Genomic DNA, 71,668 nt, shown 5'->3' on the forward strand with positions numbered 1-71,668 from the left:
AATATTCTCAAATAATCCAGGCAGTGCACATGATGCCAGGTCTGATCCTAGAGCTCTAACCTGCAGCTGTGTGCAAAACCTCCACTGTATGGTGTGCAAAGCTCTCTCACACTCAAAATCTTATTTATTCTTTGCCACCACCGTCCCGTGAGGCAGGAGTTCCCACCAAATCGAAAGGCGAGCACACCAGCACCGGGAAAGTTAAACAACGTTCCTGAGGCCACACAATCACAGAGCCCATTGGTGGCAGAGGGGAAATACGCTCAAGCCATCTGGTTTCTGGTCAAATGGGTTTCCGACATCGCCAGTACCTCCTCCCAGGATCATTTCCACCCCCTGGGAGGGCCCACCTTTGCCAGCACAACTCACAGAATTCAGACCTCTCCTCCCAGCTCCCAAGCCTCAGAGCCCGGCCCCGCCTGACCTGCAGCCGCCATCACCTCCTGCAAGCCTGGGTGTGGGACACACACACCCACACTCACAGGACAAGGATATGGAGCAAAGAGCAGGCCTGAGCAAGCAGTCTCACAGGACCACTTCCAGGCAATGCCTGCAAACCCAGCTGCTTGTTACAGACTCCTAGAGTCCACAGGAAGACTGCCTGCAGTCCACTCCTTCCAGAAGTTCCTCCACTCATGCAGAGAGGGTGGCAGTTTGAGGAGAGGAGTGTCCACACCCCGAGAACACCACGGTCCTCTCCACATTAAAGCCCAGGCCAAGGGCTCTCCAACAATCTCTCCTTTCTCCCTTCTCAAGAAAGCCAAAGACAAGGAAAAGAATGTTCTTGGTGAGTTAACCATCTGAGCTGCACCCAAGGAACCCCCAACCACACGCAATGGGAGTGAGGCTTAGCACAGAGGCCAGTCTTGCCAAGGGGCCCGAACCGGGCCCACTTCCCCTAGTGTGTGTGGGCCCAAGGGTGAAAGGTCAGAGGGAGCAACCTAGGGGCCCACGCCCAGCCGGGCCACTAGGCCTGAGCTGCTGTGTGCTGGGTTGTCTCCGCAGGGTTGCCTCCCACTGTTCCTATTGGTGAACAAATTGGTCTGAGAGCTATGTGAGTGCAATGTCAAGCTTGCTGAGGCTTCCTCTTGGGGGGATACTTGATGTGAGGCCAATGGGAAGTCAGAACAAAGACAACCATCATTTCGATCCTTTCATTCAGCCAAAACGAAAATGAATCTGGGAGCTGGATCTTTTGTATGAAAGTTTTCCAAGAGATGTTTTCCAAGCAGAATGGAAGCTTGGGTCTCAGGCTTCAGAGCCTTGTGGCCTCTGCTTTGCCCTGGTTCAGAAACCATTTAGCTTTTCCCCTAGTAGAGAGGGCACAGCAGAGGCCCGGCTCTGTGCCGAGCAGCTGAAGCGTGTGATCCCATGCAATCCACAGGGCATCTTCTGGACTGTAGATATGAACACTTGGTGACTCGTGAAGGTAACTTAGGCCAGGAAATAGTAGAGTTGGACTCAAACAGGCATCTTTCTTTAAGACCAGCCTGTGCCCTTGCAAATCTGTTATGTCCAGCCAGAGGCAGATTTAGAAGTTCTCCAATCCGATCTCCTCCAACGGCACACATAACTTCCTAAAATAGCTGAATTGAGAAGTTAGGGAACTCATCTATAGCCCCATGGACAGCTGGTCAGGGAAATAAAATACAGCCAGACTCCCTGACAAGGTGAGGCCTGTGCCTTCCACCACCCCACCCTGCCTGCATTGGGTTATACCACTTCTGGCCTCTTTTGCTTTTGCAAGCGGGAGAGGCTGAGCAAGCTGAGGATGGAGATGAGTACTTACCCACCTGGCCTCCCCTCAGTCTGGGTCTGGCCTAGGACCAGCTACCTCCTACTGCTCACACAGCTTCCACAGAAAGTAAAAGGCTCTGGAACTTGACCCAGATGGTTAATGCTTCTAGGAGGATGAATTCTGAATATGTAAGAGAAAATGATGTCCAAGTCCCTGGAATGTCAAAATAAGAAGAATGTCTTCTGGGAGAGTCTGATGAGCTTTTGAACAGTGGTGTGAACTGCCCCTGGTATCAGCGCATGGCGCAGGGCAGCAGAGTAAGCTAGCTTGGGCCACATCAAAAGGACCCTTTTAGAGGAAAATCGATATGTTTCTTTAAGCAACCCTATATGCTAACATCTTCGGTAAGCATCTTGAATGTGCACTGACTTTTTCCTGACAGGATTCACCTCAATTACTTCAAAAATTGTTCATTCATTCAGTAAACCCCAAACATGAACTCGGCATTAAGCTAGGTGCTAAGCTAGGTGCTGGGGCTCATGGGTGACTGGCCTGGGCATGGTTGTATCTCTCAAGGAGATGCATTTACAATAAGGGCTTAAAAACACAGTTTTGCTTTTTTCAGAAACAAAAAAGCTATACATTACTTACAGGACAGTGTTTATAAAACAAAGCACAGGGCATCCATTAAACACTGAGCAGAAACAAAGAAGTAAGAAAGGAAAGTGAGCCTGCATGGGGCTGACGCTGGCCTTTTGAGCTGAGTCAGGCGGGCAGGGCGCTAAAGCGCCCAGTTGCCCAGGCTAAGGGCTGAAGCTGTCCACCCCGCCAAGTCCGTTGTTGGGAGCCCTTGTGTGGGGACAGAGTGCCATCTAGTGCTGGAACAGCCTCAGCACATGCCACAAATGGGGGAATAAAGGCGCCCACCGCAGGCAAGGGGAAATCGGGTGGAGCTCACACCTCACATAGGCAAGGCCGAAAGCCAGAAAGGCCAAAAACGCTGCTTTGTTATCTTACGAGACTCACCTTGTGAGGTGAGTGTTGTTCTCGCCATTTTATCAGCGATGCTGTGGAGATTCAGAAGGGTGAACTAGGGCAGGGATTTGAACTCGGTTCTTCCGTCTGACTCCCAGGTCGTTGTCTACACACTGCTGACTTCCTGGCTTTGCTGGTGGGGAGGAAGGGTCTGAACGTCTCAGGCCCAGGCTTGAGGTCCTTGGGGGATGCCTTGGCCCCGCAGGAGAGGACCCGGATGCTGTGATGTGACAGAGCTCAGAGGGCCCCGGCCACCTCCTGCCTGTGCCACCGGGGCCCACGCCGCACCCTCGAACAGAGCTAAGCTCTGCTCCCCTGACCCACTGGATGCTTTCCAAACATACTGTTCCATCCCTCACTTCAGTCTTTTAAACACACACACACGCATGCCCATGCACACGCACACACACATACCCGTGCAATACCCTCCGTGGGGAACTTTGCTGTTCTCCCCTTAGTTTCTAGTATCTAGCCTTTTTACTAAGCATCATCTCCCAAGAAGCCCTGCCCCCCCCCACCGAGTCACAGTGCTAGGCCACCTGCCAGTCGTCTGCCGCCCCGGAAGACTGTCACTCTGGTCCCCAGGGCCTAGCACAGTGCCTGACCCACTGCAGAAGGTGGCCAGGTGTCTTCCCACAGAACACTGAATGTTTGGCTGCGTGGCCGGATGGACAGAGGGATGAGAGGAAAGCTCACTGCCCGGCGGGCCTCCCCACCTGCTGACCAGCCGGGTTAGCCCGCGAGCCCATCGGGACAGAGGACAGAAGTCCACGAGCCAGGGGCCGCACTCGGGACCGCAGGGGTGCCACGCCTTCTCACGGTAAGGTCAGCTCCAGATCACAACTGAATTGCCCAGCGGAGCTTCTGGAGTCAGTGCTGGCCAGCCTGCCATCTCACAGAAGACTCTCCCAGAAGTTGCCTGGTCTGTGGTTCAGGAAACCGCCAGCTAGCAACCTGGACTCTGATGCGCCAACCCTCTCCTCTCCTGAGGCGCCAGGTGAGCAGAGCGCAGAGCCGCCGTCTGCCTGACAGAAGAGGACCTTTCATAGCCAGACGGCCACTTTCTCAGAGGTCCCTGGAGCTGAGTCCCTGACACGGGAGACTGGGGCAGTCCTCCTGGGGCCACACCTCAAAGACATGGTGTGAAGTGTTCAGAGAGGGTACGTGGAGGAAGAGGAAAGTAGAAATGGACTATGAAATCCTGGATACTTACGAAGAGCCGTCACTATGAGGGACGATGTTCTTAGAAACAAAAATAAAAATAAATTATGATGGTTGTAAAAAATACTTTCACTGCCTAAGGGAAAAAAGACATGCTTTATTTATTGAGTGCCTACAGTATGCTGGCATTATTTATTGTCATAATGACCCAGTGATGTAGACGTTTTGGGCTCCATTTTACAAGTTAGTAAACTGAAGCCCAATGTCATCCAGCTAGAATGTTCCTTCCCAACGTCTCCTCACTTTCATTGCTGTTGGATTTTGTACCCCTGGGTCCTCAGGGCACTGGAAAAGAGATGGGACTCAGGACCTGGGGCCAGTGACCCCAGATGGCCATCTTTCCAAAGCTCCCTGAGAACTGAGCACAGAGCCTGTTCCAAAACTGAGCCCAGCACAGCTGGCCCACTTTGACCTACCCATGACCCATGAAACTCATTTCCTCCTTTTTTCCCATTATAAATATAAATGCAGATATTTCACTGGGGAGACATCAGATTGAAAATCCCAGAGGCTAAAATCATTTCTCTAACCCAGCGTGATGGTGGCAGGGAAGAAGTGCTATTTACAGTCAGCTGCTGACTGCCCTGCCCTAGACTCCAGCTGGAATCTAGAAGGTTCTCTTTGGTGGCTGAGTTTTTGTACAAAACATGAGAGAAGGAAAAGAGAAAAAAGGGGGGTAAAGAAAGGGCAGGTATTTTAGTCCTCTCTTGCAACCCTCCTTTTCTTTTCACCAGTTAGGGTCTTTTTTCTTTTTTTTTTCCTGAGATTTTAAAAGCCTGCGCCAGTGCTCAGCCTGTGGGCTCAGCCTGGTGTGCTCAGCGTGCTTACGCTGGGTGGGTGGACAACCCAACCTTCCGGACGCCCTGACCTCACCTATTTTGGCACCTGAGGACCGATTCCTTGCTAATCCTTCACTGGGTTTGCACACTTCCTGCTTGTCTCGGTCAGGATCCAACTTTTGGCTTTTAACTTCCGGGAAATGCAGATGTCCACCTCTCAGACCTTCAGCCTGACCTCACTCTGACCCTTGTACGGTCCATCCTGTCCCAGATCTTTACTTGCCTCACATTCCCTGGAGTGACAGAGGATGGGGAAGGGATATTTGGGTGGGAAAACAGCTCTGCCCCTGGTCTCCAGTACTTAGCTTTGGGGGGCACTGGAAGGAATGGAGGAGGTCAGCATGGCGTGGGGCATCTGAGTTACCACAGTGATAGACTCAGGCGAGTGAGGGTAACACGTGAGTGACATAGGAGGGCCATTCAGACCATTGAGAAGCTAGAAGGGAGGTTCTATCAGACTTAATTAACTTTGATATAAATGTCATCGGCACCAACCAAAACTGTTACACTGTAGTCCAAGGGTCATAAACGGGATGATGGTATCACCTGCCCACCACCAAAAATCTTCCAAATTGCCTTCGTGGGACCAAAGCAATAGCTATTTAATTAAAACAAATATTTACAATGGCAGAATCTAAAGACAGAGATACTGACGAATAAATAGACATAAAAATCTTGCCTATAACACATGATCACCATTTATAAAAACAGTAATACCTCATGTGCCTGGAACTTTATGGAAAACCATTTTACATTTCATCATTTGGATTCAATAAAGTTTTTTCTAAGTAAAATACTTTTCTACTTCCTTAAGCCATGCTTAGAAAGTGTTTGCTCCTTCTTCAGTGTCCATTTATCGGACTGTCAGGTTTCCTTTTGTTCTGCGAATGGACACCCTTTTATTCAGCTTCCTCCTTTAGTCTTTTATGGGTTTGGAAACCAGACAGTCATGTCTATTAGAACAGTTTGGAAATCAAGAATAAATAGAATTTTAACAAATGGCTCTGGGTTGCTAACCTGTGAGTAAAATGTATGGACTTTGGGAGATGGTCTTTATTCTGGTTTTCCTCCAGGTTCTGGGTTGAGAGGGATGCTGTGAAACTGACGCAGCATGGTAGTTCAAAGAATCAGAGATACCAACCATCTACTGCTTAGCTCTATGATATAGCATGGATTGGTTGTTCTTCTTTAAAGTTGGCACACAGAGGCTTTGGGGACTGATTTGAAATGGATCTGATAGTCCATAGGTCAAGTAAACAGATTGGCACCTATTATATGCAGGAAGCTCTTGGAGAATTCAGGTGTTTTAAATCCACTGGTTCCGGCCCCAAATTCAACCATCTGGAGATACCGTAGCAGAAGATCATCCAGTGACCTCAAATGCCAGAGCCAGCCCAACCCACCTGGACTCTGCCAATCCTCTCATTTTCTGTGTTCTTGAAAGCTCGATATAGCCCCACCCCACCTCCACACAGTTGAAATTTAGCCTGAATCCACCGATTTCTAGAAGCTGGTGCAGTTGTTTAAGGACATACTAGTCCCTCTTCAGATCTTAAAACCTAGACTATTACCCCGAATGGGCAACATTCGACTAAGGTCATTTAAGTTGGACAGCCATGGAGGCAGTATTGTTAAAGGTTGAGACACCAATTCTGGAGTCAGATTGCTTAGGTCACATCAGGTACATCTCTGCTTGTGAAAAGGTTGTGGCCTGAGAATGACAGTTGGTCTTTACAAGTCCAAGGCAATCTCTGCTAATTCCTTTCCCTTTTTGCACACTGCCTATCTGAAGGGGAGATCTGCAGAAAAGAAAACTTCCCAGCTGAGGAGATGATGACTGGAGACATGGTCCTGAAGAACAGTAAATGGGTTGAGTGTGGATTGGTCTCAGCTGAAGGCTACCTTTGAGCCATACGCAGCATCCTCGGTGAAGGTATATAGGGCCCCAGCCTTCTCAGGAGTACAGAGTCATCATCAGCCACTGGACATAATGCAAAAGCAAATTACGGTCAGTTCAGGCAGACCTCTGACATTCAGCTAAGGGGTGATTCATTTTTTGGTCACTAGACCCTGGAGCCTGACACAGCACTTGGGACCTCCTCCCCCTCGTTCCTGGGAAGCCATGGAGACAGGACAGTAATGGATGGTTTAGCCAGAGGGACCACACCATCTGGTAGTATGTATAAATCAACCTGAAATATAATCAACCTTGACTTCTCATGGTGCCGGTGAATGATGATACCCAAGATACTGGCTGATTCTGTATTCAACAATCAATGCAATTTTCTGCCATGAATTTAATTTGGCATTCTCATGACAGCAGTGTGCAGGTGTGTGGACCAACTGGGTAGCAGAAATCCATTAGAGCATATTCTACATGTTTACATTTATGGGCCCATTTGTCTGACAGCTTTATGTGGGTGTGATGAACAGACCCTCTGACTCGAATAGAGGGGATCTCTGGAGAAACCACTCCCCAGGCCAATTACATCAGAATGTTGCTGCTGCTGATGTTGGTGATGAAGAGGACAATGATGGCGTTACCAATGGCATCAGAGAAAACCAGCGTGAAATTCCAACAAGTTGGCTGCCACTCCCTATAGACTTCCTTGGATGGCCCTGAGGATCTCCTTCTCGTGGAGCCAGAGATGGTCAGAGCTGAAGAGGATCTTAGAGACACCAGCTCACTCATTTCACATGTGGGGAAGCTGAGGCCCATATATATTGAAGTTGAGTCGCCTAGGGTCCCACAGCTAGTTACAAGCAGCGCTGTGGGTTCAGCTCAGGTCCCAGTCCAGTTCTCTTCCCGTGATGGCACATTGCACTGCTGCAGCCTGCGTGGGCTGTGGGCTGCCCTCTTTCAACTGCACGTTCATGTTGTCCTACCTCCCAGCTCTGAGCCTGCACTATGGAGGGACTGCTTGGGATCAGCACGTGAGCTTGGGGATTGGAGATGGAAATGGGCTCAGAAGATTCTAACCATTGCCCCTCCAGGTGAATCCTGTCTTCACATTCAAATACGACTGTGACTGAGGCAAGACACATACTGAGGATCCCAATATCTTGGAAAGATATTACATAAAATGGACATTGGAGGTCAAGGAAGAAACCTCAGCTTTTACTAGACCCTTTTTAAGCAGCCCAAACAGAGGACGTATTTTTACAAAGCAAGAACAGATAATTTAATTCCAGACTCCAATGTCTTTGCAGCCAACTCTACCTAGTGCCACATCTGACATACAGTAGGTGCTCAGTAAATCCATGCGGTTTGAATCATCAGGGAAGACCATCAGTGTCAGGCACAGATTTGTCTTATCGGCATATCATCTCATTCACTAATTCACTAATAAACATTTGTCAAGCTCCTATTATGTGTGAACCACTATATGAGGTGCAAGAAGAGGCTACCCACACAAGATCAGAATCCCAGCCCATAGGGGAAAGGCTAGGCCAGCTCCTGAGAAAGATCTGACCCTGATCTTTTCAGACTCATCTTGAGCCAGTTTTGTCATTCTCTCTACTCTAGCCAGGACCGCACACGCTGTTCCCTCTAGCCTGAGCCTTTCCTACTCTCCACTCTGCCTCCCTGGCTCCTTCTGATCATCAAGATTTCAACTTTGATGTCACCTCCTCCAAAAAGGCCTCTGTGAAATGCCCTATTCAGACCAGCTCCCCTATTACTGTCTGTGCTGGAGTTCATTGCTGGCCTGGGTCTTCACCCAGTCTGTGTCCATGCCCTCTGCAAGTGACTTCAAGGTGCCTATTTCCCTATGTGTTGGAAGTGGGCTTGGCCATGTGACTTGCTTTGGACAACAGAATGAGTTGCAGAGCACGAAGTACCTGATCTGGAAGGCCCTGCATGTGTAAGCTCGCTCCCCTGTACTTCTGCCATTGTCCAGAGACAATGAGGAGGCCTGGCCAGAGCTTCCTCGATGAAGGTACCCCAGCAAAGCTCCCAGTTCACCCACCAATCACGAGCCAGCCAGTTGGAGATGCACTCACTCCCAAACATGTACCTGGGGAACTCAGTGAGTACTGTTGTCAGAGCTGAAGTTGGGTGGATTTGTTCCATGGCATTATTGTGGTCACAGTCATTGGGTCCACTGAGTCAGGGTCTAGGTCCCTGGCTATGCACCCAGCACAGACTGAGTGCTCAGTAAAGAGCGGACGAATGAATGGATGAGTGCAGTGAATGCAGGGCCACATCCCCAACTCAGTAGAACGAAGGCCCCAGAACCCTGCTCCTTCACAAGAGCCTACACCTGCCGTGGCCCTCTCTGCCTAAGATGATGTGAGTCCACCCCATGGACAAAGGCTTACCTCTGGCTTCTGGAGGTATATCCCTTTGCCATCTTGGGTTAAGTTCTGGAAGGCATCTGTGAAAATGCAGCAGAAAGGAACACAGCTAAAACACAGCTAAAAGGAAACATTACGAACTGGTTACTCTCTTCCATCCCCTCGCCTGGGAACCTGGTTTCAGCCCCATGTGGCCACACTTTACAAGGGTAAGTGAGCTGCCTCAAGCCTTTGCCCCTGGGACAGATGGGGTGTACATGAGCTTGCGATGCAGCTGGGTTTCTCGGGCACAGAGCCAGCGTCCCCCATAGCTCCTGGCCTGTTGTTTCTGTGCCAGCTGCTGTCCTCCCTCCTGCTTGAACTGGGCACAGGTGGGCAATCCACAAAGAGTGCAGAGGGAACTCTGGCCCTGCCTCCTTCCCACCAGCTCACCCTCCATGTTCTCTGCACGCAGCATCAAGTGGACAAAGCCGACGAAGTCTATCTGGAGGTTGGGGCCGCTGTACCGGATAAGCATCAGCAGGCAGACATCATCACTGAGCACGATTCCTGCATGGAATACAGACTCCGGTCATGGGTGCTGGGGAACTCATGCCCCCTCCCCACCACCTGAGGCCTCTTCAGCTCTCTCCCCTTCCAGGACCTGAATCCTGATGACACGGGGGTCTTCTTTTATGGGGTTCAGTATGAGTTAATTATGTAGTCCATTAAATTTATCTCCATCTCGACTCCCCATTCTTGCCCCTTGGGCCACCAGCATGAGGATCTTTTTATTGACTGGGATGTTGGCCTTCAAGGCAGGAGGCAGTCTGCTCAAGAGTGGTCAAAAACATCCACTTTGGGGCCTGGTAGTCCTGGATTCAGGCTCCAGACAAGTTACCTAACTTCTCTGAGCTGCAACTTCTCTGTAAAGTGGGGATTATCACTCGGTGTGGGTGATTAAACGAGAGCGTGGAATCCCCAGCCCTCAATAATGTCGGCTGTGACCACAGTGAGAGTGATAATAAATGTTTCCGTGATTTGCAGATCCACATCTTCAGGCCTCTGGGAGCAACTCCGCACATTAAAATTACTTCAGAAGTGACGCACCCCCTGCTCTCCCAGCCCGGCGAGGGTGCGGCCTGCAGCCCCTGTTCAGCCTGTGCCTACCTGCGTCCCTCCTGGCGGCCTGCAGCTGAGTCCTGTTCAGGTATCCCGACTGGTTACTGTCGTGCTTGTGGAAAACCTCCTGTGAAGAACCCACACCAAAGGCTCAGGAGCCAGGCGTGTCCAAGCACCACCCGAGAGCCCCTCCATGCCCCCGTGTCCATGTAGCAGTGGACCCTCGGCCAACGTGAGACCCTGCCAGCAGGGCCTGCTGCCAGGACAAGAATAGGCAGAGGGTCCGGGCTTCTGAGATATGGAGTGGTTTTTTGTCATGCGGATAGACAGCCTGGGTATAGCCAAATGTACTTGACTTCGGCACATTCTCCAAACCTTGAAGGGCTGCCAGCTTTCAGACTCAGGAGACAAGGCGGATAGTGGTGAGTAAGAACTGGAAAAATAGGAAGAAGCCAACTGATGCAGGACTTTAATTGCCATGCTAGAGTTCAGACCTTAACTGACGACCGTGGGGAGTCTTAAAAAGCTTTCAGTAAGAAGCGACATCATCAGACATACACTTTAGAAATCCAGGAGACTGTTGGAACAGGCTGAGTTTGGGAGAGGGGGAAGGCGGGCGCACTGAAGGGAGGGTAGAGCAGCTGGGTGAACAGTGGGGTACACGGGGCTGAAAGAGGCGTGGTGCCTTACACAGTTTCGCAGAACTGCCATCTCTGCCCCCCACCCCCGTAAGGAGGTGTGGTTAAGACTTGTTCTTACCTGATAGAGCATCAGCTGCTTCCACAGGTCTCTGAACTCTTGGATGCTCACAGTACCAGATGCATTAAGCTGATAGAGGGTTAAGGTCAAAGCCTCTAGGGGAGTTGCCTTCACACCCCTGGCAGCAGCAATTGGCCCTCCGCACAACAGGGTGTAATTTGTGGACAGCCCAGCTCCCTGTCTGATAGCCCTGCTTGGCTTCTGCTGGCTGGTCAGTCCAGCCCTGGGCTCCCTCGCCCTTGCTAGAAAGGGACAGCAGGAGCCAGAAACACAGCCGCACTGGGAGAAGACTGATGATGGAGGGGATGTTGGTGATGACAACAGCTAACATTCAGTGAGAAAGGATATTTTGACACAGCCAATCTGATGTGATTTAAATAAAAAAACAGTAACTTTTTCTCCCCATTATTGTTAAAACCAACTTCTGGAAGGAGTCTGTCACAGGGTGGCTCTTATATTTAGTCATTTTATAAAAAGTTAAAAGCTTAGAGGGGGAGACGAACCATTAGAGACGATGGACTCTGAAAAACAAACTGAGGGCTCTAGAGGGGAGGGGGGTGGGGGGATGTGTTAGCCTGGTGATGGGTATTAAAGAGGGCACATTCTGCGTGGAACACTGGGTGTTATGCACAAACAATGAATCATGGAACACTACATTAAAAACTAATGATGTAATGTATGGTGATCAACATAACAATAAAAAAATTTAAAAAAAGTTAAAAGCTTAATGATTGGCCTTGTAGACTGTATCATGTCCCAATACCTCTGCATCAAGGAGACCAGGTCAACATACCACCACACACACCTCTCTTTGAGCCCGAGTTATATGCTTGACCTACATCACTTCATTTTCACCTCCTAGGTGAGGTAGGTATTCACTCTCCCCCTGTAATGGATGATAAAACGGGGGCTCAGAGAGGATGCTCCTATTGAAGTTCATGCAGCCAGTGGTAAGGTTGGGACCTCCTCCGATGCCGGCACACCTGCCCACCGCCGCACGCTGTCTTCTGCAACGTTTCTTCAAAGACCGCTTTTATATTTGCAAACCCCACCCCACACTCTCCATTCTACGTGCCCCTCTGTACCATGGATAATTAAACTGTGATTAAATTGTCCACTTAGAAAGGCAGAGGGTTTGCTAGAAACATCACAGGGCTGAGAGCCAGGAAAGCAGAGTCTGTGGCATGCCACTGAGCTTACTGACCTCTGATTTCCTGCTCTGTAAATGGGAGCAGCCACTGCCTGGTCACCAACTGCAAAACTTGGGAGCCTGAGTCTCCTGGAACAGAGTCTTTTTACCCAGAGGATTGCTCCTAACCACCACCCCCCTGCAGCTGCCTCATCCTCACTGTCGGCAAATAAGATTCTTATTATTCATAGCTAATATTCACCACTCCTTGGATGACAGCACTAAGCACTTTGCCTGGGTTACCCTACGTGCATTCTCCCGCTGATACTACAGAGTAGCTTTTAATAGCATCTCCACGCTGCACACGAGGGCCTGAAGGCACAACGAGGCTACGTGACTTGTCTGAGATCGCACGACTAGGAAGTGCTTGGATTGGAATTCAAACCCAGGCAGCCTGGCCCAGCTCGAGGCTCTCCACCAGCAGCAGCATGCCTCCTGCCACAAACCTGAAAAGATACGTCCAGCAGGGCCAGGATCCCCTGACAGGCGTCCAGGCTGAAGAGAGGCTGGGCGTTCCCCAGACCTGCAGAGGGACAGGAAGAGTGTGCATGGGGGTGGCCCTAGGACGGCACAGCCCTTTTCTGAATGGGAAGAGGCTGAGCTGTCTAGGCCCCCTGTAGGTTCCAATGACCATCATTTATGGGGGCGTAGCAGGGAGTAAGAACAAGAGGGCAGCAGAGAGAGAAGGCTCAGTGGTGGTTCCTATACCCAAAGAGCACCATAAAGCCCTGTGGAGATGAGCCGGTTACAGCCTGGCTTTGCTTCCACCATAGGCAGGTGAACATAGCCCCAGGTACCTAGGATATGGGTACCTCACCGAGTCACGGACTCCCAAATCTGAAAGAGAGCTGAGAGATCAATCTGTTCAAGTTCCACCTAAACTGGGGGATCCTTTCCTCAGATGTTTGGTGGACGGTCTCTCGGTTATGGGTGTTTGCTTTTTCACATGGAGGCATAGCTCCAGTCAGGAGAAATTTATGTTATTTCCAAAGGAATCTCCTGCAAAATTCAGTCCCTGGTCCGAGTTCTGCCTCCAGAAAGGCATAGACAGGCATATGTCTGCTCTTCAACGTCTCCTCTCCGTACTAAACGTGGCTTCTAAACTCTCTTTGCCTTCTTCTAGACCCTATGCTTTGCCATCTTCTCTCTAAATGTGGTACCAAGACCAGAATGCACTCCTTGAGCTGCAGTTTAATGAAGCAGAGTACAAGGGGACTATGACTTCCCAAATTTTCAAGTTGTATTTCCCAAATTATGTTCCAATGATGGTGTTCTGCGGAGAAAGGGTTTTGAGTTCAACTATATTTGAAATATTTTGTATTTAGAGACCCTTTTATCCATTCACCATGCATCTTAGCACATAATAGGTACTGAGAAGCCAGCACCGAAATTTTGTTTTTGTTTAATGCAGAATTCCCTGAGCACAATTGACCACAGAGTCTAACCCCTTTTATTTCATGGAACATTTCCTAAAACTTCATAGTGTCTAATACTCCTTGGAAGGCAATTTCAAAAATACAAATCTAAACATTTTCATTAAATATAGCCTGAATTTAGATTAGCTTATCTAGCAGCAACTTGAAACTATGAGCTCGTGTTAAGCTCCAGGTTAACTATATTAACCAGATATCTTTCTTTACGTAAACTGCCACAAAAATGAGATCTTGTCTGCCAGGAACTTAGGCAATCAATTTTTAAAAAATAATGAAATGGCAGTTTTTAATTATCATCCTGACTCTGTTTCATCTTTTTGGTTTGGGGACACAGCTTATGAGCATTGTGAATTTCAGTTCAGCTATCTATTATATTAATGTGCCATCTGCAAATCTGGTAAGCCTACCTCCCGTGTCCTCTTCTGAGTCATTGATAAAACCTGAGGAAGTGAAGGGGAGAAACCAGGGACTCTCATCTATACTTACAGACTCTCATCTATAACATAGAATTACCCCTCTGGTTTCGCATTTATATAACTCTTGGGAACGGTAATCAGACTTGTGAATACATCTCATATTGCTACTTCCCAACCCACATGTCATCATTTACCATCAGATACTTTGCCAAGTATTTTGCCCAAAACCACAGTAGTTCTCTGATCTGTCAATCCAAAAATTCTCTCATAGGACTAAATGAAAGCAATTTGTCCACACATTCTTTGGAAAACCACTTTGCATACTTGTGATCAAAACATTTAAAAAATTATAAATGTGCTCAGACTATCTCTTCTAGATAATTTCCCTAGAATTTATTTTCCAGGGTATGTGTGTCGCGGGTGGTGGTGGGGGATTCTTATATTCTATAATTTCTAGAATCTCTCCTTCTGGTTCTTTTATAATACCTGAATTTGGCTTTGAGGAGCCATCTGGAAATTATTTCAAGCCCTGAGTTATACAACACCCTAGACTCTAATTTGTTTGGGTTTGAAGTCTTGGCTTCATATAAAGGAGAATCAATCACATATGTTAGGTGGCAAATACCTGTTAATTGTTTGGTTTACTTTCTTTGTTTTGAAATTCATTCTCCTCCCTGGAGAAATCATGTTCTTCCCACTTGAAATATACATATAAAAAATTTTCCATGGACTTTAAACTTTCTTAACAATATATCTCAAATTTCCTGTGAGGGCATCCATACTGGCCATTTGCAGCCCTCTGAGGGGATGTGCTCCCCTCCTTCAAATTTTTGAAGGTTGGTCAACTTAAATACGAGTCCATTAGAAAGCTCCCTGGGAGGGCTAGTCAACACTTACATTGTATATAAATACAATGTTTATATGCCAGGCTGGGTACAGTTCTTCCACATGGAATTTATATGCCAAGAAAGAAGTACTCAGATATTCTTCCCAGACTAGCAAAACATCAGAAATCTTTAGTTTCATAGCTATGTATCTCTACACACCCAAACTAAGCAAAGCAAAGCAAAAACAAAACCAAAAACCCCAAAAACAAAAAACAAAAAATCTATTTTCCAAGCTGTATAAATTTCTCTACTGCTACATGACCCACCCTGGTGTAAGACACAGCTGCTTAGGGGACCCTGGTGCAGGAATTCATGTGTCCCACAGGGGAAAGAGAGCAGACCCGGAGTTCAGAAGAGCCGTGCCCCTTGAGTCCTACAGGATGACTCTGAAATACTCACTTGACCAGGTCATGTGGTTCAGGATCTTCTGCAGCTGCACTGCATTTATTTCTGGATACTGAAGTGGGAGCAGAGTAGCAGGAGAAAATTATCATTACCGAAGGTTCATTAGATGCAGAGGAGCTGCAGGAGAAGAGAGCTGGGAAGTCACCCCAGCCCTGCTCTGCACGGAACATACGCCACTTCTGGGCAGAGTAAGTGAGCCCGGGTGTCAAGCCCAGGGAACCCCAGCAGGACAGGACTCATAAGAAACAGTCTAATAATGGTGTTTGTCAAACTGAGTTTCATCAAGATGCTTCAGGAGTTCAGCAAACAATTTGGTTTGAATTTTATTCTTAATAAGAGATCTTCAGCCAAGGCTCCAAGTTTTAATTTTAGAGTTTATCAGAAGCAACGCTTTACATTAACATTTAACTTTAAAGAGGCGCCTAGGGGGCTCAGTTGGTTAAGCGTCTGCCTTCGGCTCAGGTCGTGATCCCGGGGTCCTGGGATCGAGCCCCGCATCGGGCTCCCTGCTCAGCGGGGAGCCGGCTTCTCCCGCTCCCTCTGCTGCTCCCCCTGCTTGTGCTTACTCTCTCTCACATAAAGAAAATCTTTAAAAAAAAATTTAACCTTAAAAAATATAAATGAAATGTAAGTATCATCAATGTGAGCTTATAAAACAGATACATATTCATAATATATCAGTTTTATCTGTTTTATATATATTGGGGTTCTCAATGAGATTCCATTTGATAAAAGGACTGCAACAGAAACTGTTTGGAAACCCCTGGTATGGAGGAAAACATCTATGAACAACACAGGTAAGATTCTAACTATCCTCTCTGGCTACATTAGGCAAAATGCCAGGGGTGAATATGAGAGAAGACTGGTGGGCAGGCACATTGTGAATTAAATCCGGAGAGTTACTAACACGAGGGGCTCATGCCCTTGTAGTTTTAATGACATCACTAAGCTGTCAGATGCCAGATTTCTAGTGTATTTGTGTCTTATTCCTCAACGGACCTAGTGTCCTGCAGCTTAGGGACAGAGTGGCTTCCAGAGCCCGACCTCACACCACTGGCCTCCTGATCTGGGTCAGCTTAAGGAAAGGCCTCAAGGGGACCAGGTATGCAGCCCCAGGCCCTCTCTTCCCTAATGCCCTCTTCCCAGCCCTATCCCTTCTCTAGGTGACCACCCAAGGGGTCTTCTTCCTTGGGCTCCCCCAGGCCCCTTGGGCTTGTCATTACCATGCTCTGCACCCACTGCCAACACGGATTCTAAACTCTACATTCCTTTTTCTCAGGGATTAAAGATTAAAGCCGTTTCTCCTACAACTAATCAAAGTCACTTCCAAGAACAGATATGCATTTTACAGGAGCCTTCTGGAGACAATCCACTTCCACTTACTTGTCTAAAAACTTGAGGATTTGAATATAAAATGGCCGTTTGGGGAACAGTAACCTTACATCAGACTTTGTACCAGGATCAGGCAGCTGCAAACATATCCTCCATGGAATTCTATGCTCCACTTTGTCCCCTGCTTTGCCCTCTGCTCGCCACCACCCCTGGCCAACTTACCTTCTCAAAGAGTTTAGTGAAGAATTCATCCTGCCCTTCATTTTGGTCCACTATTTCCTAGAGGAACAGACACATGGAAAGACCTCATCATTCACCTAGATGAATGGATGCTCATGCACACACTGTCTCATGACCCCCAGGCTCCAGAAATCTATAAGTTGGACCTTGAGCACCGTCTTAAGTTTTCTACCACAGCATTCACACATCTTTTGTTTCTCCAATTCTCACTGGCTTTGGAGAAGTAGCAGACAGTGAAATGGGTAAAAGAAACACCAGGTAGAAAGAAGCAGAAGCAAGTCGATGTATAACTCATGTACTGGGCACTCTGGGCCCTCCATGACAAGGACCTGACCAGAAGGGCAGTTCTCCTGGTGTAAAAACAGCAGAACTAGGGACTCTTAGGGCACAAAAGAGAACATAGTATGGGTGCCGTAGAGTAGGGTCCTCAGGATCTGCAGACTTCTTCCCCCAACATATGAACATGAGGGGAGAAGCCCACCGTCCTTTGGAAACGGTCCCAGCGTGTGGAATGCCCCCTGCCTACGCACCTTAGAGAAGACAGCACTGACGTTGCAGCCGATTTCACTGAGGGAAAACAAAAGGCAGAATTACTTCCTGAGAGCATTTGGCCAATATTCTCCCTCCCCTGGGAACACATCTTCCAAGTCCTTTAACTGATCTGCCATGTGGGCTCGCCCCGCTCTCACGCCTTTCCCCCCACTTCTCCTTGGAGTAGACAGTCCAGCCACATGGCCCCACACACTGCTCCCCACATGCCCCCGGGCTGTTGCTCATTTCCACGCCTGGCATGCCTTTCACTGTCCCCACCTACACCAAACGACTCCTACTCATATATACTATCAGCATGGACAGGCAGTGAGGCTCGAGGTCAAGTCAGACTACATAGAGCCAAACCACCAATAAAAAAGAAAGAGAACTGGATTCTAAGCACTGAAGGGCTGTCGTGTCAAAACAATCATAAGCAGCAGCAGAAGTTGGGCTGGGATGCGTGTCTATTGATTCACTTGCGCACACTTATGGATCTAAGCCTGCTCATTGATGACAGCCTCCCCTCATGTGCACAACCCCTATGCAGCTCCTAGAAATTAACACCTCCCCAAAGCCACCCCTGCTTCCCCCAGGACCACGGGAGTTTGGCTCAGATGCTCCTCCTTGATGTTCTGCTAACACCCTGTGTAGGTAAATGCTTGCACTGGACATAGTATAGCATAAATCACTGCTCATACGTCCCTGTCCCTTCCAGGCCTTGAGCTTCCGGAGTGCAGGGGCCAGGCCTAGTCTAGCTTTTTCTCTTGAATGTCTAGCAGACTGTTCATTTCTTAAGAGAGTGGGGAGGAGGAAAGGAAGGGCGCTCCCCGTGCAGGGAGCTCCATGCTCTCCCTACCCCTCTCCTGTGTTGGCCACACAGACCCCGTCCTCTGCAATTTCCGCCTCCTCCTCCATACTTCCCCTGGCCCGAGGGGGCCCCAAACTCCAGGGGAGTCCTATGTCCTTACTGAAAGATGTGCTTCCTGGAGAAGACTCTCAGGAGAAACTCCGACTCCTGGCCAGCCTCAGAGGTGCAGGGCACGATGAGGTATGTCCCTGGCTCCAGCTGCAGCTCTTGACTCCCTTCTTTGTGAGAAATGCTTCGGGCCACCTTAGGGGAGTATTTTTCCAGAAGAACTCAGGAGGCAGTCTCCTCTGGTCACCATAGTACTGTGGGTGGAGGATGGAAGAGCCCCAGTTAAGACGATACCCAGGGCTTCTAGCCAGCCCTGGGGTCCTTGGCCAGGAGACAGGATGAAGGTGATCTCTGATTAGCCAAACCCAACCTGCTCCAGGGGAAGGATAAAGGGGTGAGCAGTGGAGGGGAAAAAACACAACATGTCAGGAATGAGCACCATTGCTGGAATCCTATGTGGGGCTGATGAAACACATGTCAATCCATTTAACTTTACATTAAAAACAATGTTGTATACAAATGACGTGAGAAATGTCACTGTGTCTGCACTTTCCATTTTACGGTTAAGGGTCTGAGTCTCAGACAAGTTAGGTCATGTGCCCAAGGTCACCTAGCTGGTAAGAGTCCCAGCCAGCGTTGGAATTCAGGGCAGCTGAGCTCCAAAGTCCTTGTCTTTTACACTCCCTGATGCTGCCTCCATGTATGTGATGTAATTTCAAGGTTGATTATGACATGACTATGGTCACAGATACTGGTGGACCACCAAACATCTCCCCACCTACAGTAAAACAGCTACGTACAGATAAACTGGACATTCTACATCATCTCAGTGAAGGGGAAAGAGAACTGGACAAAAGTTCAGAAGACCTGAATCAGGCTCTGCCTTTCACATTGCCTGGGCGTGTGTCTTTTGTTTTATCTCATATTCTCTCTCTCTCTCTCTCTCTCTTTCTCTCTCTCCCTCTCTCTTATTTTCTCTCTCTCTGTCCTTTCTCCCTCCTTTATTTCCCCATCTTTCCCTATCTTTCTTTCTTGCTGCCTTTCCCCTTTGCTCTCACTCAAGGGTTGTAGAGGGAGAGGAGGACCATATGCTGGTTCTTCACTCCAGTTTATATAAAGATAACAAAGACGTTACCCATCTAACATAAAAACATTTCACAGGTTCAAGGCTAAGGAAACAAAATGTACCTCCTGATGATGCATGCTTTCCTTTATCAGACAATAAGAACTAGAGAATCATCCTGTTGCCATTTTTGCCTTGGCTACTGGGAATCTCAGAACTAAATTTTATAATCAGCCATATTAGCTGTCCTAGGTTTAGCGTTCCCTGTAGACTCAACTGCTTACCTTATCCATATATGACTTTTTTCTTGCCTTATAAATTTTAACTGGCTTATAGTTTTGTTCTGTTTACAGTTTTATTGTAGGCTGACCCGAAGTCTATTTAGAAATATGCATGATATAAATAACTTAAAAAAATTTATGGGGAACTTTGGGAGCCTTCAGTGTTCCTACAGGAGGAAAAAAATCCAAAACTGACCCAAGACACCTAATACAGAAATAGTTTCTTTTACAAAAACCCTTTTACTTGATTCAATCTAATTTGAGAAAATGCAGTTTTCCACTCCTGTTTACTTTGGGAAACAAAATAATAGCCGCCACGCACGCAGAGGCTGGGGTCCCTCCAACCTTCTCAGCTGCTCCTCTAGGCTCCCGCTGCACATGAGAGCCACACTTGTTCCTGTCCCCTGTCTGTGTTTCTGTCCCATTTTCCCAAGCCTTTGTCCCTTGTCCCTAAGGAGGTGGGCTGCTTGGTCTCCTGATGTCCATATGTTACAGATCTGTTTTACTATGGGCTTCATAACTCAGGCTCTAAGACTATGATTTACCGTTCTTCTGACACCGGGATGGTCCTCAATATCAGTGCTAGCTATTTACGCAGGGATTTAATAAATTCTAACATGTATTGGTTCTACACCAGGCTCAGAGACCACCCCAAAGAGGCAGAAGGATTTCTCAGGGTCCTTGGGTAAAAAGAATGGCAAGCACTCATCCCTTTGGCACTGTTGCCGGACACGCTCACGGCTCCTCACGTAAGGCTGCTACAGTCGAGCTGAACCTCACACGTGACATCACTCCAAACCAGGGCCAGCTGGTCAAGTGTGGCACTCACCTTGCTCAACTGAAAAGCAGAAAAAAGAGAGGCCTCATTGGGCAGGGAATGCAACTCTTCCACAAGCACAAACTAATGGAGGTTGATATGTAAGAAGGCTCCCCGCAAGGGCCCCTGTCTCTCCCATAAGACTTGCTATTCTAGTCAGTGACATTTAATTCATCATCAGGAATTCTGGAAAAGGGTGATGGAAGGCAACCCTGACTTTTTGGGAGAGGAAAAGAACAGCGGTCTTGATTGTATGAACTGTGTGCCGGGCCCCATGAGGAGCACTGGCATGCGGTGTCCTTCTGGTCTACCCTTTGCGTAAATATCAGTGTCCCCACTCTACAGATGAGGAAGCTGATGCTCAAGGGCCAGCAGGTGACGTGTTCTAGATCACATATTCCCAAGGGACAGAGCCAAGGTCTGCACCCAAGTCTGCGTGTAGACAGAGACAGATGGTGAAGAGGACAGGAAACAGGGAGGAAGGATACCCAGTGGTGGGAGATGCCCCACGAGGCCGTGGGCCCTGGAGGCCCACTCACCCTAAAGAGGTAGAAGCCGATGGCAAGGTGAGGCTTCCAGTTGCGGTGCCTGTGCCTGGGCTTCTGGAGCAGGGACACCAGCATGCTGCAGGGCATCAGGAAACTCCTGCCCTCCTGAGGGCTCCAGACAGACAGCAGAAACTGTGGGTTCTTCCAGAATGTGTCTGGAGCAGAATGAAGTGAGGTGAGCCAAGCCCCCGGCTCCCTCAGCTTCACACTCCCACAGACCCAGGGCACCTGCCCTGAGATTCCCACCCTAAGGTCCATCTGGAGGGAGTGGGGTTCTCAGCCTTCCCTCTGTCCCCCCTCCAACCCCACCCCTTCCACCCTGTGTCCTACAGACACACACAGACCAAGAGCTCTTCTCATCACTGTAGCCCCTTTGCGCAGCATGGTTCCTGGCACAGACTTTGTGCCCCATAAGCACTGACTGCCTGAGTAAGGAACTGTATTAACTAACTGAGGAGAACAGGTCCATGATCACAGGGAGGTTTGCATTTTAACAGGGACCAAGCTTCAGCCTCTGGAGGGACCTCTGTGGTGAGAGGGGGAAGCCAGAGCCAAAGGCACCTGGCCCACTGAGATCATATCCTACAAGTCTTTCCTTCCAAAGAGATGGCTCAGCACCTCCACTGTGGAGAAAGGGACACAGTGACAAAATCTCTCCACTTTGAGAATTCAGACACATTTGTCTCCTGTAAGTGGTGAGCTAAGAATCCTTGATTTTGTTTCACCACCGACCTCCAGGCAAGCCTGATACATAGGACAAAATTACTATTTCAAGCCTGCCTTTAAGGGGTGGTTATTTCAGCATAGAAATGGCCTTGTCCTAAAACCAAAGACTGAACCCCCACTTCTACCATGCATGTGTGCCTGTGGCTTCCTGGGGCTGAGGAGGACATGGCCCAGGGCCAGAGCACACGGCTCAACCAGCAAAATCCCTCACACTCAGCCAGATGCCCCGTGTAGGGCACAAGCCCCACCCTCACCCGCAGTGCGCCCGCGTCCCCACCCTTGCTGGAAAGCTGCTACTCTAGCCCCAAGAGCCCCAGTTCCTGTGCACGTGCTTACCTTGGGGCGACTTCATCCGGCCACCAGCCGTGCTCCCCTTCTCCCACTTCCCCTCTTGCATGGTGCATGCTGAATCTGGCCCACCTCCTGATTCAGCAGGCCTGGGGTCAGTTTACAAATGACCAGAAGCATGAAATGCGCTTTAAAGTCCCTCAGTGTCATCCTGTGGAGAGGAAGGGGGCACAGCACAACGTCTACACATCAGGACTAATGTGGGGGCTGGAATCAAGAAGCCCCACCAGCCCCACCAGCCCCAGCCCCATGACCTCACCCTTCTGTCCTGCTGAGCTGGCCTGGGACATGGGAGAGCGAAGCTGGCTACATGAGTGTGAGGAGGCATCAGGGGAGGTGGGCCATCGAGAAACCACCCCCCACCCCCAGCCCATCACTGGAAGCAGCTTCCTGCAAAGCATGCCTGGGGGAAATGTTCTTGCTTTGCTGATCGCAATGATAAAGCTGAACTGAGGCATTCCTAGCTAGCCAATTGAGATACAAGTGTTCAAGAATAAATGCACAAGTCGGTTCTCAACTATTCATTGATAAAAGTCTTAGCCCCTACTCACTTTGTGACCCAAGGCATGCTATCTGCACTGGCTGATGCTCAGTTTACTTATCTATAAAGTGGAAATTAATGGTAGTTTCAGGGCTGTTGAGTTCAGTGACCACTTCCAAAGAGACAGGGGTCACAGCAGTCTAGAAAGAGTGCAGAATGGGGGAAGAGTGGCCCATGGGAACAAGGGTGGAAGTTAATAGTAAGGACCAAAAGCGAAGGGAAAGGGGAGCAAATGGGGCTCGCCTCACCCAGAAACAGCATCAGCTCAAGGCGTCTTGGTGGCTTTTGATAAAAGAGGGTGAGTGGCTTTGGGGTGGGTGGGAGTCATGTCATGGTGTTCTGAGGTGGCTTATAGTTTATAGTTATGGCTTCTTTCCTTATCTCCCTTTCAGGCCAGGAAAGACAAAACCTTGGGTTTGAGTGTTTTGAGTGATTCAAGAGACTGGGCGGAAGTCAGGGAGAAGGAGGCAGCCACCCCCATGCTCTGCACCCAGTGTCCACTGAGCACCATGTCAGCAGTCACTGCACTCATCATAGGGACCATGACCATTTGCAGGGGCTGTGGGCCCCTATCTCCGCACACGAGGTGCTTGGCAGACGTGTGGCACCCAGTAAATATTTGCAGGCTGGGTGTCCAAATGTAAGCCAGGGCATTTGTCCCGAGTCCCCAGGTCAGATACCAGAATTCTCCATCATCACTTTCTCTCAGCAGTAGAATCTTCTCCTTGGGGCTCAGTAGCTCCCACGTACTTGAGCTGAAAACAGAAAAGGGGGTGTTTCCGTGGGGAATGAAGGATTGTGGAGGACATGGGATAAATGTTCAAGAGTGTCATTATTTCTCTCCTCTTCATGCCGCTTTGCAAACAACTAAATCTCACATCCTGTCTTCTAAAAACAACGTGTAACAGTAACTCATCCCTCACTGGGCACCAAGCTCTGGGCCAGGCCCTCCACATACTTGATCTCACCTAAGGCTAACAATTTTGCAAGGCAGGGATTTTTCTTTCTTTCTTTAAATTTTTTTATTGTTATGTTAATCACCATACATTACATCATTAGTTTTTGATGTAGGGTTCCATGATTCATTGTTTGTGTATAACACCCAGTGCTCCATGCAGAACGTGCCCTCTTTAATACCCATCACCAGGCTAACCCATCCCCCTACCCCTTCCCCTCTAGAACCCTCAGTTTGTTTTTCAGAGTCCATCGTCTCTCATGGTTCGTCTCCCCCTCCGATTCACCCCTCTTCATTCTTCCCCTCCTGCTATCTTCTTCTTTTTTTTTCTCTTAACATATATTGCATTATTTGTTTCAAAGGTACAGATCTATGATTCAACAGTCTTGCACAATTCACAGCACTCACCATAGCACATACCCTCCCCAATGTCTATCACCCAGCCACCCCATCCCTCCCACCCCACCCCCACTCCAGCAACCCTCAGTTTGTTTCCTGAGATTAAGAATTCCTCATATCAGTGAGGTCATATGATACATGTCTTTCTCTGATTGACTTATTTCACTCCACATAACACCCTCCAGTTCCATCCACGTTGTTGCAAATGGCAAGATCTCATTCCTTTTGATGGCTGCATAATATTCCATTGTATATATATATACCACTTCTTCTTTATCCATTCATTTGTCGATGGACATCTTGGCTCTTTCCACAGTTTGGCTATTGTGGACATTGCTGCTATAAACATCGGGGTACACGTACCCCTTTGGATCCCTACATTTGTATCTTTGGGGTAAATACCCAGTAGTGCAATTGCTGGATCGTACAGTAGCTCTATTTTCAACTTTTTGAGGAACCTCCATATTGTTTTCCAGAGGGGTTGCACCAGCTTGCATTCCCACCAACAGTGTAGGAGGGTTCCCCTTTCTCCACATCCCCACCAACATCTGTCGTTTCCTGACTTGTTAATTTTAGCCATTCTGACTGGTGTGAGGTGTATCTCATTGAGGTTTTGATTTGGATTTCCCTGATGGCAAGGCAGGGACTTTTGTTGCCATTTTAGAGATTGGGAAACAGAGGTTAAAAGAGACTAAGTCACTTTCCTGAAGTCACAAAGTTATGAAATGTCCAAGCGCATCTGAACCTATGTTGGTACTATGTATTTTCAAGCCCGTCATTTTGAACTTCTATGTCAGACCACAAGGGAGTAAGGCTTTCCTGCATTACTTCTCCACCACAAACAACTAAAAATATAAAAAACAATTGTTTTCAGATGCTAGACAGTAGGCAGCTCAGGGTTATGACCCGGGGGGTTTTGGGAGGAGCAAATGAGGTGAGCCCTCATGTCGCCCAGACTCCTGCCCGAAACTAAATCCCTGGAAGGTGACCCAGGGAATCACATTCTGATCTGAGCAGAGCTCCCAGAGGTCACAACATGGAACCAGAAGGTCGGGGCCAATCTGGATCTGTCTACCTCTGACTCAACGGGCCCAAGAGCACACTGAACCATGTCCGGGAAAGAACACTGGATTTGACTCCAAAAACCTTTAAGTAATTTGCTTACTAAGCATCAGTTTCTTCATCAGTAAAATGGAGATAAAACTCCCTACCTAGTAAGAGCACTGTTCAGAGGATTAGAGATAATAAATATTCGAAGTGCTTGAAGGAAATATGCCAGACTGCACCTAAGGGAGGTCTCTGCACATTCAAAGTCAAGGTAATTTTTACTTTTAAATAAATAAGGGCAGGAAAAATAAATTCAAAATGCTTAGCACAGTGCTGGCAAGCTCTCAATAAACATTAGCTCAATTATGATAATGAATGAGAAACCCGTCTATACGTCATTAAGCATCACATAAATGTGAGCAATTGACCTTCACAACCGGAACACTCTCCTGATCCAGCTGGAGACCAAAGAACACTTTTAAATTTGTGTGCAGACAGCAGACTCCTTCACAGGCTTGCCCTGCCCCATCCTCACCCCTGCCAGCCCGTTCCGGGCATTCACCTGTCACTCCAGTCTCCTTTCCATTCCACTTTGCCCCAGGGGTTCCGCAGCTTGACTAGATATTCTGGTCCATGTTTGCAGGTCACCTGCACAAAACGAGAAGCAATTTAGGTGGCTGGGCTGAGTGCCAAATGCAAATGTTGCAGCTATCTGGGTGAGATCCGTGCCTGCCAGATGAGACCTTGAAATGGAAGACCAAAGGCCCTGAGCGTGGGGAGAAGAGAAAGTGGTTCTGCCTCTTAGAGCTGCTGAGACCTAGCACAACTTACCCTCTCTGGGTCTGTTTCCTCATCTGGAAAGTAAAGCTAATAGCTACATCTGCTGTAACGTGTTGAAAGGTGGCCCCCCAAAGATAGATCTACCAAAAATCTGTCAATGTGGTTCTATTTATTTATTTATTTTTAAAGATTGATTTACTTATTTCAGTGAGACAGAGAGAGAGAAAGAGAGCACAGGGGGAGGGGCAAAGGGAGAAGGGGAGAGAGACCCAAGCAGACTCCCAGCTGAGTACAGAGCCGGACACAGGGCTCGATCCCACGACCCTGAGATCACGACCTGAGCTGAAACCAAGAGTCGGATGTTTAACCAACGGTGCCACCCACGCGCCCCAGTGTGATCCTATTTATTAAAAGGGTCTTTGCAGATATAATAAAATTAAGGAACTTGAGATGAAATCACCCTGAAGGGGTGCCTGGGTGGTTCAGTCAGTTCAGGGTCTACCTTTGGCTCAGGTCCTGGGATCGAGCCCCGTGGTCGGGTTCCCTGCTCAGGGGGGAGCCTGCTTCTCACTCTCCCTCTGCTGCAACCCCCCCCCCCGCCGACCCCGCTGCTTGTGCTCTCTGGCTCACTCTCTCCTCTCTCTCAAATAAATAAATAAAATCTTAAAAAGAAAAGAAATCACCCTGGATTAGGGTGGGTCCTAAACCCAGTGCTAAGAGAAGGGAAAGGAAGGGTGGGGGGGAAGGCCATGAGGAGATGGAGGAAGAGATTGGAGCTCTCCATCCCTAGCTAAGGAATGCTGGGAGCCGCCATAAGCTGGAAGAGGCAGTGAAGGATTCCCCCAGAACCTGCAGAGACTGTCATGACAGCTTGATTTCAGATTTCTGGCCTCCGGTACTGTGAAAGAATAAATTTCCATTGTCTGAAGCCCCTCAGTTTGTGGTAATTTGTTACGACAGCCCCAGGACGCTAATACACCCCCACACAGGGGTGTGTTGAGGATTGAGTTAACATTTGTGAAGAAGTTGGAACAAGACTTAGCACACAGTAAGTGCTAAATTTTGCTAATTATGTTAAATAAATATACAACAAATATGGACACAAACATGTAACTCTATTAATAAAATCTAATTTTTGTTAAAGAAATATGAGAATTCATGAAAAGCTCTTGACACACACACAAACATGACTGATGTAGATCTGGGAGGAGGAAGAAGAAGTCAGGTGGGAGCTGAGGTCAAGAAATCTGAGAGAGTAAAAGGGAACTGGAGGACTTGGGCACATCAGGCTGTCTAGAGGACATCAGCAGCTCCGTAAGATGGAACCATGCTTTTCTGTGCAGCCCCGTCCACCAGGAGTGCCCCTTTCCCTCGGACAAATCTACCGACCTTTCCAGAGCCAGCTCAATGTCACCTCCTCTACGAAGCCTTTCCTGACTTTCCCCAACCCAATCAGGCAAATGTGTTCTCTCCTACCTCTGAGACCCTAAAGCCTTTCATCTATTTTTTTTCTTCTCTCCACTTTCTACTTTGCTTCGTTACCATGCTTACCTATGGTTTGTCTCCATCCCTGACTGTGAGCTCTGTGTAGGCCGGGTCCCTGTCTGATTCATCTTTCTCTCAGTGCTTAGCACAGCTCAAAAGATGAATAGCCATGGAAAGAACCCGGGAGGCTGATGAAAAGGAGTGTGTGAGAAAGAATTGGGAATTTGGGCAGGAAGCCCCAGATGTGAAGGTCATGGGCAGTGGCAGCCCCGAGCAAAGGGGGCCTTGAGGAAGGGCGGTGAGGCCCATCAGGGCTAGATGGCTGATTGGCAGGGCTGCCCCAGGACAGGAGGGGCCGGGACTGTGACCTGCAGGTGGCCCAGGCTGGACCCACCACATCACTCCAGAACATAGATGCACTGGTGCAGGAACCCACCACCTGCTTTGGCAGGACCTGTAAAACCCAGCAAAGAATTTGCCCCTCAGACTGGGCACAGCTAGTAACGTTCACCCAAGCCTTGGTGAGAAGCCCTGAGAGAGGAGGAGCCCAAAGGGAAACAGAGGGTCTGGTTCCACCCACCTTCCTGATTCCTGTGAGGGTATAGGCATGGCCGCCCACCAGCCCATTCTCCAGCACCCTTTCCTTCTGTGGAGACAAGAGAGCTCCTGTCAGCCCACTGCTGTATACAGCTTATTTGGCAGGGGAGCGGGGCGGGGGGGGGGGGGCATGGGGACCTGTATGGCTAGAGCAAGGGCTTATGGGGAGGGCTGGGAGAGACCCAGCTATGCCCTCACAGTTGTCAAAGCTCTTCAGCATCCACAGTCTCGTTGGAGCCTCTAAGTCAGGATGCCATTCTGCAGGGATTCCCGTCCCATTGGACAGAGGACAAACTCAGATTTGGAGCTGCTAAACCATCATGTGGGATGATGTGGTGGTCGCTCACAGAGGCAGGGCTGAACCCAGGGCTCCCTACTCTAGTCCCATGTTCTTGGTTGTTACTAAATTAGGCAGTAAAGACCAGTTGTGCTAGTAAAGCACCTTGCATCTGGTTGACACTTAGTCACTGTTAGCTCGCTTGTCTGCACACCATCTGCATTTGACTGTGGCCTTGCCGGCCCCTAGGGCTCAGCTTGGCTGCTCCGGTTTGAGTATCAGGACTCTAGGAGCAAGAGCTAGAGGGGGGTCTTGGGGCCCACCCCAAAGTGAGAGCAGAAGCGGGTGGATGAAGGGGATGGGAGCAGGGAGGACACGCTGCTGGTACACAGCCCAGTCGCACCCCTGAGTGGGTCTGGCAGCCAATGAGGGTTCTGCTGTAGGTGGCTCAGGTTAGGATGTCCCAGAGGTTGCCAGGGGCTTCTGCTGGATTGATGGTCATCGTCACCACTCCAGTGAAGTCCACGAGTGCTTCAGACACCTGTCCATGCTGCAAGTCTTCGTAGGAGCCAGAGAGCCTGCCCAGGGAAGGAGTATGCATGGGAGTAGAAGGGAAGGGGCATTTATCCTGGAGCCTGGGATGGTCCAAATGAGTCTAGTGAACCCCCTGCTTGGTTCTTCCCTGGGCACGTGCCTGCTACTCCTTCCTTCCATCCCAAAAGCAAAGGAGAAAACTCACCGGTGGGCAGGATACTCTGAGTTCCTATCCTTGTTAAACAACTCCACCCATTAGGGAAAGGCAAAACTCCCAAATGCTTGTTCAGTTGGGGTAAACTCTACATAAGAGTCTCTGAATACATCACTTCTATATTCACTAAGCCATGCCTCAGCGTCTCACTTCATAAAATTTACCTGCCTCCTCTTGTGCTCTCCCAGCATTGATGGGAGGGAGACAGAAAGACAGAGACAGGGGAGGGAAGGGAAGGGGAAGGGGAAGGGGAAGGGGAAGGGAAAAGAAGGGAAGGGAAGGGAAGGGGAGGGGGAGTGGAAGGGAAGGGGAGGGGAGGGGAAGGGAAAGGAAGGGGAGGGGAGGGGAGGGGAGGGGAGGGAAGGGAAGGGAAGGGGAGGGGGAGTGGAAGGGAAGGGAAGGGGAGGGGAGGGGAAGGGAAAGGAAGGGGAGGGGAGGGGAGGGGAGGGAAGGGAAGGGAAGGGAAGGAGGGGAGGGGAGGGGAGGGGAGGGGAGGGGAGGGGAGGGAAGGGAAGGGAAGGGAAGGGAAGGGAAAGGATTTCTGGTGATTATCTTACTTAGCATAGGCCTTTTCCAGAAGAGCTCCCCAGAACAAGTGTTTGTCGGTGGAAGAGACAAACACCAGCTGGCCAGCTGCATTCACAGGGAGTCGGTCATCTATCACCACAGGCACCCACTTCCCAAAGTGCCAGAACTGGAAGGAGAAAGTGCCCACCGGTGAGAGAAGATTGCCGTGGAAGACGGTCAGCCCAGGAGGCGAAGACATGACTCTTCCAAGAAGCCTCTTTCCTATGGCTTCCTCCAGGCTGAGGCACCAGGAGGTTACTCACCCAGAACTGGAAAATGCCGGCATACTTCTCAGTGAAATTCTGCTTCAGGGGAACGACACGGCTCAGGATGTCCTGGTGCAAAGTCAGGGCTTGCAAAGCAGCCAAGAACCAGCAGTCACCTAAGCCAGAGAGCACATAGCGTCTGCATGGGTGTACTTCCTACATTCTGCAAGGGTCTGCGCGAATCTATTGAAGACATTACATGCAAGAAATGCCTAGTCCCAACTGCTTTCCTCTCTGGGCTTGTAGCCCAGTTTAGCAGAAGGGAAAGATATACTAAGGAGGAAGACAGTGAGTGAGCAGAAGGAGGGGAGGAGCGTTGGCTGGAATCTCAACCTGACACCAAGAATTGAGCCATATTCCTGGACCAGCTTTTAGCTTCCTGAATGCCACATCCTCAGGAACTTGGACCCAAACACAACCAAACTTTTCTTAAAGTCCTGCCTCTGTAACTGATTTATGCCCTTCTGGGAAAGCCTCAACCCTTCCGGGCTCCATTATCCCTGTCTGTGGAACAGGTATCACTACATTGTGCCTTCCCTCTGTGGCCAAGGGTTTTTTTCTATTCCCCTAAAAAGAAAGTCGGGGTGAGGATAGGCTTGCTTGGACTCCAGCTGGGGCATCTAGTGACTGGTGTGCCAAAAAGGACTCATTATGGGGACTAGAGCAGAGTGAGCGCATTCTCCCAAGACAAAACTTAGACCTGTAAACTGGTAATGAGGATTCTCCTTGGGCAAGTTTTGGCATTCCCATACATCCTCAGAGGACTGGCTGTTACCATTTTCCTGGCAAAGGGCACAGACTACAGGGTGGAGTTCAGGGTGGCCGTTTCCCCCATTGGGAATCTCTCAGTTGCCCTCTTTCCCACCCCACTCAGCCTTAGCAGCTGCCAGGCCTGTGTGTCCAGGGGCTGTACAGACTTACCTACCACTCCCTGGCACAGGTCCAGTCTTTTGGCATTGGCAGAATAGAACTGGGGATTGCTGCGTAGCTCCTGTGGGGGACAGACGGAACTGCCCTTTTGACCAAGAAGAAGCTCCTTGAGCTACGGTGACCGTAGTTTCCCATACCCCAAGACTGGACTTACGGGGACATAGATATAGAATATATATGAAATTAGGGCTGTCCCAGACAAGCTGGCATATGGATTCGGCCTGTCGCATTTCTCATTTCTTCTTGCAGCCCATGTAAGCCAGAGTCCGGGAGAACTCTGGGTCGATACTGAGAAACAGCACTTGTACCAAGATGCCTTTGCTTGGAGTTTCTGTTAAAATGGAGGTACGTCTTTTAGAGGGTGTTCGTATTTTTCCTAGAGATCTTCCCGTTGTCCTTATTCTCCTCCTGCTGCTCATCCCCCCCCTTTCCCCCAACATAATGGCCTCTTTGCCCTTCCACACTGAGATGTGGGGGGGGGGGGCGGCAGTGGGAGGTGGGGCAGGTGCTCTCTGCTCCGTGGTGAGCACTAAAGCCCTCATGTTCTGCAATGGCACAGCTCACCCAAGGTCCGGTGTGTGACGGACTCTATGTCAGCTGTTCCCGAATTTTCTGGGAAAAGTAGAATCTTGACTGCTATCTAGTTTGGGAGGCCCTCTTGGGAATTTTGCACACAGAAGGGACTTAGTCTGGGGCCATACGCTTTGATGGGCAGGCTGAACGGGGCCCAGAAGGGCAGAGAATCTGTAGCACAAGCTGACTCCACTTTGTTCACCAGCCATGTTTGGGAAATCTATTGCGTAAATCAAGTTTGGTGGGGACTGGATTGCCTTTGAACACATTAAGTTGCCTTTTAAAGGAATTGTCAAAGCACTTTAGAACGTGAAGAACATTGTTGTAAAGTAATTAATAGCTTCTTAATTTATGTGTTCTGTGGGCCTGAGTTGGGGGTTGGGAGTGAATGTACTTGAGAATGCGTCTCCCTGGCCGATGGCATTGGTGGCGGCTCAGGATGCCCTGCCATCTTGGATGAGGCCCAACAGGACTTTGGCTGTGGCTGCCCAGTGTATTTCTGGGTAGGGGCTGAGGGAAACCACCTCTCAGACCCCTCTCAGTGCCACCACTGGTTTTCTCCATCTGGAGAATGGGAATGTGGGCACTCATGCATTCCCCTCATGTGGGGATCGATGGCAGTGAGTAAGACCTGGCATCTGGAACACCCCAAAGGAAGGTCTGGGTTGACCTGTGTGTGTGTGTGTGTGTGTGTGTGTGTGTGTGTGTGTGTGTTGTGGGGAAGCACCCTCCCCCTTACCGGAGGCCTCCTCCACTGCAGGCCAGGTGGCAGCTTCCGCAGCAGGGGCCCACCGCCCACGGAGCTCAGGCTGGCTGGGAAGCAGTCATCTTCGAAGAGGCGGCCTTCCATCAGGCACCTTTCCCTCAGGGCCTTGGGGAGCTGCGAGGAGCCCCCCAGTGAGTTCTTCCGCCCCAGCTTCCGTCTGCCTCGGAAAGGTAGCCACAGAGACATGGCCGAGTGGGTCTTCCCGGATAGTGTCTGTTGCTCCTGAAATGGAGAGCCCATGTTCAGGTTACTCACTGCCTGTTGACGCTGTGCCATTCCCCCAGTGAGGAGGAGGTGAAGGATGGAGGGGTGAGACGGACGGCAGCACCCGGCCTGATTCTCATCCTGGAGAGGGGGCTTCCTTGAGCGCTTGTTCTGGTTCTGGGCTCCCGCAGCCAAGGCCTGAGGGAAAGGAGGGGTCTCTCCAGCCTCAGGGCTGGGTCCTGGGCCCCTGACCATGTCACAGGGACACTTCTGCTTTGGGGGGCAGGGGCGGGGGGGGGGAGGAGAGCAGCAGGAAGCTAAAGTTCAGTTCATGGGGCTTGAGGGTCCCTGTGCCAGACAAGGAAGGAGCGGTGGATGCGCCTTCTGTCCCCCCTTGCAGGGCCTACCTGTTGTCACCCCCAGTCTCACTCACGTCCTCCTGCCTGCTCTAATGTCCTTCTCCGTCTTCCCTACAAAACCATGTCTCTCACTTTCCTCCTTCTACATGTTCTTCAAATTAACTCCTTCCTTAAAGACATTTTGGGCAATGTAAAAAAAAAAAAAAAATCACATACACATTATGGTAAATACTGACAGTTGTCTGTATCTACCCATTCCCTCCTTCACCTTATTAATAGGATCCCAGCTTTGATCACTCAGTAAAACTTGATTTCCCAGAGCTTCTTGCAGGACAGGTTGGCCAATGAGATGAAGGTGGCAGTCTACCAGGTGGGGCTTTCAGAAAAGCTGCGACTTTCCCAATTTTCTCAGTTGGCACTACTTTTGACTCCCCGCCTTCCCATTCCTGGAAAGTAGATGTCACACCTAGAGAGGGACCACTAGAAAAAAGCCACATGCTAGAAGGAGTCTGGATCTTGATGACTTCCTTGAACAAATGGTCCAGCCTCGGTGGCTTGCCTCTAGACTTGCTACATGGGAAGGACAAACCATTTGCTTACTTAAGCCATGGTAGTGGCCACTCAGCAGTGTTCTCTGTGTTAGCCAGTGTCATGTGTCTCTGTTACATGCAACCATAGCACTCGCAAGTGATACTCAATGGCACGGAAAATTTTACATACTCTTTTGGGAGATAAATGGATCCTTCTTCTGAAGCTTGTCGACAAGCTTCACATTAAGAGCTCTGCTAGCCGACTGGACCCCACCAACCCCAATATTCTAGCACATCCTTATATCTCCTATGTCTATTTTTGCACAGTAGTGATTCATTAAGTCAATGATTTTATGGCCTCTATGATTTGCATTCTTATCTACTTAGAATCTGAAAATGTCAGAGCTAGCATATGCCTTAGAAATCATCAAATCCAGTATTTCCCCAAAATTATTTTAGCAGTGGAGTTCCTTCTTCAAATGAAATCCTATAGAAACTCAAGGGTAGAGACTTGATTTTGCAGGTTGGACCACAGTGCAGCTTTGCAAGGTTTCTCATTGTATGATTTGAAAACCACCAATCGTACCTAGCCCCTCTCATTTTTCAAGTGTTAAAACTGAAACCCATTCATCCATTGGCTCACCAGAAATTTTATTGGGAATTTTTTATCTGCCAGGCTTGAGCTAAGCACCATTCATCAGAGATAGTCCCTGCCCTCATGGCTTTTCCAGCCTAGTAGGGATCAAGTGATCTTCCCAGGGCTACCCAGGGAAAATTCATCAGAGCCCTATCCAGAACCCAGGGCCGTGACTCCCATGACCATGCTCAGCCCTCCATGCCAACAGTTCCCATTTGTGCCAGGACAGTGCTTGGGACAGAATGCATATGCCCTGAAAGCAGCCTGCAAACAGGCCTATGCCAAGTATGAGTACTCCCTCCCAGCTGTAGGAGCGACCTCAGGGGACTCTTCACTCGTCAAGATCCTGCCTATCCTCCAAAGTCCAACTTTATCCTCTCCACCAGGAAACCTGCCTTGTGTGTCTGGTCTTCACTGAGTTCCCCTCATTCTGAAGGTCTACTGACCCACTGTCTACCACCTAGGACACCCTACCACCTTCTACTTGGTGCTTCTCAAATTATCACCAGTGAAGCACCTGTATTTTTTTTTATTTTCAGCTTGTCCCAGAAATTAATGAAAATAAATAGAAAAATGAAATTTAAAAAAAAGATATAGAAGATACAAGCCCTCCTTGAAAAAAATTTTTTCAGATTCAACGTAAGTAAAATTATTTGATCAATTACTATAAAATAAGTTTCTAAACACTTACCTTTAGTTTTGTATTCAGCCTATCAGGCACTGCTAGCGATCAGTTCATGAAACGGTTTTGTTCTTGGATCCCATTGTGGGCTCTGCTCTGCGTGATTCACACACGGAAACCTCCCCTGCCTAATACCGGTTTCTTCCCCCACAGGATTAACACGGTTGGAATGCTGTTTGTCTCACACCCTTAACCTCTCTCTGAGGTGAGGACAATCTGATTCCCGGCTGTTCTCATTTGTCACAAGTGCATTCATACTTCCTGGGGGACAACTCCTAACCTGGGTTACAGGGATCCAAACGCTATTATTGGGGCCTTGTGTTTTCCCCTGAGTTTCTTCCTGGTACGGACTATCAGGCAAAGCTTCCTCCACCCTGACTCCTTCTTCCAATCACGGTTACATCTGTAAACAAACACAAGGCCATTCAGATTCCTCTCCTTGCCTGAAAACATTGCATCTCATGACAAGTCTTGGTGCCTTGTCGGGCTCAGAGGACAAAATGCCTATCACAAGATGCTTTCATCCTCCAAATTTCAGAATGAGGCCAAATGCATAAATATCTTGTCTTTAAATAAGTACTCCTAAGGCACCTTAAGGAGAGTCTAGACCCAGATGTGGGCAGTTCGCAGGTCTTAACGTGTCTTCTGTATTTCAATTCAACCTGTGGCTGAAATCGACTCTTTCTCAGATTGCCACAGTGCCCCGCAAAGGGCCAGGTGTATCTTGGTTGTATTTGGAAACTCCTATTGTAAGTAAACAATGTCAGAGCAGGCCCAAAACATAAGACTATGCAAGTGAATAGGAAAAAGCTGACCGAGGCACATGATATTCGAGTGTGCAGCCTAAAGGCACACTGCCTGTGCCTGAGCGTCCTCTCCTTGCCTCCCCAGAGGTTGTTAGACTCCTCTGTCACGTTCCTCATGTCAGGAGTCATTTGTACTCAGCAAATAAGTAGTCAGAGCCTCCATTTCACTTTTCTACTTGGCTCTACTCACCTTCTCTATAGACGTTAGGTGCAAGGTGGAGCTCTATGATGGTGAGGGCGTCCCTGGTGCTCCTAATCTAGATGAAGCCTTTTGGTGCTAACCGGCTGGTGAACACTGAGGGACATTACCAGGTGAGACACCTGAGTGTTCCATGCCTGGAGTCCCTGCCCCGACATTCGGTTAATTCACATGTGTCCTGAGCGCCTACTGTGCGCCAGACACCGTACCCGTGCTAAACATACACACATAAGGGTAGAGTTGGGGCTCCAGAAAGGAAACAAATAAGAACCACATTCTCATTCACAGGTGCTACGGACCTGTAGAATCCTCCTAGGGAATGACTGATTTCCAGAGAACTCTGGCATCCTGCCATGACCCACCAAGCTGTCAGAGGTAAAATTGGAAGAGAAACCTAGGCTTCTTGCCCATTGGTCTGTCTGCATGATAAAGAGCATTGGATTGGAAACATGATCAATCCTAGGCCCTCCACAGCTGGAACAAAAGAACAAGGCTGTCGGCCCTGCCTGATTTATCTTGGGCAGGGACTGTACTTCTTTTGTGTCATAGACGGTGTGCTGTGGTCGTGGAGCACTACATTTGGGATTAGAAAACCCAGGAGGTGGCTGGGTTTGTCCCTTCCTACTGTGTGACCATGGGCAGATCGCTTACCCTCTCTGAGCTGGTTTCCTTACCTGTAAAATGGAGATGACACATACTGTATACACTCCCAGGACTCAAAAGAGCTAATGATATAAAGTAGTTTGAAAAAACTTTAATCTAAAGCAGGAGTTAGCAAACCATGGCCCATGGGCCAAATCTGGCCCAAGGCTGGTTTTTGTAAACAGAGTTCACTGAAACCCAGCTACACTACCTGTTTATGTACTATCTCTGGCTATTTCTACAACATACATTACGACAGCAGAGTTGGGTAGTTACAACAGACATCATAAGGCCACCAAGCCTGAAATATTTATTGGCCGGCCCTTTACAGACAAATTGGCTTAAATCATGGTCTAACTGACATGAGTTGTTATGGCACAATGCTAGACACAGTGGTAGGCTCCAAATAGGAATTCAGAGAATAAAATGTGATTAATTGGGTCCATCGTTAAGAATTTATGTTAATGCAATAGAATTTTATCTCTAATTGATTCATTAATTTTTTATAGACTCAACATTTACAGTTACATTTATGTCTCAAAAAGACTTGAAGATGTGGCCTGCCATTTCTCTCTGCTAAAGTCTTATCTCTAATTCAATTTTCAGATGTGATGACATCAGACATTCCTGCGAAGTTTTCAGGTGGTTTTGTGGTTACTGATTATGAATAGGAAAATCCACATCTCTATGTATAGATCATGACCTGTTTGTAAAAGAGGAAGCTATTTTGCAATGTAGGGGAGCAAAATTTGCCACCCCAAAGTGTGTCTCTTTGGCATGTGGGTTATTTTAGGCTGTTTATTTTTAAAAGAAATAGAAGACTCAGGAAGTTTTTCTTTTTTGCCTCCCTCCTAACTCCCTAAGAAAGTTTAGATAGAGGACTTACTTCAGCAAAGGAACTATTACCATAGATAACTACAGTCCAATATGAACTAGGTGTGATAGAGAGGGTGGGACCTAGGAAAGTCTGTTGGTTAAAATTCTTCTCTATCTCCCATTGTTGCTATGGGCCCAGCAAACATTTGTTTACTCTTTTAGTCTTTTTCATCTTCAGGTGGATTGTCTTCCTTTCCTTTCAAGACCTAGACCCCTGCATCCTTTTCATTAGTTCTGGATGGCGTGTAAGCCTCAATTGCCTGAATGCCTGTGGGCCTCATATTCTTATGGAGCTCTCTTGCTTACATAATTAAATTTCATTTTCCCCTGTTAATCTGTTTCATGTCAATTTAGTTCTTAGGCCAGCCAAAAGAAGCTGGAAGGGTAAAGTAAAATTTTTCTTCCCGACAACAAAATTAATGGTTTGAAAGGATCATGAAAGTTTTCACTATTTAGGTATGTCTAATTTAGATATAGTTTATAACAGAAGACCCCAAGCCTTCCTTTATTTATTAGGGCAGACATTTGTCTTTGAGGAGACAATGAAGAATGTGGCCCAGCCATGAGCTATGGAAGATAAGAATATATTTTTTTCTGGATTCACGGAGCCAGGCAATACATCATGAATAAACAGATGCTTGATAAATGCTTGCTGACAGGCTGACTAAATGAACAAATAGATGCTTCTTCATTTGCAAAATGTAAAGAATGATAAAGCCTGCCCTCTCCACCCCTCCTGAGCTGAAGCTGAAATGAGATACAGGATATGAAATATTTTTGTGAGCTGTCAGTCATTCGGCTGCTCTTCTGTTTTTCTGACCATATCCCTGAGAACTGTTTTAAGTTGAGGTTTGTTTTCAGGAGCCTCATTAATAGCCTTCCCTTCCAGTCCTTGCTGGCTTTGGGGTTACTTCCTGGGGAATTATGCAGTTTCCAGGGCAAAGAACCCTGGGCAACAAAGTAAAATCAAGGTCAACCTTCAAGGAGGAAAGAGTCTCCAAAGGGAACATATACCTTGGGAGTAGATCGGGGGGAGGAGGGGCAGGAAGCACCCTGCCTTAGCTAGTGATGCTAGGGGTTCCTATGGGCTCACTGTATGTTTATTTGGAGATGTTAAAATTTTGTGGCACTCTCTACCCACTCGCAACTGCCCCGTCTTTCATCTGACTCCATGGGACACTGAACAGCCACGAATCTGTCGAAGTACAGCCACCCCCATAGAGCTAACTTTCCTTGGGCTTAGGAATATTCACTTAGCCTGTGTGGAAGATGTCATTCACTATATATGAACCAAATATCAGGCTAGAAGGAATTTGGTGGTCCCCCCATTCAGCACCCCTGTGTGCAGGTGAGACTTCTGAGGAGGTCCAATGGGCTCTCAGCCTGCTCAACCTCGTGGGGGTGAGCCCCTCATCCAGAATCCCAGTGGGGTCATTCTGTTCCCTCAGGCCTGCTTCTGGTCTTACAGCTCCCATCCACTAGCCTCAGGTCAGTCCCTGCTCTTATTTCTCCACCACCTTCCACACTTTTAATGGACGAATCCTTTCAATTTTTCTCTCTTCTGAACATTTCAAAAACACATTCGAATAGGAATGAGTTTTAAAACAGATTTAAGTTAGTTACTCTTATTTTTTTTTTTTTTAGGAGTATTTGCATCTTAAAAGAGTCACAGACTTCGTGCTACATTGCCTCCGTTTTCTTCCGACTGACCCTGCATTTACCTTCGGAGCGGCCATTTCACACCACTCCCCTCAGATCCACACAGCCCATGGCCTCAAACCAAATAGTCAGGCTCTTGGCGTTTTGGCCCCTTTCCGTGTAAACAACCTACAGCACACCTCCTCTTCTCCATCCAACTTTCTTTTTATGGGCACACAACTAAAAGGTGTTTCTTGCTCTCTTTGTTTCAAACTTTCATCCGCCCTTCAAAGTTCAGCTCAGATTTCCCTTCCTCCCCAGAGTCCTCTCTGCACCCCCAGCACATGTGATCTTCTCCTCACAGCTGAGTCGCCTCAATGATGTACTGATGTTTTCACCTTAGAAAAGGTATTCTAAGGGTCTCTGATCTTGTGTGACAGGCAGAGACCACTGTAATAGGAGCTGCCCAGAAAGAACAACGCTGAATCTGTTACGACTTAGTGCTTGCTTGCCCATTTGTCAAGTGTGCACACTGGGTAGGAGGTTGCTGGGGAAGAGCGTCCCTTGCCTGCCGCAAGGCTCATTCCTGGACTTGAGGAATGATGGCTTTGCATCTTAGGTTATGATTTACACTACGCTAGAATGCCAAGCTGTGCAGTTAGCAATTAAGGCAAAACTTTGGGGAAAGTAAGTTAATCAAAAACCTCTTTCAGGAAAACGACTTGGCCATGAATACTAAAGCTAAACATATATACACCCTACAATACAACAATCCCTGGGCATTACCCAACAAAAATGCTTAAATTTATGCTCCAAAAGACATATACAACAGTATTCATAACAGCGTTATTCAAACTAGGCCTGGACTGAGAACTACCCACGTGCCCATGAACATGGATAAATAGTATTGGGCTACATTCACACAACAAAATACTATACAGCACTGAGACTGAACAAACAGGGACTACTTGCTACAATACGGATGGAATTCACAAACACCAGTACTGAGTGAAAAATATCCAGGCACAGAGACCCTCTGACAACATATGTAACTTTTTTAAAAAAGGCAAAACCAATCTATGTGTTAGAAATCGGTTTATTGGTTACCCTTGGAGTGGACACATTTATCACAAAGCCAATGAAACCACTAATATATGAGTCTATTCTACTCCTTTCTATTGCTTGTTTTGATGGTCAGGAGAGAGATTTATAGGGAGATTGGAAAGGGGTAGATTCAACTACATAAACAAGGCTTTATTGAGCGCCTCCCCATGGGCCAGGCATCACCCTTGATGATAGGAGGGCAGGATGAATTAGTTTCTGCCCACAAGGAAATCACGGACCAGTGGCCAGGCTCCCACTCTAGAGAGGGCCTTCTTCTCTTCACTGCAAGGTGCTCACTCCGTATAATGGTCGGCACCCACCAGTCTAAGAATCCTCATTCTAAAAGTCAAAGACACCTTGTCTGGTCAGGGAGAGTCCCCAGATCTAAAAACCTAGGTCTACTTCACCAGTTCAAGGTTAGGATCGCTATTCCAGCCCTGAGCTCCTGTAGACTATATCTGGCATTTCTGGAACAACAATATTTAACCCATATCCAGGCTACTTCCCACCCAAACCACAAAAAGGATTTTGAGCTGAGCTGAGAGCTGCCTGCCTTCTTCCAGAATCATCCAGAGCCCCCGTTAGTGACTTCTCATGTCCAGAGGCCAGCAAATGGCTCCAACCATGGTGATTTCCAGATTTCTAGTCTAAATGAGCCCTAGTGTCATACTGATAACTACTATATGAGAGATGGAGGGGAGGAAAATTTCTCCTCAATCCTTTTAGGGGCCTGGCTGGGTCAGAAAATTAAACTGACCAAGACAGATTAGCAGGAGAAAAGCACACAAATTTTATTCAATTTTTACCTAAACATGGGAGCCTTTATAAGAGGAGGAAGACCTAAAGTGGCCAGAGCAGGATGCTCTCATACCTTTTAGACAAAGAAACAATAAATCTGTGAATAATTGACATGACAAAGGAATTTGGGCTCGGCCAAAAGAACTAAGCAGTCTTCATCCTCCTCAACTAAGAAAAGAACTTCCTTAACTAGGACAAGAACAAGGAAGATAAGCGTTATTTTTAGTAGGTTTGTTTGCAGATTCCTCTATGCTTTCTCTGAGCCTATTAAGAGTATGTCTCCAATAAAAGGAGAATTTATTTCCTGCCTTTAGGCAGAAAAGAGGGAACTTTTTTCTGTGTTTACCACTTCTCAAGTGCCGTCAGCTCAAAAGTATTCTTATATCAAAGAGGCTTACTTTGGGGTGACGTATTCTGGTTTTCTTCAGGAACCATTTCCCTCTTACAGAATGTGAGCATCATCACTGGCGTCTTCTTCACATGTGATTTCACAGAAGTCAAACGAGCCTCCCTGTCTATCAGTGCCCAGAGAACAGCCTGCCTCCCAGAACATCAGGACCCCACAAAAGGCTCCAGACAAGAACCAGCCACCTCCAGACCCCTTCCAAAATCAAGGAGGCCCAGAAAACCGCTGGAATGGTCTGAATCCTGGGAATGACAGCACCTAGCGACATCAGTGACTCCACAAAATAACCACTGATAACAATCAAAGCTGGAGGACTCTCAGAGATCCCCTGCACCCAAAGACCCCCGATTTTAACGATGAGACTGAGGCCAAAGGGCTGAAGACTGTCCCTTAAGGTCACGCAGATCAGGGACAACAAAGTTGAGAACAAAATTCAGGTCTCCAGACTCCAGGGCTCTTTCCCATGTACACTCTCACCTGCAAAGTTCAAACCAGGAGAAGCAACTACCTCTTTCTCAGCGTCTGAACCCAGACACTCCAGAGGCCCCCGGTGGCTCTGGGCTAAACTGATCCCACCCTTGGAGCTAAAGAAATTTACCTGCACTGAAGATCTTGTTTCTTTAAGCAAATGGACAGGCTCTAGTCCCAGTGCAATCAGAAACCTGCTGCCTGAGACCAACCTTACATATGAGCCTTTCTCAGCACATGTGCTTGGCTGGGAGTCTGGGTTCCTGGCTCCCAGAGCCTCAGCTCCTCCCCGCTGTATGTTCTCTGGAAGGGAGGGGACCACCCAGGGCTTTGTGATGGTATTGCACAAATCCAGTTATTTTCTTAGAAAACCAGGCAGACAGAATTTGTTTCAGTAATGGCTTGACAAGAGTTAGTCACTTCTCACTTCCAGATAAGGGAGGGTATTTGGAGATATGACTTAGAACATTATTTCATTACAGGAAATAATGCAATGTTTATGTTCTTTTGTGGTCTCCGGAGTTTGATGCAGCCCTCAGGGATGATCTCTGCTGAGAAGGAACCCAGCGACTCCTCTGTGCCGTTGAGAGATCTCCCTTTTCTTTCCCAGACCTACTTCCTGAAATCCCCCATTTTGGTTCATTTGTCTTCTTGTCTTTGGCCACTCAGGGCTAGAAACGACCTCTATTGATTGTTTCCTTGCATTCCACACTGGCTCTTCTTCCCTTAAAGCCTTTCCTGGCACTCACATGGTGGCTCTTTGGTAGGTGTTCTTGGCTCTCCCAGGACCTTTGTGCTAGGCTCCCGGTATGGCTTGTGCAGAGCTCAGCACAGCGACTAAGTCAGCCCTCACTTGCCTGACTCCATGCTTGCAATCCTTGGGTCCCCCGGACATGGAGCAATGCCTTAATTGCTTAATACCGTCAGTGGAAGGAATGAGTCCCTTACTTTTAGAACTTCGTCCTCCTCTTCCTTCCTACAGGCTTCTCTGCAGTGGCCTTTGCTCTGACTCTAACCTCTCACATCTTGATCTTTTTGTGCAACTATCTATCACCTCACTCATTTTATTAGCACTGATAAGGAAAATAATACCGGTAGTAATAGCTGTGATGGACTGAATGTTTGTGTCTCCCCAGAAATGGACATGTTGGAGCCCCTACAGCCTCGATGTAGCTGTATTTGTATTAAATGAGGAAATAAATGAGGCCGTAGAGACATGTAATCCTATAGGATCAGTGTGCTTACAAGCAGAGACAGCAGAGATACCGGTCTGTGTGTGTGAGTGCATGTGTGCGCGTGCACGCACAGAGGAAAGGCCATTTGCAGGAACAGCGAGAAGGTAGCTGTCCACACGCCAAGAGGAGAGCTCTCACCAGAAACTGAGTCTGCCAGACCTTGATCTGGGACCATGAGAAAATAAATTTCTGTTGTTGAAGCTCCCTAGTCTGTGGCTTTTTTTTCTTAAGGCATTCTGAGCAGACTAAGACAATAGCCAACATTCCAACATTTATTGGGCCCTTGTGACATGCCAGGTACAATGCTACGAATCTCACTGAATCTTCGCAACTCAGTGAGGTGGTACTATTATCCGCATCTCACAAAAATGAAGCTGAGGTACACAGCAGTAACCCCACCAAGGTACCCATAGCTCGTAAGCAGCAGAGATGGAACTCAGTCCCAGATGCATCGTATTCCGCTAGCTTTTCATCATATCAATCAAGAAACCATGTCTTTCTGTCATGGGTAAGTCAAAGCCAAAGCTTTCCTCCTGAGTTCAAAGCTCTTTGAATCCTTGCCCCACCTCGTGTTTAAACGGCCAGCCCTCCTTACCCTGTTTGGTCTGAGGGTGTTGTGTGGATAGCAGGAGTAGAGGATTTAGGAATCAAAACACAGGGGAGAAGATCCTATTTGGCTAAGAAAACTTCAATGTTCTCTTCTGAAAAATCAGCATAATAATTCATCTCTATTAATAATACATCAAGTCACGGGCGCCTGGGTGGCTCCGTCGGTTAAGCGACGGCCTTCGGCTCAGGTCATGATCCTGGAGTCCCGGGATCGAGTCCCGCATCGGGCTCCCTGCTCGGCGGGGAGTCGGCTTCTCCCTCTGACCCTCCCCCCTCTCGTGTGCTCTCTCTCTCTCATTCTCTCTCTCAAATAAATAAAATCTTTAAAAAAAAATAATACATCAAGTCACAAATGTGAAAATGTTTTCTAAACAGCACAGGGATCTGTGTGTGTAGAGAGGACTGCTGTTACAACCGACCTCCACGTTGTGTCTCAGACAGAACTTTCTTGTTCTTATCCCCTCACCCTGGCACTGATCTTGCCTCTCATATTGGCCATTTGTTTCAGGAACTTCTGGCTGGGGCTGCTTCCCAACGCTAGGTCCCCACTCCACACCTAGGGCAGGGCTGGGACTCACTCTGCGTCAGAGCTGTTCTTGTCAGGTCGCCATTGGGCTTGTCGTAAACTGTGTGGAAGAGGGCAAGGCCCAGTGGCCATTTCCTCCTTTGATCCTCCTGTGAATCATTGTTCAGGGTAAAGGAAACAAGTCCAAGGAGGCTCACTGGCCTCTCACATGAGCCCTGTGACGTACAGTCGTTCAGAAGTCAGATGTCCCCTCCTCATCTGGGGATGAGTCCATCTATCTTTGCTCAGCCTGGGCAGTCCTTGACCCAGGAGTGGGTTGTGGACCAAAAGCAGGTTAGCAAATTTGTGATTTATGACCAGGAGTTCATTTTCCAGTAGAAGCAAGGCTTGGGGAGTGGTGAAGTCCCCAGGAGGGCTCTGGTGGCCTCTGTAAGCTCTGGAGCCGCAGGACCTGAGTGCTTGCCGAGTTCTGGGTCCTACCAGAAAATCCAAGGGGGAAAGGAATGCCTCCTTGCCTGTGCTAGGCGGCAGAATATTAGAGAAGGAGCACTGACATGAGAGTGGATTCAGGTCCAAGTTCTACCACTGACTCTGTGAAGCTGGGCAGGTCACCTCCCCTCTCTGGGACTTAAGTCACATAAAGCAATGAAGTGGTACTCCGTCATCTCTCAGCTTTTTGTTACGACATTCTATGACTCTGCTTGGGACCTGCCTTGAGCAAACATTCAAAGGAAAACAAGTTCGTCTCTGGCATCCTCTTACCGCACTCCACAGATTCTCCAAGGGCCCTACACAAGCCTAACTGAGTGCTCTCTCCAAAGTGGTTCCTTCCTTTTCCTCCAAGCAAAATTCTCATTCCTTCAGGGCACCAGAAAACAATCTGATGGAACTAGTCCTCATAAATGTGGGAAGAGCTCACACCCCCTCAACCTTGCAATAAGGATTTGCATTTAAAAAAAAAAAAATAGGGAGGGCGCCTGGGTGGCTCAGTTGGTTAAGCGACTGCCTTCGGCTCAGGTCATGATCCTGGAGTCCTGGGATCGAGTCCCACATCGGGCTCCCTCCTCGGCAGGGAGTCTGTTTCTCCCTCTGACCCTCTTCCCTCTCGTACTCTCTATCTCTCATTCTCTCTCTCTCAAATAAATAAATAAAATCTTTAAAAAAAAAATAGGGAGCTCCTTATCCAGACAAATTCCTGATTGCTGGAATTTCAGGTAGTGATATAATCCATGCAAAAGTCTGGTTGAGGATGAAGTTAAGGCACCAAGTACAGTAAATATAACTGCTCACAAGTGTTCATGCATGCACACATGGGTCACTTCTGTTGCTTAATGCGACTCAAACTAAAAAACAAGTTAAAACTATAATGTGTCCAACACAACTATAAATAGGGAAAACTACTAAAATACTTACAGACAAGCTCTAACTATTTCTTGCATTGATTCCCTTCTGTGCAGATACAAGAGTAAAACAAGAAAATCATAAGGCATCACGGCTCTGGCAAAGGTCACTCCTAGCAGCCCTCTAGGTAAGAATTCAAGGTCTTGGTAGTTATGGCTGCACCAAAGCTTCATGAAATCATTTGACAGGTTGTACTAGTCTCTGATGTTTTTCTTGCTTGATTTTTGTTCAGTTGGTTACAGGTTTTCAAAACTAGGATCAAATAAGGTAAAGAGAAGGGATTTGATTTGTGAGTGGGAGAAAGTACCATATCGAGTTCAGAAGAATGAAAGGAAAAATTGATGATTCCATATATAACTTTTAAGCATTAGAAATTTATCCAAAAACCAAGATTATAAAAAGAGGCCCTGTGGGCTAACTCATCTCCAAGATTCCAGCATAAATTCTAAGACCTAAGTTATTAATTTCTTTATCTTCAAAATATTTTCAGACTGTCATAGGAAAATATCTTTTTAAGAAATCCACTACAAAGTTTGGAAATAAAAACAGACAAGTTTGTTTGTTTGCAATAAGAGAGTGTTTTCCTAAATTATCAGAGAGCTCACCAGAATTTTAAGGACACTTATTTCTAACTCATAACCCAAGCAAACTTGAATTGACAAGATTTGCTGTACCTGGCAAGGGCTTGGGGGTTCACTGGGAGCCATGCAGATCAGGGAGGCAGGGCATGATGGTCTGGGGTCGGAGAGGGTGAAGAAATGTAGAAATACGCTAGGTTACGCACCAGACAGGCAGGCAGCATCAGAGATGGTCCAAAACAGCAATGGTGACCTGGCCAAAGAGCACAACTGGATTCCTAGAAAAGGGGGGCAGAAGTACGTCTGATATCTGTCTAATTGGAAAGCAGGTCCTGGGCAGGGAGCACCTTCGTGGTATTAGGATGCAAGGAAATTGCTTGATCCTAGAAAGGCAAACAAGCGACGTTGTTGACTTCAAGACCCCACAAAATCTCTGAGTTGGGACCTAGCTATTTCCCCAGTCTTGGGGCAGAATTGCTCAGTAAATCTTGGGTGGAAAGCAGCTAACTGGAAGCAGAAGCAAGAGCCCTCCTCCAGCAACCTCATTCTGGTCATGTCTTCTCTACCCACCACCCGCCCCCGCCGTCCCTTCTCTAATTGAGCATGGGTCCAGGGGAGCAGGTTTGTATAGCACTTGGAGTCATACTGGGGCAATACTTGGGATACATATATGACCTAACTTTTCACTCAGATGGGTAGTACATGTTGGCATTTCTGTAGCAAATTCATGAAAGATCCATTCATCCAGCACTCCTGCCTCTTTCTTTTTTCTTTTTCTCTTTTCACATGTTTTCTCCCACGACCATTGGAAAGAATCTGATAACCTAATTCATGAAAAGATGCTCATGGCTAATAATAGTTGAATTGTCAAGTGTCAATGTTTCAATTATAAAATACAGACCTTGATTGGGGCGCCTGGGTGGCACAGTCAGTTAAGCATCTGACTAATACTTGGTTTCAGCTCAGGTTTCGGCTCAGGAGGTGACGATCTCAGGGTCATGAGATCGAGCCCTGCGTTGGGCTCTGCCCTCAGAGCAGAGTCTGCTTAAGACTCTTTCTCTCCCTGTTCCTCTTCCCCTCCCCCCCAATACTTGCATGCTTTCTCTCTCTCAAATAAATAAATAACTCTTTAAAAAATAAACACAAGAGTGCCTGGGTGGCTCAGTCATTAAGCCTCTGCCTTCAGCTCAGGTCACGATCCCAGGGTCCTGGGATCGAGCCCCACGTTGGGCTCCCCGCTCCGCGGGAAGCCTGCTTCTCCCTCTCCCACTCCCCCTGCTTGTGTTCCCTCTCTCGATGTACCTCTCTCTGTCAAATAAATAAATAAAATCTTTAAAATAAATAAATAAATAAATAAAAATAAACACAAAATATAGACCTTGAAGCATAGACCTTCAACTATGAACAGTAAGCCATTGGGAGAGATCCTTTTCTCATGATGGGCCTTCCTAGCATACCCAGAAATCACACAATTATGAAACTATTAACTGTTCCTTCAAAGAAAAACTATCCAAAGACAGAAAATTTTATTTATTTATTTATTTATTTATTTATTTATTTATTTATTTGACACAGAGAGAGAGAGCGCACAAGCAGGGGGAGAGGCATGCAGAGAGAGTGAGAAGCAGACTCCCCGCTGAGCGGGGAGCCCAATGCAGCGCTCGATCCCAGGACCCCGAGATCATGACCTGAGCTGAAGGCAGACGCTTAACTGAGCCACCCATGCACCCCAAAGACAGAAATTTAAAAAGGTCTACAGCATGATTTGTTTTCATTTCTTTTTTAGCTCTTAGTCTGGTTCCCTAACAGATAAAAATGTTGTCTAGACTTTTTCTTTCAGTGTCTCATTGTGTACACCTTGTTTTCTGCCTCTATTCTTAATTCTGTTCTTGGCTTTATTAAACTTGTCCAAATCAATACACAACTATGGAATGTATTTCTAACCATTCTTCTTTCTGACCCTTACTTTATTCCTGACATCTTTTTCCCCTGCGTGTCTTACAATTTTACCTCTAGTTATATATTTGTTTTGGTTGGTTTATTTTCCTTTTGACTTGTGACCTAGCCTATCTTTCTTGGCAGAAAGTTTGTTTGCCATTATGATGCTCATGACAGGGAAAATTGCTGTTTTCCATATTTCCTTCCAAGAGGTGGTGGCAAAGTTTCTGTTAGGAAAAGAAGTCCCAATGGTAAATAAACCATGACTAATCCCAGGGGTACAAAAATGAGTAAGAGGTGCCTAATGCCCAGGAGATCCAAGAAAGGAGGGGAAGAGCATCCTGAAGTCAACAGCATCCCAGTTAGGTGATGATGCCTGCAAAGTTGCCAATATGGCAGCTCCCATTCCTGAGAGTTTTGTCCTCCATAACCATCTAAAGTGGTGTCTCTAGGATATAGGCTGCCTGCTCCGCAACCAAAGGAATTCCTAACCTTAACAAGTATGTCTGTTAGCCATCCTCAACCTTGCATTCTCTGAAAATAAGGGATTTCTCTACACCCAGAAAACACCAGACTTTTATAGAGTTGTGTGGGCAAAAGTCTTCAATGGAAACATGGCAGGGATTTGTGTTGAAACATGTTGTCCTCCCACAGTTCCATGGAAGGGTTTGTGTGTGCCTTTCAAAACATAAAAAAAAAAAAAAGAAAGAAAAGAAAACAACGAACATCTCTTTAACTGAAAAGCATAATTCTGTTAGGCTTCTGGAATGAGGCAGCAGTCATGAAAACATCAGTCACCTGGAGGGCCCTCATGTCTCGGCCTCCCCAATGCATGGTGCCTTCCACCTTGATCTGCCTGCTCTGGAAACGTGGCATTTTCGTCCTAGAAAGCGCTTACCTTGAGAGTCAGATGAACCTGGAAGCTTGAACCAGACTCCACCACTTACGGGTTGTGTAACCGAACCCAAGTTCATCTGCCGGATGCACAGTAGAAATAATCACTGGGACCTGGATCACGCAGAAAGGAAAGAGATTATTCGAGAGGCAGCCAAACTTGGAGACAGAAGGACAACGCCCCAAATCCACCTCCCCATGGAGAGTCAGGCAACTTTAAAGGCAAATGAGAAAGGCCTGGGTAAAAAGTTGCGGCTATGCTTATTAGTCCCATAAACCCTTTGGATACTGGTTTCAGGTGGATAGCTTGAGAACTAACCTCTGAGAGTCTCACTCTAATCATCTACAACATAGTAATCATCCATACTGGGAAGATTAGTGGAAGAATTCAACTAATATTGTGTTCAACAAATACAACATATTTAGTTCAGGGGTTAGTACATAATCAGCACTCAAAACATTTTGTTAAAATAATGATTATGATTATTCCTTATGATTGGATTCAGTGCTCACAGAGAGGTATTTGAGGACCCCTTAACCCCCAGGACCGAGTGTGAGCTGCCTACGGGACACCCAGGGAATGCCTGGGCTGGAGATAGGAATGTTCACGATTATCAGCATGCAGGTAGTTAGTAACTGAAATCTGCAAGCAGGCGATATCACAGTAGTAGATTGATTGTTTTGGGCTCACCCTATATCCACAGTGTTTGCCCTCCCATGTGATAGCCCTTCAAGTATAACTTTAAAATTTTTAATTCCTTAAATTCTTTACACTACAATGTAGGGATTCGCTCTGTCACTGTTAAACGTGCCACATCAGGACACATCTGGTGTATACTGTTTCAATTCAAGACCCTACACTTCATAAAAACTACAGCACATCCTCTGCTCTGCTTCATTTTAGGGACTTAGCTTCAGTTTCTCTCTTGACACTTTCAACTGTCCTCGTGAAAATGACATGAGTAATCTGTGTGAGAACACCTAGCATCATGCCTGCTATGTATCAGGCTCTTGGCCAACACCGATCATCATCATTTCCTATGTTTGTCTTCACAGAGCTAGAAGCTTATAGTTATTTTTGGCAACTACATCTAAGTGTTGACTCACATTGAGTTTTCCATAAATTAGATCTCATGTCTCTTTAACATGTGAATTCTGTCCCATCCTGTGAAGGACAACCCTTTGAGAAGATCCTGAGAAGTGCTTCAGTATTCTGGTGACTATCACTAGGTATCTCCCCAAGCTCCTCCTGCGGTCTCATTTCTACTAATGCACCACCAGCTACCCAGACTTCTAAAAAAGAAGATTCCGAGTGCCTGGGTGGCTCAGTCGTTAAGCATCTGCCTTTGGCTCAGGTCGTGATCCCAGGGTCCTGGGATCGAGCCCCGCATCGGGCTCCCTGCTCCGCGGGAAGCCTGCTTCTCCCTCTCCCACTCCCCCTGCTTGTGTTCCCTCTCTCGCTGTATCTCTTTCTGTCAAATAAATAAATAAAATCTTAAAAAAAATAAAATAAAAAAGAAGACTCGGAGTATATAACATATATGTAATTAGGTATGTAGGATTCTACATACACACAAATAGATGTATGTTAAATTTGAGAAAATGCTATATACTAGATGCTCTGTTTTAGTAGAATATTTTTTATCTGACAAAAAAGAGAAAAGTGTTGATAGAGGTCACAACTCCCAAGCCAAGGGAGCAAAGAAAGAAGAATCTAGATAGGTATCTAGGAACTGGGAACAAAACAAGAATGCTCCTTTTTTAAAAATATTCAACATTGTTCTGAAAATCCAAAATATGAAATATAATTATAAATCAAAATAGTATTAATGAAGAGGAAAAACACTAGCTGATGGTCCTTATATAACTAGAAAACCTAAGAATAAACTAGAAATTATATTAATGAATATTAACTAAAACAACTAAAGACAAATTTTTTTAAAGTAATGGTATTCCTATATATAACAATTAGCAGTTAGAAGTTATCATAATAGAAATCTCATCCAGAGTAACAATAAAAATATAAAATAACAGAATAATCTTAAAGGAAATGTTTTGACCTGTTTGATGGGAACTACAAACAGTTTATAAAGATGTAGAAGATATATGAATAAATGGGAAGTCATGACATCTTGGATGGAAGGAGTAAATGTTAAGAATATGTTCATTCTCTTAAAGTTAATTTATAGTTTTAATGAGATTCTGATAAAAAAAATCCCAATGATTCCATTTTTCAGAGGAGTGAAGAGACAGAGAAGGTAACTGACAAAATTTCTTTAAAATTAATCTGGATGAATAAACACACAAGAGATTAATGTCCTTATTGTAAATAAGAAGTTCTTTTCAAAACAATGAGAAAAACATTAGTTTTTAGAAAAATGAAGGATAAACAAAAACAATCATGGAAGAAATATACATGGTTAATACACACAAGAAAAATTTCAAACATTTTTGTAATGACATTTACTAATTTTAAAAAAGAGATATCAATGCCAACTTCCCACACTGGTGAATATTTTTAATTAATAACATACAGTGCTAAAGGGGAAAAAAAAACCCCTAGGAACTCTGGTATCATTATGATAGGGATATAAATTGATGTACCTCTTTTGGAAAGCAATTTGGTGATAAGTACCAAAAGCATTAATAAGGTTCCCCAAAATTCCATTTATATAAAATATATTACATAAATAAGGCCATGGATGAAGACATATATACAAAAATGCTCATCTTTCATCGATGATCACTAAAACAGAACAGATAACTTTGAAATAGAGCTTTTATTATTGTTGACAATAATTCTGCAAAATGACTTCTATGTCCACCATTGGCTATGGCTAATTCAATTAATGACATTTCCATGTAGGTGAATATTAGCATTCATTCCAATTCAATCATTTGGCTAGCTTTCTAGGATATGTGAAATACTTATGGTATGATGTTGCCTGGGGCCAATGGCATAGTTACTTTGCACAATGACTTTTCAGTTAAAAGAAACCAAAGAGAGAGAGTGAGAGAGAGGAAGAAGACATTGAGGACAAGACGAAAGAGAATATTTGAGAAATTTTAAAATCACATAAGTAAGGGAGGGTGCTAAGTAACTATGCCATTGGCCCCGGGCAACATCATACCATTAAGTAAGGGAAGGGGGATACTCATACCAGATATTAAAATATATCATAAGATCACAGTGATTTTAATGGCATTTTACTAAAAATAGACAAATCACTTACTGCAACAGAACAGATAATTCTGAAATAGGCTTTATGTTCTTCAATCATTTGTACTAATTTATCTTTAAGAAGACCTGCCATGGAAAAGAGAATGGACGATTATTTAACAGAGAACTGCTCAAGCACCGGGAACCACCCCATAACTTTTACAACAACAATAACAGCAAAGATAATGATGAATTAAAAAGTTATATATAAAAATGTCAAACAACAGGACAATTTCGAGAAAAAAATCCTCAAGTATCTGAGCAGAGGAATTCTAAGTTTAGTGTAGTAAGAGAAGGAATCATAAAGAATAAAATCAATAGCTTTTACTATAAAACAGTGTTAAACTTCAGTAAGTAAAAAAAAATCTATAATCAGAATTAGAAAGCAAAATGCAAAATAAATAAAATTAAAAGAGATACAATTTTAAAAGGGAGACAAAGCAAGAGGTAGCTGCTGAGTAGCTGACTTGTAAAAGACGTGAGCAGTCTGTAACTTCCACTGTTGTCTGCTTCTGTGTTTAAAAAAAAATCCTCTGCCTTATCATGTTCCCTCTGCCCATGCACCTTTTGGGATGGTCATGGTCTTGTCTTACAACCGTTGGCCAGCTGTAGGAAATGCACATTTCCAGTCTCTGATCATCAAGAATCACTTCAGCCATGAGTGAAGTTAGGGGGCTGGCACTAGCCCTGAGCTGGGGATTTTTTTTCCCTTTTAATTAGTCTCTATGCCCAACATGGGGCTTGAACTCACAACCCTGAGATCAAAGTTGCATGCTCTAAGGACAGGTGCCCCTGAGCTAGGTTTTGTTTTGTTTTGTTTTTTATTTTCTTATGTTATGTTAGTCACCATACAATACATCATTAGTTTTTGATGTGGTGACCCACGATCCATTGTTTCCATATAACACCCAGTGCTCCATGCAGTACGTGCCCTCCTTAATACCCACCACCGGGCTAACCCATCCCCCCACCCACCTCCCCTCTAAAACCCTGTTTGTTTCTGAGTCCATAGTCTCTCATGGTTCATCTCTCCCTCCGATTTCTCCCACCTTCATTTTTCCCTTCCTTCTCCTAATGTCCTCCATGCTGTTCCTTATGTTCCACGAATAAGTGAAACCATATGATAATTGACTTTCTCTGCTGGACTTGTTTCACTCAGCATGAGCTAGGTTTTAAGAGAGATGAAAGCCCAGCCTTCCTCCTCCAGGAGCTTCCTGTAGCTCCCCCTGGTGGGCAGACCAACGAAACTTACTACCTGGGAAAGATGCTTGGACTCACTGCTAAGTACCAGACTCCTTCCAGCTTCGGAATCTTGTGCTTTGGGAGTTTCACTGTTTTGTCACTTTTCTCACCCAAGGGAGGTTGTTTAGCAGAATGGTGTGATCCAATACTTCTGGCAGGGAAAGATCGATCTATCTGGGTAGGGACCAGGAACTTACTTATTTCTGTTTTGCTTTGATCAAGAAGCTTAGAGCCACCCGTGTTGCTCACCTCCAAGGAGTCGCGGGTGAACCCATCTGCTCTGACCTTCTCACTGCACCACCCACCTACCTGCCCATTCCCCTCCTATCTACTGCCTCAAGGGTTAAACTATTTTTTTAGAATTCTGGAGATTTTGGTAAGCTGCCTCACAGCTTTTATGGATTGAGGGGAAAGTAGGAAAGTAGGATCATAGCTAGCTCCATAGAAGATGCCTCGGTGGGCAAAGCTTTCAGCCTCTCTGTTCCTCCCCGGGGAAGCATCTCTATTTTCATTTCCAAGATTGCTGTAAGGACCGATGCTGCAAGAGTAATGCCCCCTCCTGCCCTGCTCCCTCCTCCACACCTCCTCCCCCAGAATCAGAGTCTAAGGTTGAAGGTACAGGTGGGGGAGGTTTTCTAACTACAGCTCACATCTTGCAAGTTACATATGTCTTGCCTTTGGGAGACAAGATTCTTAGAAAACTGAGCCATGGAGGCTCATCAAACAGGCATTTTAATAAAACCAGACATATACCACTGCCTTCATGGTGTGGGCTTTCTTCTCTGTGATGGTGGACTTTCCAGGTTAGCTCTGCCCCTGGTACACCACGGGGTGAAACTAGGTTCCTGCCCATCCAAGCTGGCATCACAACAGACACGTGTCCCAGCAATTACGTAGATGTGGCAGTAATGGCATGACTGGGGAAAGCAGTTCCTAGACAACTGGACAACTGAACCTAGCCTGACCCTGTTTCTTCATCCCCTTTCCTGTTTGTGCACTTCTGGAGCACAATTTGCTAATCTCCTTATTTTTATTCCAGACTTCCCTGTCCTTATGTGTATTCAGTTGTCATTCATTCAAGGGGAAGTGAACTATTATTTACTGAGTGCTATAGATCTAGCCTATAATTATATCACTAGCTAGCTAGCTAGAAAGATGTAAATACATAACACTGTATTAGTTCCCCGACCTACGCTGTTTTATTCTATCCCCACAATAGCATTGTAAGTGTCATTCTTAGGTCTGGTGTCACAGATGAGGATGTTGTCATAAGGTGGTTAAATAGTTTAGCCTATTTCTCAATGATAAGTATTGGCTGACTTGATGCACTTACCTCTCCAATGGAGGCCAACAAAATGAGTAAACCATGGTTTACACAGGGGCCAGGCTGAGAGGGGCCTGGGTTCTGGGGTTGTGGACATGGGGTCCCCACTGAACTCTCCTGACTCCTCCAGCCTCCCTGAACCAGGGCTCAAGCTTTTATTCCAAGTTGCCTCTGCAGTGTCCATCTCTCTCCCTCTACTTCTGGCCAGACCTTGGTGATCTTGGTGGGAAAGGACAGAGAAAGGGGAAGAGAAGGGAAAGTCCCCTATTTCATAGTGTCACCCCCAAGAGCCTATAGCAAATGCCACAAATTCTATTAGCAGTTATATTCTTTCGAGTCAGGAAGCCCTCTTCAGTTAAGATACAAAAGAACCGAAAGAGCTACTCCCTGACTTACACGCTAGCTTACTAAATAGATCCAGATCATGGGGCGGCGTACACGCAGTGACTGAAAGTCACGGTGATCATCACACGCAGAGCTAACAGTGTATGTTGAGCGCTCTCAGTGGACCAGGCACTGCCTAAGCACGGCACACTCATTGTCTCCTTTAATCCCGAACGATCCTGTTACTCTCTCCATTCCAGAGACCAGAGAGCTGGGGCTTGGAGAGTGAAGCCACCTCCCCAAGAACACACAGTCAGGAAGATGGGGGACCAGGACTCTGTGTTGCAGGCTGTCTGACTGGGAATCTCTGTGAGCGAGCAGGGTGACAGAATATAGGAGCCAGGTGCTGGGTTCGGGAGAGACACCTGGCAGGAGAGAGGCGCTCAGGAGCTGGAGAGGGCTGAAAAGCAATGCTGCTGACACCATGTTGAGTAGGAAAAAACAGACTTCCAGGAGATGCGTGCAGCCTCTATGCTGTTTATCAAGTCCCAAAGCCCTGGGCATCCACAATACGTTGTTCAGGCTTGCATACATATGTGCTAACATTAATTTAAAAAGCAAGGGAATAGAGCACACTAAATTCCAGGTGGGGTAGGAGCAGGATAGGGGAGGAACACATAGGTAGATGTAAATTATTGCTTATTTTTCTAGTCCTTGGATTGATGGGTTCACCAGGTGCTCCATTATATCATTTTAAAATGCATTAGGAAAAAGAAAGAAAAAATGCAATGAAAAAGCCAGACACAGGGGCACCTGGATAGCTCAGTCGGTGAGGCATCCAACTCTTGGTCTCAGCTCGGGTCTTGATCTCAGGGTCCACACCGGGCACAGAGCCTACTTTAAAAAAAGAAAAAGAAAGCCAGATACAAAAAGTTCATCTTGAACCACGGTTTATGAAAAAAATCTAACTTCGAACATCAAAGGACCAGATTTTTTTTTTCCAAAGGATGGGGGAATTATAAATGAACAGCCAAGTATCTGTTTTCAAACTTAAGAAAAAGACATCGTAAATACAGTTGGAGCCCCCGGTGTAACATACCTCCAATTTCCTTTCCTTTCCTCATCCCCAGAGGACACTGCTTTCCTGATTGTTTTATATTCCCTCACTTCTCTTTTAAGAAACTCCTACGCATCCACCAACAACGCACTGTGGTTTTTGCAAGATCTCAAATTTGAGAGAAGTGGCGCTAGGCTCCACATCACAGCCCCCCACTGGCTTTATTTATTCAGCGCTGTTTTGTCCTCAGTTGCTCCAGTCCCCTCATTTTCTCTTTTGCATCGTATTTATTTTATTATATGAAGATTATTTTGTAAGAAATTTATTTTATGACATGAACACGGCAAAATGTATTTGTCCACCTTCTTGGCCAGGGAAATTTAGTTGTTTATTGTATTTGGCTGCCTCCCACAGAGCCACCACGAACATTCCGATCCTGATCTCTCCGGGCGCCTGTACGGGGTTTCTCTAGATCACGCCCAGCATTGGAGTTGCAGAGTGGAGGTCGTGCATGTTTTCAGCTTTGCCAGATAATGCCAAATGGTTTCCCAAAGTGTTTGTGCCAATCTACACATCACACGGTGTGTGAAAGTACCCACTGTGCCACATCCTTGCTACCACTTGGTATCATCCAACGTTTTTTATTTTTGGCCACGTTGGTGGGTGTGAAGTGTTATCTAATGGTGGTATGGTGCTTCTCTAACTACTAATAAGGTTGTATATATCATAAATATCTTTTCACTCTATTTGTGTATTCAGTTGAGCACTACTGCTTACGTTTACCAATGCCAAATTTATTAATCCTTTCATTTGCAGTTTATGCTTTCGGTGTTTTGTTTTTGAAAACATTCTTCCTGACCTTGTAGCAGTATATATGTGACATCTATGGCAATTTTTCTGTATATCGGGTTTCCACATGGACTGGCTCTTTTACTGTGTCATTGTTCTATTTTTCTATCTCTGCACCAAAACCACGCCATCTTAACCCCTGCAACTTGGTAATGTCGTCCCCTAGGGTAAGTCCCCTTCACCTAGTTATTTCTCTTGGTGTTACTGTCTTCTTCTCCTCCCCCAGTTCCTCCTTCTCCTCTTCCCTCTTCTTCAATATCTTAGTTATTCTTGGAGTATTGTTAGAATCACCTTGTTAACTTCCAGGGAAAACCCTATTCCGATTTTAATTTAAATCCTATCAATTATTGAATCTAGCAATTAGGTTGTAAAAAATTCTCAACTTTGAGACCTGGAATCTTTCTATAATTAAACATGGTGTGACTCTCCCATTTATTTAGCACTTCTTTAATGTCTTTCCATTAAGTTTTATCATTTTCTTGAGCATCTTTTGTTAGATTTATTCCTAGGGTTTTTTGTTTTTCACAAACCATATCTTTTAAAAAAAATTCTCTTTTATAACTATTGCTAGTATGTAGGAATGCTGAACTATTACTCAGTTCCTTTCCAAAGAAGTCTTCAGGACTGAGACTAGAGTTAGATGTGTCAACAGGTACTCCACAAATTAGACACTCAGGACTGACATTCAGTGGTACATAACACCATGGTTGTACTGGTTACTAAAATATTGAAATATTCCCACAATGGAATCCCTTGACTTCTTCCTTGACACTCTGGCCATGCTGGCCTCTCCCCCTGGACAGACCCAGACCTCCCCAATTTCCAGATACTACTACTGAGGTCTAACATCTTTTCTTATGTCTAGAGGACATTCATGTCAACACTTTTGTAAGAGGAATTTTTGTGTCTTCTGACATTTTTTTCTATTGGAATGTTTTCCTTTTTCTTATAGATGTACAGGCATTAATTATGTATTTTGGAGGCTGTTTTATTGGTTTTATGTACTGTAATATCTTTTCACTCTCTTTTGTATCTCTACACCCAGCACAGCATGGGGCCTTAGGCCCGCTCCCCTGGGAAGCCAGGTGCCTGTTCTGATTGCTCTGTTCCCAGGTCATGTGAGTTGTTATTTCAAATGTCACCTCTTGTGCTCAGATGCCAGTGCTAACATAAACACCAAGGGTGAAATACGTATATATATATATATATATTTTTTTTCCCCCGCATGGTGGGGGAGGGGGACAGAGGGAGAGGGAGAGAGAGAATCTTAAGCAGGCTCCATGCCCAGTGCAGAGCCCGACGTGGGGCTCGATCTCAGGACCCTGAGATCATAACCTGAGCTGAAACCAAGAGTTGGACGCTTAACTGACTGAGTCGCCCAGGTGCCCCAATACCAAGGGTGAATATTAATCCAAGTGGTTACTCCAACAGGGGTACAAAGAGCTCAGAAAGAAGCAATCAGCTCTGGAGTTCAAGGAGGGAGTCAGGAGATTTGAGCTGTAAGTGAGGAGATTCTAGCCAGCACCCACCTCTGATAGTCCCTACCCAAATCCCTGCAGCTTCACCATACTCTTCCACGTGGAACTCCCACAGCTCTCTCCACCACCACATGTTTCACACTGAACACATCATCTATATTTATTTTCATTGTTATTCTTTTGTTGTGGAAGTATAATTAACATACAGGGTTATAGTAGTTTCAGGTGGACAATATAATGATTCAACAATTCTACACATTACTCAGTGCTCACCATGAGAAGTATAGTCACATGAAAAGATGCTCAGCATCACTAATCATGGAGAAATGCAAATCAAAACCACAATGAGCTACCACCTTACACCTGTCAGAATGGCAAGAATTGAAAAGACAAGAAATAACAAGTGTTGGAGAGGATGTGGAGCAAAGGGAACCCTCGTGCACTGTTGGTGGGAATGCAAACTGGTGCAGCCACTGTGGAAAACAGTATGGTGGGTCCTCAAAAAATTAAAAATAGAACTACCCTATGATCCAGTAATTGAACACCTCATCTTTAAATGCTAAATCTGCCCTCTTCCTGACTCCTCTGACTGGTAGACCAGTGTCTCCAACCATCTTGTCACCTGCAGTAGAAAATTCAGAATCATCCCAGACTCTGCCTTACCTTCATTTCCTCTTTTTTATTGCTTACCAGGATCTGTCAATTCTATGCCATTAAAAGTCTCTTGAATATCACCTTTTCCCCATCCTAACTGCCGCTGTCTTGTAAATTTTTTAATAGTTTCCTGATCGGAAACTATTGCCGCTTTTGGCCTCCAGCCTCTTTTGCCTGTTCAGCCCCTCCCTGACTGCTCCCAGCATCAGCAGTCCAGCCTGGACCATTCCCATACTGTGTCCTCATCTGGGGAAGGCAGTGCATGGGACCCATCCGCCTTGGTGCGGAGGAGTTTATCACTGGCATGGTTTAGAATGGTGCTAATATAAAGCAGATTGACTTTGAGTTGGTTTTATTATTGTGTTTAAATTCCCTACAGACAATGCCACCCCTTTTGCCTAACGTGGCCAACTGTTACCACCCTGTTGTCCTTGGTGCAGCACTGGAAAGAATATGTTCTGCCTCAGAGCTGCCGTGAAGGGTGAATGGAACATGCTCAATGAGAGCTTAGCCCAGCCCCTTTCACATTCTGAGCGCTTAGTTAATGTTAACAGTTGTTAGTAATACCAGTACTATTGGGTCCTTATTTCCTATATGATTCCCGCTATGGCAAGCAAATCCTTTTGCACTGGCCTCGCTCACTCCCTTCCACCCGCCTGAACCCTATACTGTAGATATAGAAACTGTTTACTCTGACTTCTTCCATCCTCCCAAGCCTTTGCCAAGCCCTGTACACGGTCTGGGGTGTCCTCCCCGCTTCTCTGAGGAGTCATCATTTAGGATCCAGGACATGGTCATGCTTTCTGGGAAGCCTTCCTCGGATTATACAGACAAAAAGAATGCCTCCTCTCCCCCTGCACACCCATGGCCCTCTGCGCATGGCTGCTCCTTACAGCTCACCCCGAAAGGAGCTCCTGCAAGGGAGAGTCTGTGTGTGCTCATCTTTGTGATTAACTGTGTATCCACAGTCACCATAATTGTGTCTGCCCCATAAGACCCACTCACCACCTGTGGGAGTTTTGCTTGTTTTGTTTTGTTTTGTTTTACTGGAAGGAATGGACAAATGAACGAATGAATGAATGGGAATTGTTTTGACTTCACCCTAGATCTCGCAAAAAGTTTGGGTAGTGACAGTTGTGGTCATTTTGTGTATCGGATTCTTCTTTCCACGGCCCAAGGAAAATGTTCCCAGATGCTAGAGTACCCGTCTTCCTAAGGCATTGGCCTCGGTAACTAAAGGAAAGGCTAGGCTATTTAAAAGCAAGGAGAGGGTGGAGCGGGTCAGCTCTGTCTTCACAGCTCTCCCTGAGAGGGCGCTGTTCCCAAATCAAACCTCCAGAGGCCGGGACCGAAATACCGGAGCGTTCCCACAGGACTCAGCATCCCTCCCTTCCCAGGCTGCGGTCGCCGGTCCCCCGCGCGGAGCGCCTGCCCACACACATGGCGGCGCCCTGCTCAGCTTCTCGGCGCCGGGACCGACGGGCCGGGCTGGCCTTGCCAGTACTCGGGGACTTCCTCCGTGAGCCCGCTTCCTGCACGGCTGGCATTTAAACCGGCGCCTGGGGCTGCGGGCTGCGGCTGCGGCTGCGGCTGCTGAGCTGTCCGCGGACTGGGCGACGCCGCCGCCCCTCCTGAGCGGGCCGGGCGCGCAGGAGCCGAGCTGCAGCATCCGCTCGCCGCACCCGGGCCAGGGCTGGAGACGTCGGGGGGGACGGGGGCAGGTCGGGGACCCGGCATCGCACCCCGGCATCTGGCAGTTTCTTTGCAGGTTTGACTTTAATTTCCGAGATCGCAGCCCTACTGCCCCGCGCTGATTATTTCTCCTCCCCACCCCGCCTTGGCCGCTGCTGGCAGCGGGCGCTGGGCTGGGCCCCAGGAGCTCGGGCCGGGCGCGTTCCCGCCGCCCCAGGGACCCCCTCTCCCCCCTCCCCGCGCCGCGCGCCCGGCCATGGTGCGGCCGAGCCCGGCGCTCGCGTGAGGCGGCGGCGCGGCTCGGAGCGGCGGGCGGGCCCTGCGCGGCCTCTAACCCCGGGGAGCCGAGGGCGCCGGCCGCGGGGCTGCGCGCGGGGGGTGAGCGGCGGCCGCGATGTTCAGCTGGCTGGGTTCCGATGACCGCCGGCGGAAGGACCCCGAGGTCTTCCAGACCGTGAGCGAGGGGCTCAAGAAACTCTACAAGACCAAGCTGCTGCCCCTGGAAGAGCATTACCGCTTCCACGAGTTTCACTCGCCCGCCCTGGAGGATGCCGATTTCGACAACAAGCCTATGGTCCTGCTGGTGGGCCAGTACTCCACTGGGAAGACCACCTTCATCAGGTGAGCCGGCCCCGGGGCCCTGGCAGCCCACCCCGCCGCCCAGCGCCTAGGGCCTCCGTTCACTCCCTGGGGGCCCCTCCTGCCTGGGGACAAACGGGAAGCCTTCCGTGGAGGGCGCTGAAGACATTCTGCTGTGTGTGTGTCCAAAGCTTACCTCACCCCCCCCCCCATTTCACTGCTGGTCCCCCACCCCTTCCTACCTAGTGCCTCGCTGCTGGTCTTAGCCCTTGGCTCCAGAGGTCGGTTTGAAGAAGTTCAGGGCCATCCGTATTCTCCCCATTTTGTGGATGATGAAACTGAGGCCCAGGAGTCCCAGTGAGAAAACTCCTGGTCACAAGAGCACCTTATGCTGGTTGGGGGTGCCTCACACCCTCACTTTTTAGGGGCAAGCCCTTCATGGCCAGGACCACCTCCCTTGCCTTTTAAAGGGCTCAGCCACTCACGTGGGGGCTTTTGCAGCTGAGGAGGTGGGCTGGGGATTCTGTAGCCCCTGCTGGGGCAGTGTCACTGGTCCTTCTTTTTATCAGTTTCCTTCTCTGAGCAGAGTTCCTACATAGATCTCTTGGAGACTGGCCAGAAGCAGTGTCAGAAGCAGAATGCTTTTTTTCTTTTCCCTTTTTTGATCTTAATGGCTCAGTAATAACATTAACGTCTTTTAGAGGTGGAAGGGACATGGGTGGGTGGGTCTCATCCAGCCCCTTGACTTGGCAGGTGTAGAGGGGTTAAGTGACCGTCCAAAGCCATGTAACTGAGTAGGAGGCCCACCTGGGATGCTGAGATGCATGGGAGGAGATGCTTGGCTAAATGCCCGTGGCGCTGAGAGTGAGTCATCTATTCCCTTGAATTACAGAATCCTAGGGCTGGAGGGAACCTCAGGGAGTCAGCTTGTCTACCCTGCACTCAGAGAGGTCCGTACATTGTCCACCAGAGTGACGACCATCTTTCCTATCTTTCCAGGACAGGCCTCTCTCCAGTCTTCAGTCCACACAACCCCCAAAGCCAGGCTTGGGGGTTTCCTTTGGCCTCATTTACAGTCATTGCCAAACTATTGCAGGTGCTCTGTGGCCCTCTGTTGAGTCAGACTCCAGTAGTGTGGCCACGGCGGCAGCGGCCCCCCAAAATCAGTGGTGCTCATCTCCTACGGGAGGTTTCAGAGCAGGGTGCTCTTGTTTCCATTCAGATCAAATCTCGTTTCCATTCCAGTTAGCTGAGCACCTACAACATGCAAAGCACTGTGCTTTGTTTGGCAAAGAGAGCAGAAAAGTTAACAGTCTGGTTACTAATTTTGTAGATACTAATTTTCTCTGACACTAAGCTTGTACCCAAGCATTCTGGGAGCAGGGCTTGCACCCTGCTAACATGTCATGTCTGAACAGAACACCAGATCGGCGTTGCCTTCGTGGGGTGGACAGCCTTGGGCTCAGGGGCTTTGAGGGGCTGAGTGATTTCTAAAGAAGTTAGATTCCGGGGGTGGGGGGTGGGAAGCTACTGGCTTTGGATATCTTATGTTAGAATGACAAGGGCTCTTAGCAATGGATCTGATCCATTGCTTTCTTAACTTTTTAAAAGGTTAATATATCCTTTGAAAATCTGTCGAAAGCTGTGGCCCTATCTTTAGGAAAATGCACATCCATATACACAAAAATGCACAAACTGACATGGAATCTCAGACCGAGAACCCCTGATCGAATCCATTTCCCTTGGTTCATGAAGCACCCGTTGCTGCCAGAGGCACTTCCGGAGCTCCCTAGGTTCTGTACCAGGTTTCCTTTGTAATCCCTGTCCTCCAGCTCACCTGGTTTGTGCCCCACGGGAAGCACAGGCCACTCACAGATGGCTCGTTGCCCTTGCACGAGCCCTCCCTAGCCCTCTGGACACACCTGGGTTATAACTTCCAGGACATTATGTAGAGCTTCTCCTTCCGGTAGCACCAGATCTTACAACTGTGCCTTAGCTCCCTGGGGGCCTCGTGAGGGGTGGAAGCTCCTGGAGGCTCCCAGGAAGTAGTTTACAGAATGGGAGGGAAGATGGGGAAAGACGAGTGCCTCCAGTGGGGCAGGATCCTAGAGAGGCAGACATAAGTACCTCTTGCCTGAGACACTCTCCTGGCTTTGCCTGAGTCATGCTGGCTGTTAACTGGATCGAAGAGAGTGGCAGAGTCGAGTTGCCATGGATTTTTCCTTATCTGAGGGAGACAGGAAGCCTGGGAGAGGCAGATCCCTCGCTTTCTTATCCTCCAAATACAAGAGGTCTCCCTCCCCACTCATGTAGTAACTGAATTTAGCTCCAGCATCAAAAGCCATCCCCCACTCGAGGGAGAGTCCACCAGCGGGGCAGAGGGGTTGGAGCTTGGGGAAGCCCTCCAAAACCAAATTACATATATTCCTCCTTTTCATGAAACCCACTAAACAGCTATTTTTTCCCCCCCACTGGAAAATGTAGACAAGAATAAATTTGAGGAAGAAGAAAAAAAAAAAAATCACCCATAAGCCCACGACTCAGGGGAAACCATTTTAAATATCATGTATATAGATGGATCAATACCGATATTTATATATGAGGTATATATATATATCTTTCCAGTGTTTTTAGCTGTTTTATAACACAATTGAGATCATGCCATAATGTAATTCTGTACACTAATTTATTTCACTTAGAAAAGGAGCATTTTTTTCTGTAACTTTAAAAATCTTGGTAAGCATTATTTTTAAGAGGCGCACGATATTTCGCTGTACGCGTATGCAATTTTTCATTAACCAGCCCACTTGTTTTGAATGCTTTAGGTCATCTCTAATGTTTTGCTATTGCAGAATCACTCCGAATACCTCTATGCATAATATTTTTCCACACGTTGGACTGTTTTCTCAGAGACTCCCAGAAGTGAAATCACTGGGTCAAAGGTTGTGCCGTTTCGTTGTTTTTAAATCTTTCTGCTTTTTAATTTGGGTGTTAAGAATCCTATTTCTGAGTTGCTTTCCAAGAGGGTGAGTTGGTACAACACCCCTTCCCCAGAGCGAAGAAGGCCCCCGCTTGGGGTAGCCCAGAGTGCCTCCCGCCCTCTCCCGCCCCTGCTGCTTGCTTTGAGCACAGTGATTCGCAGCAACTCCTGTCCCTGGCCTGAACCTGTGAGGGACGTTTGCCTCGGAAACAAAGACCTCTTCATTTCCTGGCTCTTGGCCCTTTGCCTCCCGAGTGCCCATCCACTTTCAGTTATAGGTACTTGCCACAGCGTCTATTTCTCATCTCAGGAAGAACATGCAGAAAGGGACATTCTTCTAATAATTAATTCATGTGCTCTGATCTCTGCCTGAAGTAACTTCCCTGGCCTAAGGCCCAGCAACCCAGAGTAATAAAATAAACAATAAATTGGCCTGTTGGCTGCTGCCTCCACGCAGGCTGCCTCTTCGGGTACAGTAGCTCTGTGTCCCTCTGGCCCTGGCAGCCCTCCTCAGCCTCTGCTGTGTGCCTCCCTTCATTCTTCTTCTCCCGGGCCCGCAGCCCCCCACCAACCCCACTCCCTTGCACACGTGGCCCCCTGGTCACCGAGGTGCATGGCGGGCGGTCCCAGAGCCTGGGGCTGGCCCGAGCACTCTGGTGGGCTGGGAGGGAGGCCTGGCCGAGGCAGAGCTCAAGTAGAGGACCAGGGGCTGGAGTGTGCGGCCTTGAGGCTGCCAGAGCGAAGCTGCCTGGGCCTCCACGGGGAGGTCTGGACTGGTGGTGAGGACCTGAGGCCCTTCTACAATGGGACTCAGACTCTAAAGTACAAGCACAGGCTGAGGTGGGGCGGGGGGGGGGGCGGCTCCTCCATGGGCCCTTTGGACCTCCCACACTTCTCAGGGAGCTCTCTGTGTCCTCCCACAAAGGTGACTCAGCATTTGGCTGGGGTATGCCATCTTTCCTCACAACCCTGACGTCCCCACTGCCCGGGCCTCATCCCTGGCTTTACAGCATCGCCACCATGTGAAAGATGATCCTCCAGAAGGCCAAAGGACTAGGGAAAGGGGCCACCGTTCCAGGTAGACCCCCTGACCTCTGCCGGGTGTGTCCTGCCAGCCACAGTCCCTGCAACACCTCACTCCAGTCCTGCCGCTGTGGTCAGTGGCCGCCCTTCTGTCAGGGCTGTGTCCTACCGGTCCCTAAGTGGGGGTGGGTGGGACTCTGCCCACCTCTTATAGGACCTGAGTGTTACTCAAGGGAGCAGACAGCCCTAGGCCAGAGGAGTGAGTCCACCTGCCTCAGGTCTGGCTTCAGATCTGCCTTGAACATCCGGTGTCTTGGAGGTCATCAGGAGAAGCATTTACTGGCAGGAGGGGACCTCTGGAGAAAGGCCTCCATCCCGTTCCCGTTGACAGTGGGGCGAGGCCATGGAAAGAACACAGGCTGGCTTAGCTGAATCCTGGCTCTACCAGTACTGGCCAAGAGACCTTGTCAGGAAGGCCTAACCTGTCCAAACCCCAGCCTCCTCATCTCTGACGTGAGACTAGCAACAACCGCCTCGTAGGGGCTCTCTCCCGATTAGGAAGGGAAAGAACCAATGCAGCACCAGTTATGTTGCAGACACCGCGCTTGGGACTTTATCCTTCACTCTCCTCTTTCTAGCTGATTCTCTAAGCGGAGGTTTAGAGGGTGGGGGGAGCTCTTGTCCAACTCGGCCCACAGTTGGGGGAGGGAAAGGGGAGGGAAGTGAGGGAGAGGAGGATCTTGCCTCTGCCTCCAAGGGCCGAAGAGGAGTGGGGAAGGGGACTGTGGGCGGTGCTGGGTCGCTAGAGGACTGGGCGGGCGGCCTGTCGCAGGGTGGGCACAAGAAAGGGAGGCTAGTGGGCTGCGGGGCTCCTCCGGCTGAGGCCCCTTTGTCCCGTGGCAGAGCTAATTCAGCCCGCAGCATGGCCATCAAGGGTCTCCCGTCTCCTATGTCACTTTGTGATTATGAGGTGCTTTCTGGTGTCCCTAAAACCTCCTGACACAAGTATTACCCAACAGAGTAAGTATTATTGTTTTTGTTTTTAAGATTTTATTTGAGAGAGAGAGAGAGAGAGAGAGCGAGCGCACGTGCAGGAGCAGGGGGCGGGGCAGAGGGAGCCGGTGAAGGAATCTCAAGCAGATTCCCCACTGAGCAGGGAGCTCAACATGGGCTTAATCCCAAGACCCTGAGATCATGACCTGAGCCAAAATCAAGAGTCAGACACTCGACCCACTGAGCCACCCAGACGCCCCAGTATTATTGTTTTGATCCTGTTTCAAAGCTAAGAACCCAAGGCTTGGAGAGACCAAAGATACAGATGTACAACACAAATACCTGGAACACAGAGCACAAAGTGACCTGTGCCTTTAGAGTCTAAAGACATGCAAAGTAAGAGCCACAGCCCGAGGCCTGGCCCCGCTGTTGCGGACATGAATACTTTGGAGGCAGACTGGGTTAAGATTCTTGGCTCCCTGCCTTTACCCTAGATGCTTAGGTCACCAGTAAAGCAGGCCACATGCCTAGATTGCCAGCCAAGCAGGACACACAAAAAAATGAGGAAAATGCTAGAAAATAATTTGCTTTAAAAGATGTGAAGAAAAATTGTCTTCATGGGAAAAATCAGAATTGCGTGGGACTTCCTGGCATCTATATTATGGTGTAGTATTTATTAATTTTGCATTGGATGTGGCCAGGGGCCGGCGGGGGAGCTGTACCAAAATCTTTTCCACTCTTAGGCCCTCTGAATATTGTTCTTTGGCCCCAGAGGGGGGCCGCCTCTCTCTCAGTTTGCTCACCTGCAGCACGGAGTAAGGCCGCCATCCCATGGCACTTCTGGGACCGATGAAGTGAGGGCATTCGGGGGAAGGTCCCGGAAGGACACCTGCCACGCCGCGGGTGCTCAGCCTGCCTGTCCCTCTGTACTCTTGTGTGGCCCCATCTCAGCCATTCCCACCCAGGCTTGAATTAACTTTTCTTTTTTTACACTGCTGTGGGAATGCTTTTGCCTGGCAACAGAGGGAATCTGTATCACTCCCCATAGAGAAGCAGCCATGAGATCCCTCAATAGCTTTTTCCTTTCTGGACACAGTGGTGGCTTTGTTAAGGGGGCACTCAGTGCTGCAAGCCCTACCCAAATGTCCCTGAGAATTTACCCAGCCCTGGGTTCTCTGCCCAGCCCGACTGTGTCCCTGGACCTGCTGGTGGCTTCACTGGTTTCTGTGTTTCTTCAGGCCCATGTGTGGTCAGCAAATTGGGGGTCACGTGGGTTTAGCTGAGAGAGCAGGACAGCAGGCCCAGCCGCCAGGCCCTTGCTTGGCCGTCTGAGGCTGTGGCTCTGGAGCATCCTGGAAAGTGGCCGCTGTTGTGCTGGGAAGCGTCACCCTTTTTTCATCGGCTGGTACACCACATCTCTCCTGGGGCTGGAATCTGAGGCGCCCATGTCCGGAAGATACTTCGTCATTGCATTTGGCCCTCTGCAGGCTGGGCATTCCTGAGAGTGTCTCGAGCCTGTTTCTTTCCACCCATCTGTGTGTCAGCTATCCCCGGGGCCTTTGATGACATCCGGCACCCTGCTCCAGGCTCAGACTCACAGCCACCACATGCTCTGCTGGGAGGGCCCTGCTAAGGCTTCTCACCCAAGCACACGTGGGACAGGTGCCCCCCCCCCCCCACTGCCCAGCACAGGCAAGAATGCACGGGGCTTCCCGAGCACAACCGTGACTCTCATAAGGCAGCTTCAGGTTCCAAGAAGGGCCTTGGAGAGCCAGTGGGCCTGGACCTGCTCTGGTCACCCATAGCAACTACTTCTGGGTGCTGCATCCCACTCGTTGGAGACTGAGCTGTGAACCCCAGCAGTGGGTGTTTATGGAGATGAATACATTCCTGGGTTTGTGGGCACCGAAGCCTAACTTCCCCCCAAGGCCTGGCCCCTGGCCAGCCTCCTGCCAAACCATACTCCTCCGTGGCCTTCCTGTGCCACCCCTCCTTCTGGTCTCTGTGGGACTCAGCCCTTTCCCATTTCCTGGTCCAGGGACCGAAGGCAGGAAAGGAGACAGTGCATGTAGTGGTTAGGAGCGTGAATTCTCAAAGTCCGAGTGCTGAGGTTCAAATCCTAGCTCTGCTCTTCACTGACTGCGTATCCTGGGGCACATTGTTTGCCCTCTGTCTCCTCCTTTTCACAATGCCTGGGTACCTTGGTGCCGGTACTGGTTTAAGTGCTTAAGTTCTGTAGCTGACATGAACCTCGGAACACCCTATGAGGTGGGTTTCCTTATTAGACCCATTTGATGAGAAGAATCATAGTGCTCACATCCGAGATATGAAGATGAAATGAGATAATCCCTGGGAAGTCTAGAACAGCGCCTGGCACATCGCAGGTGCTTAATAAATCAGAACTGTAATCTTCCATGTCATGGAGGAAGGGGGTGAGGTTCCCTTCTGAAGGGCATATCCCTCATGGTTAGAGAAACAGGTCGCTGGCCCCTGCCTGCTGAGATTCCCTGCCTCGCCACTGAGGCCCCAACGAAGGTGTGTTTGAGAAAGCCAGACGTGCTGTCCAAGTGTGCTCCTGTTGTCATTTATTCTCATCACAACCCAAGGGCCAGCTGTCAAAATGGTCCTCTGATGGGAGAAAATCCTGCCCTCACACCAGGATTCTTGGGCCATCCTGGAGGAAGATGAGGGGCTTCCCAGGGCAACTGAAAACCCTCCAGTGCGGCCAGGGATGACCTCCTGGGTACTGGCTGTTTAACTTGGAGACAGCCACATAACCCTACTATGCCTCAGTTCCCTCAGTACCTGCCTGTAGGGCCGATGTGAAACCCGAAGAAGATAAAGTTCTCCTAGTGACCAGTGTGATGTCTGGCAGGTGGAAGTGCTACTGAGTGTCAGTGGTTGTATCAGTGAAATGGGAAGGTTGGTCTAGAGCAGGTTGTCAACCCGGGCTGCACCTTAGAGTCAACCAGGGAGTTCCTAGAAAGGACCAGTGGCCAGTCCTCCCTCTCCCCCCAGCCAGCAGAGCAGGACCTTGGGGGTGGGATCTGGGCACCATTAGCCGGAGCTGGACGGTAGCTCAAATGCACCACCAGGGCTGAGGACCACTGGTCCGGTAGGCTTCCACCTTCCTTTTCTTCATTTTTGGGCTCACCATGTTTGCTCTTGACTTCTAAAAGGGGCTGTGGAGAGGAGCAGGGGCCTTGGGCTCTCCCTTCCCAGACCGGGAGAACAGCAGAAAGAGACACCTGCCACCTCCAGCCACAGCCTAGTCTTGACGCTAGAGGGTGAGACCAACAGTCTTAGATGGGATGGAGACCGACTTTTCACAGTGTGCCCTTCACACTGTATGATGTGGGAGCTGTTTTTATATTTTATTTTATTTATTTTATTTTTATTTTTTTAAAGATTTTTATTTTACTTATTTGAGAGAGAGAGAGAGAGAGATTGAGAGAGGGCACAAGAGGGGGTAGGGTCAGAGGAAGAAGCAGACTCCCTGCCGAGCAAGGAGCCCGATGCGGGACTCGATCCCGGGACTCCAGGATCATGACCTGAGCTGAAGGCAGTTGTTTAACCAACTGAGCCACCCAGGCACCCTGTTTTTATATTTTATATTAAATGACTGACTTACCAGATAAAGAAATACGGACCTATGGAAAGCCAGCAGAGTCTATGGATGGTCTCATTCTGACCTTGACTTTGTGCAGGTACTTGAGCAAGGGACCTTCGGTTGTAAAGTCCACTGTACTCTGCAGGATTCCGTCTCAACCCATGCTTATTGCCAAGTCCAAACCCTGCTTCTCCCCCCCCCAACCCCAATTACTGATTTCAGGGAGGGAAAAAGATAAAAACCAAGAAGCACAGATTAGATATTTTAAATTCAGCTAATATCCCACTTCCTCCACAGAGGTCTTTGGATTCCCCATCCGTGGAAATCTGTCCCTGCCATGAAATGTCATTGCTGTCTACCTGCCCTCTGCCGTGACTCACATCACCACCTGCCCATGGTAGGGGTGCGGCTTTGCTCTGCGAACGGAACCCCTGCCTGATGGCTGTGTCCCTTCTGCCAGGTACCTCCTGGAACAGGACTTCCCAGGCATGAGGATTGGGCCCGAGCCGACCACTGACTCCTTCATCGCTGTGATGCACGGACAGGTGGAGGGGATCATCCCTGGGAACGCACTGGTGGTGGATCCTAAGAAGCCTTTCAGGAAGCTGAACGCCTTTGGCAATGCCTTCCTGAACAGGTGCGTTCTCCGAAAACACTCATCCTAAGTGTTCTCTTCTCTTCGTCTTGCAGTTTGAGAAGGAAGGGACGGGGTCTTGGGAGGCTCAGTGCCTTCTCCATACCCTTGTCTCTTGATTGTCCCTTTCTTGCTGGGAATGTAACTGAGTCAGTCACCACTGATTAGGGATGTAGGAATCTGGGCTAATTCTTCCTGATCGTGGAGCCGGGAAGGATACACCAGTTAAATCACATCCCCCTAATCTGCACTTCCCTCCAATAAAAGCAGAGAGGGCTGTACCGTGTCGGTCCCAAGCTCTCTTCTATCCAGTTGACCGTTGAACAACACGGGTGCGAACTGCGTGGGTCCATTTATACCCGAATTTTCCACTGTGTGGGGTGGGATGGGGGGATGGACGCCCTTCACCCCTTATTGTTCGGGGGTCAACTGTACTACAGAGGGGATTTGCATCCAACTGGAAGGATGTAGAGGAAGGTTCCTCTCTGTTCCTGGACATTGTCTTTGCTGGATGGAAGGAACCCGGGGCTGAAGGCGGGAGCGCTGAGTGTGAGTATTGCCTCTCCTACTACACTCACTGTGTGACCTCGGACAGGCCATCTCTCCTCCCCTGGGACGAGTGTAAGCCTGCAGACACCAGGGTCATTGGGTCGGTTTGAGGAATGAAAGCTGTAGGGAGTGTGTGGCAAGCTGACCCTGCCTTCCCGTTATTATTCTGCTTCACCAGGATGCAGGCTGACCCCGATCACCCTTGTGCTACAGATCCATACCACAAGCTTGCGTGTGTATTGCCCCCAAACAGTGTGAACTACTTTCTCTAATAGGAGGTGTTTAGAGTAGAGGCAAAGGTGATGGGCTGTGCCTCAGGTGGTCCTGGGTCAAAGTCCTACCAAAGAGCACCATGGATCTTAGACTGTCTAACGTCTCTGTGTCTCACGTCTCCCATCTGTGAAATAGGGTGAGAGAAATATCCTTCTCCAAGGCAAGAGGACTGATGAAGCCTCTGTGGAAAAGTTGGCATTGGACGTGGGTGTTCAATGATGAGTGCAATGATGCTGAAAAGGTGGGGGGAAAGGACATTTTATATAGAGAAAACTGGGGGAAAAAAAAAAACAAACCAACAAGCAGAGAGGAAGGGAAGAATACAGCTTGCTGCAGGAGCCCTGGGAGCAGAAGACAGGGCGCTGTGAGGCTTGAGCTTTTCTCCAGAGGCACAAGAGCTGAGCAGACCCTACCAGCTCTTCCCCGTTCTCACTTCCCTTCACAGCCAAGTTTCCGGACTTCACCTCCTCATTTCTCCCTGCTTCCCCGTCACAGCGCCCATGGGAAGGTCACCCTGACGTCTCAGTGATCGGGGGCAGTGGGCACTTCCCTCCCTCTCCTTACCCTGCCTCTCTTGGCTATCAGTCCCTCTCGACCCCTGCTCC

The 71,668-nt window shown here is 47.9% G+C and overlaps 2 protein-coding genes across 2 annotated transcripts in view; one reads left to right on the forward strand and one right to left on the reverse strand.

The window, feature by feature from the left end:
* Nucleotides 1-6,787: 6,787 nt before the first annotated feature.
* On the reverse strand, nt 6,788-32,328 carry CAPN14 (calpain 14). Its single transcript, XM_088026615.1, is given in 23 exon segments — nt 6,788-6,814; nt 9,154-9,209; nt 9,562-9,678; nt 10,279-10,357; nt 10,990-11,058; nt 12,637-12,701; nt 15,314-15,371; nt 16,874-16,930; nt 17,422-17,458; nt 18,391-18,514; nt 18,517-18,592; nt 20,512-20,520; nt 21,039-21,202; nt 22,110-22,184; nt 22,187-22,272; nt 23,343-23,417; nt 25,626-25,711; nt 27,909-27,971; nt 28,606-28,780; nt 29,508-29,644; nt 29,781-29,899; nt 30,705-30,774; nt 32,026-32,328. Coding segments are annotated over 23 exon segments (2,127 nt in total).
* A 28,394-nt stretch (nt 32,329-60,722) lies between these two features.
* EHD3 (EH domain containing 3) overlaps nt 60,723-71,668 on the forward strand; it is a 24,514-nt gene continuing 13,568 nt past the window's right edge. The window contains exons 1-2 of the mRNA XM_028096290.2: nt 60,723-61,043; nt 70,068-70,244. Coding sequence (XP_027952091.2) covers nt 60,817-61,043; nt 70,068-70,244 — 404 coding nt within the window. The 5' untranslated portion in view covers nt 60,723-60,816. The remainder of the gene's footprint in view (nt 61,044-70,067; nt 70,245-71,668) is intronic.

The sequence above is a fragment of the Eumetopias jubatus genome, unplaced genomic scaffold, assembly GCF_037043125.1.
Source record: "Eumetopias jubatus isolate StellerSeaLion01/CBP00866 unplaced genomic scaffold, mEumJub1_p1.0 scaffold_9, whole genome shotgun sequence".
In the NCBI taxonomy this organism is placed as follows: domain Eukaryota; kingdom Metazoa; phylum Chordata; class Mammalia; order Carnivora; family Otariidae; genus Eumetopias; species Eumetopias jubatus.